Source organism: Nuphar pumila, chromosome 9 (assembly GCF_984573655.1).
Source record: "Nuphar pumila chromosome 9, dmNupPumi1.hap1.1, whole genome shotgun sequence".
NCBI lineage: Eukaryota > Viridiplantae > Streptophyta > Magnoliopsida > Nymphaeales > Nymphaeaceae > Nuphar > Nuphar pumila.
The window spans coordinates 115,316,957-115,389,045 of record NC_143257.1 but is presented as its reverse complement, the minus strand read 5'-3'; the positions used below and the strand labels follow the sequence as shown (position 1 = coordinate 115,389,045).

Genomic DNA, 72,089 nt, shown 5'->3' with positions numbered 1-72,089 from the left:
GTTTAATAAACGGGTTAGGTGGACGGGTCAACCCGTTTACCCAAACCCGACCCGACAACCCGTTTACCCGACCCGACCCGTTTATTAAATGGGTTAACTGTGTCGTGTCAGGTTACCCGTTTAATAAATGGCTTGGGTTCGTGTTGAGGTATGCTGACCCGCCAACCCGCCGACCCGATTGCCACCCCTAGTAAGATGGTCTCATAATAAGATGGAGAGCACACATACTTAGTTTTTTTCTTTTGCCCTTCTTGATTACTCAAACTGGGTAACCTTTCTGTTATGATAGTCCGACCTAACTATCTAGCTATCTCATTCTATATCAAATAAGTAGGGTCAATAAGGCATAAGTTAAAAAAAAACAAGCCAATAAAGACTTGTGAAAAGATACGGGTAAGGATGTGAAAATTAGTGGTACATATATGAAAAAAAAGACACACTTCTTCAACCTCTTCAAACATTCATCCTCTCCAACCCGCTCAAATATTCAACTTTAAATATATATTCAAATATAAACATACACATTAAAAAACAAACATACATCATCTTCAAACCCCTCATTTACATCCTTTTCAAACCTACAACAAACACACTTCAAGAATGACTACAATCAGACAATTCAATTATGACAATGTTAATGGTGATGATAGCAATATAAGAATTTAGTCTGATAACTTACAAATATTTTAATCACATTATGATTGAAGACTCGATAATGCTTTCACCTTTTTCTGTACTTACATGAGAATATGGAAAAGCATAAAGATAATATTAACAAAACGTCTTTTCACATTCAAGAGGATATCAACTTCAATTCAATATATATAGATATATATCAATTTATATATATTTAAAATTAGTTTTATACTAACTATAATAATAAAAAATTTAATACAGGCCAAACAGAAAAATAAACTATAAACAAACATGTGTCCTTAAAACATAACATAACATAACATAAAAAACTATGATATGTTCATCCGACAAATATATATCTGGCAGTCTTATCTACGAGAAAATAAGAGAGATCTAGGATAGAGGGTTCTCTCTGAGGGAATCTATGAAAGTTTGCATATGCTATCTGAACTTTCTATTTTCTTCTCTGTCTCATTCTCGGTCTTCTTTTTCTCGCTCCCGGTTTTCTTTCTCTCACTCTAGTTGTTCTCTTAATTTTGAAGCTCCGATTGTGTCGCCTCCAGTTGAAAAGATACCTCTGAAATATCGATTTTGCCTTTGGATAGAATGACAAATGCACCAATTCCTCTCATATGTCCAGACCGCTCCCCGAGAACTTTGGCAAAGACGTCTCACTGTGACATTGATGAGCCTCCTTGTGAAGAACATGTTTCATCACTTTCAATCTTTGCAGAGTACAACTTGTTCTACATGACATTAATATTTGGTTATCAGTAACTATTGATAATGTACAAAATAGAATGAATGAATGGATTTTGCTTTGCTCCTATAAAGTGTGGGTTATTTATAAAGGTGTCTTCTGCTTCGCTGCAGATGAATGTCGTGCAATTTGAATGGGTTGCATCTTTTTGTAGAATGCACTCGCCGTCAATTCCTGCCTATCTATTTCAGTCTACAAACAACAAATTTAGAATCTATTAAATCAAACATATTTAACACTATACTACTATATAAAAAAAATTAAGTTTAGAGAATAAGAAACTTACCCTCGTATGAAACCTATGGATATACGAAGATGATCCAATAGTATGTTGGACTGTCTGTTTTGCTCTATTCGTAGAATTTTTCTTTGATATCCGATATTAACTAAAGAAAAATTAATTAGTTCATAAAAATTTAAAAATTTGAGCATTTATTTACTTATAAATATATATCCAATATTTACCGTCCAATAGTCTTTAGTGAAAAAGTTGCAAATCCCTTTCCGCACTTTAGAGTCAACTCTTGGGAGGATATTTTATGGCTTCATTGTGGTTTTTAAACCTCTTGTAATGCTTATAAAAACCTTCTCATAACCTTGAGTATGATACCTGAAGCTGCTTATCCATGGTAGTACGATGTTCAGCTATATCCTTGTCCAAATCAAACTTCTCCTGCACCAAATTATCATAATATAGTTAGTAAAACTTTTTTTATGGATTAATCTATTTATTAAAATATAGTTAGGCAATATACTTAGATAAATTGCTTTACACAACACCATCTTCTCATCCTCTGGGACCTTTATCTATGATTTGTGAGTTATGTTGGCCCACTCCCTAACGATTCACGAAAGCCCCCTAGAGAATATGGAGACCCCCTCGCCCACGATTTCTTGCATCTCAAGCTTGATACTTACTGAAGCCTTTCATTACTTGATTTGCTTATAGTGGGCTAAACATTTGTTCTTCCCATGTTTGTGTTGAGAAGATTTTATAATTGTTAATTTGTTATAAGAAATAAATTAATATTAATAAGAATGATAATAATAAATTTTTAATTATACAAAAGATAGGTTGAATTAATATTTACCTGAGGCCATCATGGACGACTTTGAAGCTGCAGTGGCCTGTGGTGTTTGGGGGGCATCTCTTCCTCCCTTGAAATATCACCCACATGCGATATGAAGTGGATCTGGTCTAGGTGTTCAACTTGGTTGGTGGGTGGTGAACCGTTCTACGAGAAGGAAGAACGCGCACATCCTCATTATGAACGACTATATATCAACATCTATTAATTTCATGCAAACAATATTAGATCAGACAACACTATAGAAAATCGAACCATACAATAATATTCACTATCATACAAGAACAATATTAAATTTGATATATATTATGAAGAACCGATATACATTTTTGAACTCATTTTTAATAGGAAAAAAGAATACAAAGGCAAAAGACAATACAGAAGACATAAGACAGATCAATAATACATGCACTTACATTACACTTTTTTTGTGACCCTAAATGCTTTGTCAATACTTCAATAGGTAGATGTTCAACTGCATTTATATCAAATTCTAGGTCTAGCCATGAGTCCAACCAATTAATGTGCCATGATTGATTGGGCTCTATTGAGGCAACAATCCAGTTAGCCTATCCAAATTTCATGCCAGGCTAGACATGCCTGTTGCCCGCCCCTACTAGAAAGCTAGCCCATATTTGTCATCCTTGGTTATTAAATTCATTTTTCAATCAACCATAGTTATGCAACATAATGAGTACACACGAACATTTTCGGTAACAACTTAAAATATGACAACTCGTAAAATTTCAGCAAAACCTAGGTTTGATTTGTATGAATGAAAATATCAAAAGTAGGAACCAATACCAACAAAGTCCTGTGAGCATAAACACAAGATTGCATGCATGTGTTCCAAAGAGCAAGAAATTTGAACTTTAAACTATAAAAGAGAGAGGTTGATAAACTAGTAATGTATAAGCAAGACTTCACTAGAGTAATAATTACATAAACACTAAAACTATTCACACCAAAGATAGAATATTTTACAAGCCTTACATGTGTTTATGAAATTGATTGGTGGATTTACTAAGATGTGAGTACTAAGTAACAATAAGATATACACAAACCTTTCAAGTTGGGACACTTACATCTTTTCTAGAACCTGCGCGAGTGTAGAGAATCAATATATATCATTAGTCAAAGAGACAATTTATGCCCACTTTTATGACTTTAATTAGTTGTCATTGTTGGTTAAAAAGGTAGATTAGTCTTTTTGCTTTTGCTAGCATAAAGATTTCAAAAGCTGATTAATTATGGAATGGCAATGAAAACATCCAAATATGTTGAATGATGTGATCTTTTCAAACATAATTCGTATTCTATCTTTCACTCTCTATTCTACTCTTTTTCCTATCAAGCATTTTATAGTTTCTTCAAATGAAAACTTGTATGGAGGTTTAGAAATGACATACACACCAAACAAATTGCTGACATGCATAAGCTCATCCAACAGGAGCTAAGTTTCATAAGATGCACTGCAAAAAGATATTTGATAGAAAAAATTGCATCAATCTTGAAAAAAATAAATAGAGGAAATAAAATAAAAATAAAAACATACTGCAAATTATCCAGTTGAATACCCATATACCATATTCTTTCCCTTTTTGAATACAAGTGGAAGCCTAGTCAAAAAACAAATGTTACCCAAGCATATTCAAATAAATCATGAAGAATAACAACATATTGATGAAGAGTATGACTTATATCATACAATAAGAATAGGCTATAGAATACAAACAAGAAGAGATATATAAATTTGGACCTGATTTTAATGAAATCTAGATACAAAAAAAAAATGAGCTGATGTTAAATAGTGCCTAGTTGGGGATAACTAAGAACAACAAACAAAACATAATTGACAAAAAAAGAAAAAAGGATAAAAGAAAAAAATCAATATATACAATAAACACCTAAGCAAAAAATGATAGTCACTATTGTTGACCAAAAAAATGTTAAACACCGACAGAGCCAAACCCAGTCGAGGTTGGGTTCGACACCTACAACAATGAGGGGAGAAGAAGAAGAAGAAGAAGAAGAAGAAGAAGAAGAAGAAGAAGAAGAAGAAGAAGAAGAAGAAAGAGAAGAGAAGGAAGAAGAAGAGAAAGAGAGAGATACCTTGGAGAGGGAGGCCAAGGTCTGACAGCATTACCCAAGCAGGGAGGAGGAAGGGCGGAGTTCAACGGTGTCACCCAAGCACACACACAGAGAGAGAGAGAGAGAGAGAGCGAAAAAAAATAAATTCAAAAGGGCCCGTCGGGCCCTAATTATAGACACAATAATGATAACATTTATGACGATGTTATAGAGTAATCTATAACAACGACATAAATGTCGCCATCATAGAGTCTATAAGTATACCATATAACGACGATATACAAGGTCACCATTACAGAGTAAAACCTTATAACAATGATATTTATATGTCACCATCGATCTTTAACAACATGATTACCAACTATTAAATATTGTTGTTAAAGCATTTTTAATGACAATATTTAATGGCCAAATAATGTTGCCATTAAAGACGTATCTTTAATGGGATATATTAAGTCACTGTTATAGGTATATTTATAACGATGACATGTGTGTCGTAGTTGATCAGTCACACAAATTTTATTATTGTCGTTAAAGCATCGCTGCTATTGACCCCCATCCTCGTAGTGATCATATAATATCACCGTTATAAACATACCTCTAACGGCGATAACTAAGATTGTTGGTATAGGTATGTTTGTAACAGCGACATAGTTAACGACTATATAACATCGTCGTTATAAACATACCTAAAACAACGATATCTTAAGGCATCATTATAGACTTGTCCATAATGGTGACATTTGTTGGGGGCCAAGGTATTCACGAGGATATCTAAAGTTGTCGTTATTGCTCAGTCAATAGCGACAACTTTTTATATCGCCATTAAAGAGTCAACACTATTAACCCTCATTATTGTAGTGATGGTCAGATGCAAACCAGCAAAAGGCTGGGCTAGGCCAAAGTTAGTTCAAACTATAGTTACTAGGAAACAAAATGGATACAAGAAGCGATGCAGGAAGCAAAAGTGGGGAAGCAAATGTTAAAAAAGTAGTATGAAGCATGATACAATTATGAAGTGATTATGCAAACACATGAAAAATGAAAAAGAAGCACATACAAAACAATATAAAGTGTGGGTGAAAGAAGATATAAAACCAACATTTAAGCTTGTTAAAAAACATAAAACCAACACTTGACAAAAGGCGAGAGAAACATTAAGAAAGCAAAAGAGAATCAATTTCAAAAATGAGGAGGAAGCAAACTTCCTACTAAAGAGAATCATGTTTCCTATATTTTGGAAGTGGGGTTTCTCAAAGCTTCTACTCCTTTCGAGGAAGTGAGGAGTTTTGTAACACTCGGATCTGGGACCTCCTGAGTTTGGGTTCGTAGGTATTACTTCTTGGAGGGAAGAGTACAAAGTAAACATAATAAAACCATGGCATAATGTTTTTTTTTTTTCAAAATGAAAACATTTTCATATCATAACCAAGGTCATATCTGTTACATCATTTATTTGAAAAACACAAATTAACATGGGGTTCAACAAATAAAGACAGTAAAATAAAAGTCTTAGTAAAATAAAAGTCTTTGCTCGGCTCTTTGGCTGTTTGTGAATACCCGCTAACGGACGTTGACCTACCTGAGGTAGATCTCCTAGATCCTATAATTGTAATTATTAAGGAGGTGAGTGTAAAACTCAGTACTCAATTCTATTCACATGCATATAGTTCTATATTCTCAAGAAACATAAAGTATGAATTGTTGTCTAAAATTACATAATTTACTAACATGCATGAAAAACTCAAGGATACATGAAATTATTCTTTACATTATAGCTATCTCATGTGCAATCATTCTATTTTTAATAATGTACAACATCTATATCAATTGTGTTCTTAAACATACAGTCTCATGCAAGCTATCTCATACAAACAACAATTGTTTATTATTTACTAGAGATGCTCATAGTATCCCTTACCTCGAATATGAGAAATAAACTCTCACCTTACAGTCGTGTCTCTCGTAGTAGTAGTCAGATCTGTTTATTACACAAAATCCACTTAATTATCAAATTGACAATTCCTATATTTTATAAAATTACTAAACTACTCTTCTTGAAGGTGGTCTGACAGACCTTGATTTTTGTACTATGTGTTTGGTCATGAGATCAAGATGAGAAGATTCCTCTCTTAGTCCCGATTCCAATGAATCAAACCTCACTAGATTATGAGTTTGGAGTGAGAAGTTATGACCTTTTTACTAACCCCATACCATAAGGGTATTTTGGTCTTTTTATTATGTTATGGATTTGACCTGACTCAGTATAGGTCAGAACCAGGCTCAATCTATGTTCAATCCAGATTGACTGACTAGAACCCAATCTAGTTGTCTCAAGGGTTTATATATATATATATATTCAAATATGATTTGATCTTACTTGGTTTGGGCTCACACCAAGACCAAGTGCATTCACGTTAAACTAACCCAACATAATTTTCTAACTCTGTCTTTCTTAGCCAAACCGACTGGGTTTAGGTTCGGTCCAAACCAAGTGGGTTTGATTTACAACTACATTCTTTATTCTTAAGTAAACTGGATCTGGACCCAATTCTGTCCAATCTGGTATCAACTGGACTAGACCCATTCTCAGTCCCAATCTAATACCAACTGGACCAGAACCAGTCTCAATTGGACTGGACTCAGACCTAGTATGTGCTAACTGGATCAGATCCAGTCTCACTTTGGTGCCAAACTGAACCAAATCCAGTTCAATTTGAGTTTGGTCCAAACTAGACCTGAGACAAAGAATCCAGTTTCTGTCTTATTGGATCCACAAAATTGAACCCAGACCCAGTCTAGTTTGGGTCCGATTTAGTGCAAAAAACTGAGGCAAAGGTCTAGCCCCTGTCTCGTTTATATATATATATATATATATATATATATACATCCTAAACAAACTCAGTCTGCTTGACTCGGTCTGTTCACTACTGGTTTGGTTGGTCCGACTCGGTCTGGTTCAGCCCAGACCGAGTCAGTTGAGCATATGTTCCTACTTCTTCTTATCAGCCCGACTCCCATGGCCGAGACTCAGGGTGTCCACTCTTTGTCTCGCCCTCTCTCTGTTCACGATGGTGCCACCGGCCACCAGGGTGGTTGCCGGTGGCTGAGACAGAGGGCACCACCCTCTCTGCTTCTCATACCAGAGGCACCGACAATCCATGTGGTGGCTGGCGGCTGAGACAAAGGATGGCCCCCTCCCTCCTCTATCTCGCTTTCCTCTTCTTCCCCATGCAACACTTACAACCCGGTGGTTGTCGGCGGCTGAGACAGAGGGCACTGCACTTTGCCCCTCCTCTCTACCAAGGGTTATCGGGTTTCGCCATTTTTTTTCCAACGATGCTGGCAACCACTGTGGTTGCTGGTTTGTCTCTCTCATGTCCAACTGGCGTCGTTAACCACAATGGTTGCCGGTGCCATCTCTCTCTCTCTCTCTCTCTCTCTCTCTCTCTATATATATATATATATATATATATATATATATATATATATATATATATATATATATATATATATATATATATATATGCCTTCCGGATCTTCAACGCCACTTGCCGCTAAGGCCTCCCCCGGATCCGGACTGATGGCCTCGGATTTTATCTGTATTTTGTGTTTATTTTTGGCTTATGTGTTCTTTGTCTTGTTTGTCGGTTTCAACGGTTGTTGAACCTGTCGTAATGTTGATATCTTTGATTCGGCTCTCTCTCTCTCTCTCTCTCTATATATATATATATATATATATATATATATATATATATATATATATATATATATATAAACCGTAGGGGGGGGGGGTGTTACTTGTCTTCCGTGACGTCTCCCAACCTATCTCTCTCTTTGAAATTTTTTTGAGAAGAAGATAGGGTGGAGGGGGTTGTGAGGTTTCTTAAATAGGGACCTGACAACCATGGGAGCCCCTGCACACACCCACTTTCTCAAATCGTGGGAGGGGGGACTCCCCATGATTCCCCTCTCTATCTTGATGAGGAACCATTCTTCAATATGAGGAACGGTTGCTCATGGTTATCCCAATCCTCCCCTTTTACTTTTTTTTTACTGTACTCGATCTAGCCGAGCTTGGTGGGCTCGAGCCCACCCAACTTGGCTAGATACAGGTTTTACAAATTTCTTGCTTCTGAAGCAAGCTTCCCCATACAGAAAGAAGCTTTCAGTAACTATGGTTAAGATTCCAATAGATGACCGGCTGATGATGACCATGGGCCAGTGGGCATGCCACGTTGGCGGACTTGGGCCCATGGATCCGGTTTGAATTGAATGTGGACATGGTAAATGAGCCAAAAAAGTTGAGCTTGAGGTATTCATGCTTGGCTTGTACTTGTGCTGAGTTTGAGCTGAGCTTGAGCTCATACCAAGCCTGAGCTAAATGACCAAGCATGGGTTGACTTGTTTACCAAAAAACAACACTGGAAGACCAGAAAAACCCATTTAACATGTTTCATTTAGCGCATACCCATTACTCTCTCTCTCTATATAGTAACTAGAATATGAGAGCTGAAATATGAAAACTAGAATATGGGCATTTCTAACATTTTTTTGGAGATCCAACCATATGATGTGCTTGGCAAGGTGAATTTGCTAGGAATCAACCATTGGATCATATATTTTTGATAAAAAATTGTGATTTTTGAATGCTTGAATATTTATGAAGATTATGAGCCACTGATTTTAAAACCTTAAAAAACTCATGTTTGTGCATCAAAATCGGATGATTCAAGAGCGGGTTCTTATTGTAGATTATACAAGTATGGTTAGATTCAAGAGAAAAGGACAAAAAATCGCGGTTCACAATTAGTTCTCATATTCTAGTGATTCTCTCGCGCTAGTGCTAAATAAGTTTTCAGGGTTTCTTTTGTTTTATTTTTAAACTCTGACCGTATAGATGTGATAATTTTACAGGGAACAGCTCTTGAAGTGTTTTATTCCGACACATGACCAGGGGCATAGCTAGGGGGGGGCAGGACAGTTCCCCAAACAGTTAAATTTTTTTTTTTTAAAAGCCCAGTCCTAACCCTGCCCTGATTCCATATGAAATAGATTTTTATCCATTTTTTAGCCCAGCCCTGACCGCAGCAAATAGTTTGATTTGTCCATATGAAATAGATTTTTATTAATAATTGTAGCCATTTTTATTTTATCTCAAAAAAAAAAAAATTCGGGAGCGCTGCCCCCGAACCCCCGACTATCACACATAAATTTTTTTTTGCTACACCCCTGTTTGCCCCCCCCCCTCACATGAATCCTAGCTACGCCCCTGCACATGACACATGGCGAGTTTTTATAAGGTTCGAATAATCAATGGTAAAAAATGTTTGTAATTTTTTGAGGCTCCAAATATCATTTTTTCATCTAAAACACATGATCCAGGTGTGGATTCTTCATAAATCGACCATGCCCAACACATTTATGGGGTCAGGACCGCAAAAAAATATAAGAAGGGCAGAAAAACCCATTTAGCACGCAACATTTAGCATGTATCAATTTCGCACCTACCCATTTCTCTCTCTCTCTCAATATATATATTTCAGTGAAAAGCATGTCAAGGTCAGGCTAGTTGAGACCAACTCTTCGTCAGACTGAGACAAGCTGTGCTTGAACATTCCAGGATTAGATTTGGCTCGGCTCTTGTGGAGACTAGTCTAATGTTGTTTTTGACTAAAAAAGATTGATTAATATTTAAATTTAACAAACACAATGCCTCATTTATGATATTAATTAATAATTTAGAGCCTTAAGCTGTTTTTAGTCTGGCCAATGAAAGTAACTGTTGAAATGGGTTAGTCTTGGCTAGTCAAGGATCTGTTTGAGCTTGGGGAAAGCGCAGTTACCAGCATACTAAATGTGTGTGAAGCGAGCATTGATACAAGTAAAAAGAGATTTTATAGTGAAAATGAAGGGAATAATATTTGGATTCGCCAGCTGCCTTGTGCTTATATTTTAGTGGGCTTTGCCCATAGCCATGGTACCTGTAAGTTTCATAATTAGAAACATGACTTTTTAATTTCAAATCTTCTGGCATAGAAATTGCATTTCCAACATCGAAGAACTTTAATTTTATATTTGAGAAAAGTAAGCTTCTTATTTATAGGAAACGAACTTCTTATAAAGTTTCGAAAGTATGAAAGTAGTGCTTGGTTTCATGCTTCCAAGACAAACTTCCTGAGAAGCAGGTTATCAGGTTTTTTAAAATCTTCTGATAGATATAAGGGAAAGTTAGGCACGATTCGACCAAACTGGTCCAACTGAAAGCAGATCAAGTGATCTGCCAAATCACTTTTAGAAAAGTGATTTGGGATCCTCACCGTCCACAGTGTACACAAGGACAAGCAATGGACGGTGAAGATGAAAGTGATTTGACAGATCATCTGATCTGCTCTCGGTCCGACCATTCTTAAAATAGATACTGCATGGGTTACCATATCCCAAAGCCCTGGCCTGCTCCCTTGCCAGGTGCGCCTCGGCAAGGGTGATTCATGCCAGGGCCTAAATTTGGGCCAGGCATCCCCAAAGCCCGAGGGCAGCTGCCCTCTAGTGTAACCCAATATAGAAGTTAATTAATAGGAAAAAGAAAAAACGAAAAAGGGAAAAGGTCCTACACAATACAACGTTTTCCATGCTTATTCTCTAGCAACAAATAGCAAACGCCACTATAATTGTATGCTCTACCAAACTAGCCAAACGGTAAAACGTGAGGATAGAGGTGCAATATGCATGATATCCTCCCTATAAATTAAGTCCACTACTGCTCCCAAAAGCCAGTCACCTATAAGGAATATTTACCAAGATTAGGTCACTAATGAACTCTGCTAGCAAAGCATTAGCATGCCTACTAATTGTTGCGGCCATGGCATGCATGGTTGAGAAAGGCAGTGCTACAACCTGCAGCAATTCATTCTTCTCTGCCCTTGTTCAACTCATACCCTGCAGGCCAGCAGTGTCGCCATACATGCCCGTCTCTCCCACTGAGGCATGCTGCAATGCTATCAAAGCGCTTGGCCGGCCATGCCTGTGCGTGCTGGTGAACGGCCCGCCGATATCCGGCGTCGATAGGAGCATGGTCATGCAACTCCCTGGAAAATGCGCTGCTGATTTTGAGTCCTGTAATTGTTCACAAACTAGTCTTTCCCAACACAAGTTATTCAAAGCCCTTGAGGCCTGATCATTCAGTGATTGGGCTGAGTACTTAGCAAAGAACTCGGCCAGTCTGGTGCTTCCATGTGTTCTCGGGCCCATCTCCACCAGGGTGGCGGTCAGTTAATCACTGTCCTCAGGGAACGTGGAGCTCAAGATTAGCTGACCATCATCTGGGGAAGGGTGAGCAGCAGGGGAAGCAGATCCAGTGTTCGGGGCAGAAGACTACCCACCTCCCCCCCCTCCCATGAAAAAGGAGAACACTTATTAAGGGCATGTTTGCTTTGGTTACAAGGTGAAAAAACAAAAAGCTTGAGAAAGTAGAATTTGTGATTGTGAATCACAACACAAGGTCAACCTTTTGATATACTTTCACAAGATTTAAGGCAAAAACAATCACTGCTGGCAATAGCAATGACAACTTTTACTTTTCATGTTTCACTAACCCTAAGAAAGTAATGTGATTGTGATGTACAATCACGGGATCCAAGAGTCACAAGGCATTGCAAGCATGCCCTAAGTGTTCTCGCAAAACACTGAATCATATATGCCTCAAGCAGCAGGATGCTTGGCAGTACCCAGTGTGGCCGAGTACTTTGTTAAATACTCTGGAGAAATAGATGTGATGTTGGAGAATAAGGGTGTCAACAGGTCGGACCTGGTTCGAGCCCAAGTGGGTCTGAACACAGATCTGACTTTGAGGTAGTGGATCCAGGTTCACACCTCAGACTAATTGGACCTACAATAAAAAAATCCATATTCAGGACCTATAAGAATTACATGAACCAGATCAAGTCCAAACCCAGAATATATATATATATATATATATATATATATATATATATATATGACTTTGAGGTAGTTGAGGTTAAACATGCTAATTTGCTGCAGGTGCAAGGGAGAAGTGAAAGTGCCGGAGCTACACACCTTTTGGAGCTATATACGAAATAAAGTGCCCGAGAAGAGCAAATGTTTTGTCTAATGACACTAGTACTGAAGCAGGAGGGAGAAGCTTAACTCCTTTTAATAGATTGTAGTCTTTTCTTTAGTTCTAGGCAGAGCTAGATTGTAGTGGTTTGGTATTGAATTAAGTTTTTATGACTGTACTCTGAACTTTAGTGATTGCTCGTCACCTGTTCCTCACTGTTTTCCTGAAATCTGAATGAACTTCACTTTCTCTAAAAAAAAAAATTGAATTAAGTAAAACTGTTCAGTTGATGACCATGTGATTAACAATCAAACTTGCGACTTGTCATCTTATTTGCACATGAGAGAGAGAGAGAGAGAGAGAGAGAGAGAGAGAGAGAGAGAGAGAGAGAGAGAGAGAGAGAGAGAGAGAGAGAGAGTATATGGTCTCGATTCTAATCAAGGGGATCCATGCATCTGCATGCCATGCTTAAGTTTCTTTGAGGTGGTAAGGTAAAATATAGGCCCTATATCATAGAATTTTCTCTTGAAAAGAAGATATTCCAACAAATTGCTAAATTGTAGATAGCCGTAGCAGTTACGATCATATTGTATATGACCCATCCTCAGTTATATTCAGTTCCCACCGTTCATCTCACCTGGGAACCATGTGTCTCACTTGGGACATGTGAGAGTAGAACCCATGCACGCCTCCATCAAGTAAATCAGATGTGCATGATGAAGGAACATAAGCTGCAATTTGGTTAGATACATTATGAGAGTACCTGCAGTATTTAGATAGTTCAGATTTGACGAGGGCCCCATGCCAAAACTGATCTCTCAGATCTGAGGGATTCAAATGATACCTTAGTTTTTTTGAAGTTGATGTATTAACATCTTCAATACTTGTTTCCCTTGGATTATCCAAAACAAAAAACTTTTAGCATTGATAAACATGGAACATGCATGTCTTTAATCCAACATTAGTCCCTTTATTTCAATATTGTTAATAATATTTGTTTAACTATTAATAATCTAATGTCTTTTTACCACATGTGGGTAGGGGTGGGCAACAAGCCTGGCAGCCCGATGGGCAAAGCTGACCCAGCCTGCCATGGGCTGGGTTTGGATCAAGGTTTTAGGCCCTTACCCATTAACTACCGGGCCGAAACCTGGCCCGTCATATATGTGGGCTGGATCCGGGTCGGCCTGCGGGGGCTACTGGGCCTTAGCTATTTATTAATTTTTGATAATATAAAATTTTAAAAAAATAATTAATTGCATAGTAACTTGGTAAGTATTATTATTGACCTAATTAATTGCATTAAGTTTATGAAAACTAGAAAGATAATTAGTTTGGTACATGGGAACTTGTTAATTATTTATTATTTACCTAATTAGTTGGGTTTGGCCGGGCCCGTTTCACATTGGCAATGGGCCGGGTCACAGGCTGCTCTTTAAACCTGAGCCCATTAAGAACCAGGCCAAAGCACGACCTGTTAGTAAATTGGCTAGGCCATCTCCAAGCCGGGCCACACTTAAACCCGGCAGGCCAAGCTATAAACGCCCCTACATGTGGGTGTCTTGAATTATGGACTTGCTCCAATCCATGATTAGATCCGAAAAATCTTTTGAAGACCATGCAATAGAAATTTCAGTAAGGTTTGTGGTGGGCTTTGGGCCTGGACATATCATACTTTCATAATTTTCTCATGTGCTCATTTTATGGTTTTCCTTTAGGGTATGTTTGATAGCTAGCTTTTGGGCTGATTTTTTTTTTGAAGACCATGCAATAGTTTGTTTCATGGAATCATACCTTGCATCATGATTTTTCAGCGTAGAACTGCAATTTTTTAAAGTCATGAAATTTTAGTACATTGTGGACCATTGAACTTTGAAGATCCTAAAAAACCTATATGCACATCATATTCACATGATCCAAAACATAGTTTTTCTACTAAGCAATGTATGTGGATCATATCTGTAGTGTTTGATTGATCACAGCAAGCATGAGTATACATCCTGTGAACAAGAACCAGGAAGGAAAATAACAGGAACACAATTAGACAAAAGTTCAACATTTTCTGAAAATAACAAGTACTAATGTGTCTGGAAAGGACAGGCTTAATGCAGGATCAATTCAGAGGGAAGCTTTGATCTTTGCAAGTTTGGTGGAAAATAGAAGCAACAAGAAACAGACAAGAATAACATAAAGGTATGCCAGTTCCTATTGCAAAGAATTTAAAACTGCGAAATAATTGCTAAAGACCCAAGTCATAAGCATTGAGAAGGAATTTACCTGGAGCAATGTATCCATAAGATCCTGCAACCGCAGACACAGACTTTGAATATGGCATATCAATCACTTTTGCTAATCCTAAATCCCCTACATGAGCTTCGAATTTATCGTCAAGAAGGAATGTTGTTAGACTTTATGTCTCGGTGAATAATTCGTGGCTTGCAATCATGATGCAAGTATGAGAGTGATTCAAAGCCCTAATCAAATAAAATAAAAGAAAAAACCTTAATCAAATGAAAGAAAAACCTAGTCAAATTAATATAAAAAGCCTTAATTTAAAATTTTTGTTTCAAAGCCCTAATCAAAGAAAATCAAATAAAAAATTATATTCAAATTAACTATAAAAAACTCAAATTTAAGAATATGATTTAAATCCCTAATCAATTAAAATCAAAGAAAAAACCGTAATCAAATCAATGAAAACCCCTTATCAAATTAACTATAAAAGTCCAAATTTAAAAATTTGATTCAAAGTGTTAATCAAAGAAATCCAAATAAAAAACACTAATGAAATTAATTATAAAAATTTCTAATTTAAGAATTTGATTCAAAGCCCCAATCAATTCAAATAAAAAAAATCCTAATCATATATATATATTTCGAGGCTCCAACGATTGGCGGCGGAGGAAGCAATAAAATTTTGAGGCTCCAAATACCATTATTTCCATCCAAAATGAGTGATCCAAGTGTTAGTAAACCAATCATGTCGAAGGGTCAAAATTTCTCAAAAAACATTGAAAATCTACTATGATGTTTCATTTAGTAGGTTACCATTTACCTATATATATTTATATTTAGTAGATCGTTATCAAGTTATGCCTTACATGTAGCTCTTTTTTCATACTTCCCATGCAATCGCCAGGATAAAGACTTATTCACGTTGATGTGTTGACCTATCCTAATTTGTCAAACAACCAAGTTTTCTTTTTAGAATGAAAACAAAAATTTGCTAAACAACCACTATACATGTATGAAGGTTACAAACATATGGAGCAAACAAGTAAAACAAGTAGCAGCAGGAAGAATATTACATATATGAAAGTCCCAGGGGAAGACGTGGAGAACAAAAGAAAAACAAAAACAAATAACAATAATGAAAATAAGAGAAAAAGCTAAACTAAACAGCACGCAGAACGAAGACGTACAGGTGCAAGGGCAAAACTTTTAGTTCAAAATTATGAAACTTGGTGGTGTGTCCCCAATCACACAAGCGGACGTGCTCAGACACAGACAATGATATTTTAATATTATTTTAATGTTTTAAATGACTTTAAGTATTATTTCAATAAAAATACGTTTTTAATATTAAAATATAAAAAAATTAGTTTTTTATGAATTAAAAAATTTAAAAAAGTCTGTATCATCTTGTCCTGTTTTTTTCTACTTAGTTTTGTTATGCTCCAATGAGAGGACTGAAATTGATATGCTTAAATGTGAAAAATAATGTTTTTTCTACTTAGTTTTGTTCCGTAAGTCATTTTGAGATGTCGTCTCTCTCTCTCTCCCTTGCTTTTGTTAATGGGATAACTGCACATCCCCAAAGCCATGTGATCACCATCTTAATTTCCACATTTTTAATATATTTTGCTTCCCTTAAAAAAAAAAATCTAACATATGAACACTCGGTTCATCACATCACCAATCTGAGCAAACGTCAGACTTACATAAAGCATTGACCAAGTCCAAACGTCTCCAAACATGGCGACCTCTTGATTAGATGAAATTAAGTATTTTTTGACAGGGAAAGCTGGAGTTAGGCAGACCCCTACCTGTTTATTGAAAGCTTAAAATTTTATGACAAATTACAGAGAAGTAACCCAGGGTTTATATCATACCATATATGATCATTGTAACAAACAATTGGGGTCGGCGATATGAACCAAAAAGAAAATCATTTTTGGTCCTCCACAAGAATCCTTCTCCTCCACTCATTTCTATCCAATGTCATGTCTTTGGTAAGGTTCAAAGCATTCATACCCTTTCTTATCATCTCCATCCAAGTCTTCTTAGGCCTACCCCGACCTCTTTTAGCTAATATATTTTCTCATTTCTCCATCCTTCTAACCGGAGCATCATTAGGCCTTCGCCGAATATGCCTAAACCATCGTAAACGATTTTAACTCATCTTATTTTCAATGGATGCAACACCTACCTTCTTACGTATTTCCTCGTTCCAAATCTTATCTTTTAGTGTCTTTCCACACATCCATCGAAGCATACGCATCTCAGTTACACTCATTTTTTGAAAATGATGTCTCTTAGCAGCTCAACATTCCGTACCATATAGTAAAGCGTGTCTAATTGTCGTCCTATAAATCTTTTCCTTCAACCGCAATGGCATTCTACGATCACACAACACTCCAGTCGCATTTTTCCATTTCATCCACCCAACTTTAATTCTATGATTTACATCTCCATCAATTTCTCCATTCTTTTGAATGATAGATCCCAAATATTTGAAAGTCATCCACCACTATTTCTTGCTCACCAAGCTTCACTACACTCTCATCACTACTTCGTTGCTTACTAAACTGACATTCCATATATTTTGTCTTACTCTTACTCAACGTAAAACCTCTTGCTTCCAAAGTCTGTTTCCATAATTCTACTTAGCATTAACCCCAGCTTTAGACTCATCAATCAAAACAATATCATCAGCAAACAACATACACCACGGTACATTTTCTTGAATTGATCTCGTAAGTTCATCTATCACTATAGCAAAAGGAAAAGGCTTAATGCAGATCCTTGATCTAACTTAGCATTAACCCCAGCTCTAGACTCATCAATCCTATGATTTACATCTCGTAAGTTCATATATGATCATTGTAAGCACCTCCTAAAATAGCAAGGGACCGAGCCGGGCTATTTCCTCTTTCAGAATGACCACAAACTTTGACTTATTGAAATTTAGGAGATCAACAATTTGCTTCAGCTGTTCTTTTTGCCTTCCTCGTTTGTCCATACTCAAACTGAGTTCTTGAATCTGAGCTTTCCAAGTAGATTCAATAATGATATTCGAAGTCAGGCAGATTACTGAAAATTGTTATCCAGCTAGAGTATCCCGTCCCTAATCTGCGTACTGTTTTGAAGGCATCCAGCACAAAGGAACCTTCCCTGGTGATCACGAACCGAAAACCCATCTGCCATCTTTCTCTAAAACAACTTGAAATATTGATTTTGAGCCAATCTGCTGGAGGAGGCCTCAATCTACCGTCATAAAGCCACTGCCGCACGATGGGGTGAGTTAAGTTCATGCAGATGCTCAGAGTGTGCTCCTTAATGGCTTTGCTGCAACTTTGAAGAACTTGAGAGACTTCCAACTTGAAATTTTTGAACATCGTAGCATTTAGCCAATGCCATATTTTCCAAATGGTAACTTGAAAAGCCACTAACCAGGTCTGTTGCACTTGTTTGTTGTTGAATTTTTGATGGCGCCAACCCTTCAGTGAATGGCCAGTGGATCTTGATGGAATACACCATCGACTAAATCTGCGACAATCAAGCTGCCATACCTGCTGAGACAGATAACACAAAAGGAACAGGTGTTCTGCCGTTTCCTTCTCCTTACCACAGACTGCACATATGTTGGCCAATGAAAATCCAAGCCTTTAAAGTCGGTCCTGAGCGAGGAGACATCCTTCCAATGCCAGACGCAACGTAATAGCTGCCCTTGGAAAATGTTGTTTGCACCAGATGGCCTTCATAATAGAGTGCTTTGAAAGCTGTCTACGAATGAGATGCCAAACCCAGTTGGTGACAAATGATGGTTCCTTGGCCAGCATAATCACATCTTCCTCTTCAGATCTGAGCAGACTTGGAGATATCTGAACTCTTAGAAAATAGAGAACCTGCTGGACGTTAGGAGGATTGTCACCCTCTTGAACAGAACCTATGGAACAAATATCAGCCACAGTCGGAGGAAAGAGGAATTGAATAAGGGATTTAGTGATGGGCATTCGGAGATGTTCGATCAAAGGTGTAGGACGAGCCCATGGGTCCAGCCAGAACTTAATATAGAATGACCATTGCCATGAAATTCGGGGAACCAAATAGAGGGCTGACAGAGGTATTTACACTGAACAAGGTTCACCCAAGGATTTGAAAAGGCCTGCAAGAACGACCATCCTTGCTTTGCAAGACATGCAACATTATGTTCGGATAATAGCTTAATACCAAAGCCACCCTCTTCCGTTGGCCTGCAAACTTCATCCCATGCTAGCAAATGGAAATGATGATGCCAAGAAGAGTCAAACCATAAAAAGTTTTTCATCAATTTCTCCATATAATGAATCACAGAACTAGAAAGCCGAAAGCAAGACAAATTTAATAAGGACTAATCTGCCAGCCATTAAAGGGACCCGACTACTACAACTCTCCAATCTACTACGAAACTTAAACACCAAGGGGTCACACATGGATTTTTTAAGTCGACCTTTAAAGAGAGAGGCAGGCCAAAATATTTAATGGGAAGGGAAGCTCTCTGGAAACCTCCCACCTGGTCTATCTTGTACGAGAAAATACATTAAAAGGAATATAAAGTGATTTGTCTGGACTCACAGAAAATCCCAAAGACACTTTAAATACCCATAAAATTGCTGATGAACTATTTTTTGTCCCGCAGAAAGAAAAGAGCATCATCCTCAAAGAAGAAATGATTCTATCTGTAGCCTTTAATCAATACGGGAAAAGAAGGCTTTCCCTCTCAGCCAAATTGAAACGCTGACTAAGCCTCTCCGTAATAGAAAAGAGATAAGGGTGATAAAGGATCGCCCTGACAGATACCCAAACTACTTAGAAAATTCGGCCCTAGCTCCCCATTAATAACCACAGAAAATGTAAAAACTCATAGTTTTTTGATATTTTACGAGAAATAAAGGCAAATGTTAAAATATTATTCGAACTTAAAATGAGATTTAATTGTAGTTCGAGCTTTAATTAGTTTTAGAATGAATTTCGAACTCAGAATTTATTTTGAATTGAGCTTCGATTTTTAATCAGATTTAATTTGAATTTAAGTTAAACTTAACTAGAATTTAATTTGAGTTTCAATTTAGTCGAGATTTGAATTGAGTGTATATTTGAATTTGGAGTCTCATTGAATTTCAATTTTAATTTTTAGAGTTTTATCGAATTTGGTTTTCGATTTGAGAATTTAAATTCGAATAAGATTTGGATTTGAATTCATATTTAATTAATGGATCTTAGATATTCTAAATGGATTTAGATTTAACTCGAATTCCTACCTAAACTATAATTAAATTGAATGTCAATTCAAAATTTGAATTATACAATAATTTTGAATCTTTGTTGAAATCAAATTTTAATGTAATAACTATGATATTTTGGTAAATAATAAATAAAAAATAAATGAATTTTTATATTTAATTTAAATCAAATATAAAATCTTAATTAATGCTAAATTGAGATTTAATTTGTGAGTCAAAATTTAATTTCAAGTGAATTTGAGTTTAATTGAAGTTAATTTTGAAGTTTGGATTTAATTTCACACAAATTTAAATTTGGATTTAATGAGAGGTAAATCAGATTTGGACATTTATTGAAGGTCATTTGGATCTCTAATAATATTTATGTGGACCCTAGGTGGGACGCTCCCATCTAGTTGGGCTCATTTGGGTTCAATATCTAAGAGGCTATAGCCTTTTAAAATATATGGAAGGCTTGAAGAGAGTGAAACATTTCCACCTTTCTTGGACCTTTAATAAAGGGTTATTTTATAAGGTAAGTAAAGTGAGTAATGAAAAGAGTTTCCAAAAGAGACAAGGAGTCTCATTCAAGGTTAGAAACTTATGAGTAAATTAGTAAATCAATTCAATTAGATAATATGAATCAAGTAGAGAAGAAGAAAGTAAAAAAAAGAATAGAATAAGAAAAGAAGCATTAAATGCGAAAGGAGATACACTTTAGAAAGAAGCAAGTTCCTAATTTCCAAACCAAATAAATGAATGACAAGGATTGCCTTTTGTCAGCTCATTTTGTGGGCTCAAGTAGGTTTGCCTTTTATAGTTGTTTTTTTTTATTTGATGGAGGAGGGCGGTGTGGCTCTCATGCAAAGAGAACTAATGAGAGTTCTTGTCTAGCTTTCCAACACCAAATATTGTCTATTGATTATGCTATTGGCATTTTTCTGGTTTTGATGAGGCCTTGCTGATGCAAATCAGTAAATCTTGGCTCATCCTTAAGGCCTTTTTTTATTTGTGCTACGAATACATGAAGAAAAAGTTGCTCTCTTATCAACATTGAGTAAGTTTCTCAAGTTGTGAAGATGTTGTAGAGTGTGTGTTGAGAAGGATACTAACAATCAGGTATCTATCTCCCCTCTTTCCCTAAATTTAGTATTCTCTCTCACTTGCCTCTCTTTTGTCCTCATGTGTGGAGGGATCCCATTGGTGGTGGAGGTACTATTGCTGTATAGAGGGAGAAACCTACCGTGGGATTCAGCCGGCGTGTGTGAATTGTGTGACTTCAATATTATATTTAGCTTTTTCAAGGTAGAGGGTTATATTCTCTACAGATACATTAAAACTTATATGCACGAGTTTATTTCAATTCTAAATAGATAAACCCCACATCAAACCTCTCATATGAGGATTCAATGTCGAATATATCATATTTAGAGTAGAAACCGTTTCGAGTTTTAAAATCATTTCAAAAACTTGATTCTCACTCAAATCAGTTTTAAGGATTTAAAGCAAAATTGGGTTGCATACACATATGCGTGTATACATATCAAATCAGATATGCATATACACATATACGTGTGAGAAAGACCCTGGTTTAGAGCCTTAGCCATTTTTTTTTATATATGCTCCTATCTCTATATTTTAATCAAATATGCGCAAATTGGGCTTGGCTGATTAGCCCGAATTCAGGTTATGATGAAAATCCTTCATGGATCCAAATATATATTATGAAAGTAGGGTCTGATTGTATCCCACAGTGGGGGCTCAGTTCAGTCGCTAGAGAAAAAAAATGATTGAAATACCTAAGGTTTATGCAAACCATGTGTGATGGATTTTGGAGAAATAAAAATTGTTTTCAAAATATAATAAGGTAACATATAATTGATTCTTTATGAAAAATTTAGTTAGAATGCTTGATTTAATGCCCTTATTCATGCTGTATATTGTCAATTAAAAATCTATGCATGAATCTAAGAAAGATACCAAAAACTTTTTTGAGAAAATAGTTTTTGGGAAGACGAATCGATTTTCCAGCCTAATGGCTATGGAAATGAGATTTGTCAGTAGGAAAATATGTAATATCATGATTTGAGATTTTTAAAATAATATTTGAAGCACTGTTGCTGAATAGTTTTTGAAAAATTCAATTTGGGTGGCCTATTTTTGCTCACCCGAATGCATGCTTCTAATTATTTCATATTTTTGGCCTTGCATTGAAAATCTAACAAAATTTCACACAATCTATGAAATGTTTGGCTATGTTCTCAGACTGAGCACTAAGCTGTGACTGTCGAAATAAAAAAGTATAGTTGTGCACTAAACAGTCATAGTTTTCTCATACGGAGAAATTTTTATGAACAATTTGTGGCATCGAAAAGCTGACAAAATTTTCTATAATATTTCAAACATTCAGCTCTATCCACATACTGTACATAGTTCTATGACAATCGTAATAGTTAGACAAATTAGGGGTCTGACATATCCCGAACCGACTAAGGACCCAATTAGAAATACATGTGATCTTTTGTAAGGCATTCAAATTTGCTTTTGTATGAATTGAGTATTGCTGCATATGTACTATTAAAGAAATTTTTATGAAGGGATTCAATGTCCAATTTGGGGCACAAACTGAATAAAGTGCTTTCGCACTACTTGGCTTTTGTCACCATTTGCTATTAAACTGAGCAAAATGAGCACAAAATGTAATTGAATATAGATGCTTTAATTGTTTATGACCATTGCATATTGGTGAATAAATGTTAAAGTTAAAAATGTATATAAGTGCATTGATGCATGATTAATGACTCACATTTGAAACATGTGCATCTATGAGCCCTGTAGAGGCCTGGATCATTTCGAATTGTGTGTTGCATGAAATAGATGAATTAAAAGGGTTAAACATATAACACTAAATACTGATGCTTATAAGGAGAGGGTAAACGACACTTCTAGCTTCATGAATACTATTTTTGAGCACAGAATGTTGCTCATCCTCAGCCATGAAGATAGAAGAACCCTCCATATTAGACTGCAGTATGGATGATAGAATCTCACGAGTAAAGTCTGATGCATCGGGTTGGTGGTGTTGGGATCTTCTCTCATTTTAATCATCCCTCACCCAACACTGGTGAATAGTGCCCAGCCAGACCAAAGCCACAATTATATGAAAATACTGCCTGCACCATGACCACGATCTAGGTTACTACTTGTGTTAATACCTATAGGGCCAAGAATTGAAATCTAAATTGACTGTGCATTTAATTAGGCATGACATGCATCATTTAAAAAAAATCTAATTAAAGATATTAAAGCTACTCATGCATAAAGAGTTGATCATTCTGCAATGGTAAGTGCATGCATTATTAATTGCTCATGTAAGTTTAAATGTTTATGAATGTGTAATTGCATTTGGTTGAAAGAAATGTGCTAATGTGATTGATTGATCGTGTAAGCATTTTCATCATATTTGTCTTTAAGGTGTTGTTTGATATCAGCATGTGTGAGTATTGAAATTTACTTTGACATGCTTATTTTAATTTATGTGTATTTAATAACACTTTCCTACTAAGGACTTGTTAAGTCTGACCCTATTATAAAAAAAATATTTTTCAGGTAGCAACTAGAGGACCAATGCGAAGGCCGGAAGTTGCGACAGAAACTGAGCTAAATCATCTTCTTTTTTGTTAGTATTTTGGATTGTGAATATTCACATTTGTTTTAAGGACTTTGATTAAGACTCTTATATTCTTAGTTAAAATTTTGTAATGGACTTTTATTAACTGTGGATGCTAAATTTTAAATTTATTTGTGAATCATATGATGAATCTGTAATACGCAACAACTTTTAACCCGTTTTAAATTTTTGTTGTGATTTCTAAATCAATTAAAAAAAAATTCATGATTTTTGGGATAAATTTTTTGAGGTGTTACAGAAAAAGAAGGGAAAGAGATGCATTTCATGATTTGTTGAACCCAACAAGCAGCAAACCCAAACCTCCCCAAATTGTTTGCAAAAAAGCCCAATCAACTCGATCATAAGCCTTTCCTAGATCTGTTTTAAACATGACAGATGGAGTCTTACTGTGTGCCATAGAATCCACAAGTTCATGGGCCACTAGGATACTCTCCTGAATGTTGCAACCTTATACAAAGGCTCTCTGGTTTTTAGAAATAAGGCACTGATATATAGGAGACATACAAGGGACCATTATCTTGGTAATTATCTTATAAAGAAAATTACACAAGCTAATGGGTCTAATTTTTGAAAAGGTGTGAGCGCCTTCTTCTTTAGAAATGAGGATAATGTGAGTGACATTAATGTTGGATAATAGTTGAGCTTTCAAGAAGAAGTCCCTAACAACCACATATATATTTTGAAAGAATAGACCAAAATGATGTTGAAAAGCTATCGGGGAAGCCATCAGGGCAAGCACTATCACCATCCAAATAAAAAACCACCTTGAATTCCTCATTGGAAATGGGCTGCAAAAGGCTTGCATTCTCTTTTGGGCTAACTGAAGGTTTTGAAGGTCCATCAAATAAAGAAAGTAAGCCAGCATAGTATAAAAAAAGAGAAGAAAAGTATGCTGAAGCTTCCCAGAATATATTCTCACGACCAACCACACTCGAGCCATCATCTTTTTGAAGACAATGGATTTGCTTGCATTGATGATTCCTGTTAGCCATAAGATGAAAGAATCGTGTATTTTGATCCCTTGCTTGAAGCCAACAACATCTAAAAAGCTAATGTCAATTGGCCTCTTTCGACTGAAGGATATCAAAGAGTTCATATGAGAGACCCAAAATTTGACCTATTTTTTTTGAATGATATTTAAAAAGAGTGTTTAAAAGTGACAATGGAAGGAAACTTGACTTGTGAAAACTGATTTCAAGATAAAGCATTATCAACTCTCAACTGAACTCAAGATTTAGAACAAACTAATTATTTTGTTTCCAGTCAAAGGAAAGTTCATCCAAATATAGTCCATTTACAAAATCTCATGAACTGTGTAAATATTCATTTACAAAATATCAAAATTCAAAACATGTGGAAGTACTTAATTTAAAAGCGAACACAATAGCAGAACTATTTCAAGAAAGGTTTCCTTAAATCCTGTTTAAAAGAAATTTCATTTACATTTAAGAACTCATTGCACAATGGAATTTAAAATATTTCATTAATGTATTTCAAAAGTTCACGTACAAAAACTTTGGTGAACTCTAAGTATATATTTTTATAAAATCGTTCACATCAAAAAATAATAGGGACATTCTCAAACACACAAAAATGACAACTCCCATAACATAACAATATCCCAAAACAACAAAAGCGGTCCCAAGAATAAAAGAGTGCCTGAGCCAGCTCTAGAGATATCCGAAGTCCTTAGCATCCATCACCACCAACGTTGCCAACCATATGTCTCAATACCTAAAAGGGAGAACATAAGTAAGGGTAAGACAAACCATATGTCTTGGTAGGAATAAGACCTCCCATCCCACAATAGCGGTCATTGATACGTCACTAGCCTAAACAGATTCAAACCAAGTCCGTGGCTCACATGAATTTCACTCCCATCTCTCTGCAGGATTTGACTCGGTTTCATCTCTAACCAAGATTAAGAACAAACACAAATGCATGAACATATTTTTATTATCTTTCATTAATCTTTCTCTTTTGCTCTCTGAGCACCATTGCCTGAGACTACATGCTCACCGCTCTTAAAATTTCGATACGAACGCAACTACAAACTTAAAAATCATAAAATATGCCTAAAAAAATCCTATTATCTAGATATTAGAGTTCATCTTGTCGGAGAGATTCCTATTTAATGGCACTCTCAAGACCATCATCTACTTGAGGTTGAAGACTCATGATCCCCAACTGAATCTGATCTTTACGAATATGCAAGTCCCCCACTGCTTGTTTCTTCCACTCTCTCAGATGCCTACAAACATTAGCCAATTTGGATGCCACACGAAACATCAGACAACCATCTACAAAAATGTGCCAAGCCTGATCAACAACCGCCTGGCATCCATCCACTGACGACCACGAAGAATAAAATTGAAAGGCTTCCAAACTTTAGAGCGAGGGCTTGCATTGAGCATGATAGGGATTATGGTCACACTGATTCGGGAAGAGAAGTCAAAGAAGAAACAGGATATCGTAATAGCCAATGGTCATTAATAAAACACCTATCCAATTTACTAGCTCTGAACTTGCTCCCATTTGCTTATTATGCCAAGTAAAATTGCAAGATGAATCTGACACCTCCATAAGACCCATCAACTCAATAAAATGATTGAAAACCTCTGACTCAACATGACACGAGGAGGAGCCATGATGTTCCGATAAAGAACGAGTGACATTCCAATCATCCATAGCCAACCAGAGGGAGTCAGTGTTATGCTGTAATAGAGAATTCCATAGGTCTATACGGTCGACGTGAGAATTTGACCTGTAGACACCCGATACGATAATCACATCAAACCCATTGTCTGCGAAAACAATAATTACTTGTCCTGAAAACATAAAATCCTACTAAAAGGAGAGGAGTCAAAATTACAAAAAACTTCGTATTGCAGGAAACTCAATTCTATGACCGAAAGTGCTTTCACCAAAATTTTGGTCTCTAGAAGAAATACGATATCCGACTGCTGCACCATAAAAAGTTTAGCAATGTGATGTCTACCCCAATGACGTCCCGATCCTCGGTTGTTCCAGCTAATTATTTTCATGGGAAACTGGAGGGGAGTTGTCCAAGGTGGAAACATCAACCTTCTTAGCATAAGATCCTAGGCCTTCCAAATGATCGCCTTTAAGGGTCTTCATTGACGTTGTTTGACGGGATTGAAGCTGGGCAGATCAGCATGAAGCTCTAGACGAAATGAATTTGCAGAGAGGAGGATAACCCTGGTCAAATGCTCTAGTCTCATGACATCGACGCTGCCTCTGAACTCCTCCCGCGACATGTTGGAAAACACAAATGCAAAACACACATTATCTTTTCTAGAGGCCGAGCTTGCCAAGAAGGAGAACTCAAGGTGCCTTGTTGCAAGTGTCCCTATTCATGTCAGTCTCTAGCATGGAAAGAGGAGAATCATGACTCATAGGATGGGCGACTGCTAGAATGAAAGGAGCCTCCAATGTAGTCGGTTTCCCCTCAGCCTGTGTCACCTGGACCACAACAGGAACATGAGAGAACGTGGTGGTGGTGGTGGTGGTGGTGGTGGTGGGGGGGGGGGGGGGGGTTTAATCGGTAACCTCCCAACTCATTCAAAATTGAATTTATAAAGAAATAGATTTTTTATGGGAATAATTGGCAAAATTTTATCAAAAATAAAGTAAAAAGGATTTTAGAGGAATTTGGGTTTACTTTGAGATGCATGTAATGTAATTGAAGTAAATTAGGACGGGTTTGTCATGATTTGAAATCCATAATCTAAAATAATACAAAGTATTAAATATAGAATTTATGGAATGAAAACTTGAAATAAATTACATTTAATAAAACCATAGAGGTCCACAGGGTGGGGCGTCCCCTTATGTGGGCCCATCCTATGTGGCACCTCATGGTGAAAGTTAATTTAAAGGTGTAAGTTAAAAACCTTAGTTAAAATATCTTTCTAAAAGTTAACTAAAAACAAAACAAGTAAAGAGGAAAATAAGAGAGATTTAATTCTAAACTGGCCAACTTGTATTGATTTTTGACTAAGAGAGGACCTCCTCTAGCATGGGACGTCTCATCCTAGAAGGTTCTTATGGTTGGAGTGTTAGATAAGTAGCCAAAAATATAAATAATAGAAAGAAAAAAATATAAAAGACGAAACTTACCAAATAAGTTAGTGTTCAGTTGAATGCCTTGGAATTTGGTAAATTGAGAGCATAAGGGGTAGTGTCCCATGCTGATGGACCCCATGTGCTTAATTACATGGACCTTATGATATACATTATATAGTAGCTAGTATGTATATATTATGAGGTATCACTACAAGAAAAATGCGGATTAGCGACAAATACTATCCGTCACTAAAGTGTTTAGCGACGAATAGCATCGGTCACATATTCTTGGTTGCTAATTACCGACAAAACTTATCTGTCTCTAATCTGTCTCTAATTAGCGACGGATCATGTCCGTCGCTAGATAAGCACGAATCTAGTTTTTTGATGAAATGCAATCCATCACTAATTTAGCAGCATATTATATTTCGTCGCAAAACGAAATATTAACGATGAATAATATTCGTCGCTAATCCGTCACAAAATTAATTTTTTTTTTAAAGATTTAAAATGTAATCCATCACAATCTATGATATAATGCATATGCAAGATCATATGACAATAAATTCTTGTCTAAATAAATGTGAAATAATCAAACCTACAAACATATATAGTGTCTCCAATGGAAACCTTTGTATGTCTTTGTTGAATGACATTTAGAGCAATATGACCTTCCCGTATGCTCTCATGAGCTGTACAACTACAAAATCAAAAGCAATAGATTGTTAGAGTATTTATTGTAGGACTTATAATAATTGTAGTGGCTCAAGATGTATCCAGTGCCGAACTATAATAGGCCTGAAAATGGATAGTTAGGAAGCAAGAAAGTGCCACCAACTATTTGAAAATAGAAATGATAACTCACAGAAAAATAATACAAATAATGACTCACATGTGCATTATCACATAAACACACAAGTTTTGCATGCATGAGACCCTAACAAGTGCCAAATGGTAGCCAATCAGAGTTAGGATGGGCAAGCAGGGTTTTGGATCTCTTAATCAATTCACCGAAATGAGATACTAATGCATTGTCTATTAAAAATACCAACATAATTTGTTCAACTGATAATAGCAGTAATCACATAACCTATGGATATGTCATGTCTGGTATCTCAGTTAGATAAATCAATTGCTGTGTAGATCAAACAAGTAATATGCTTCACACAAGCACTTCTGATAAAGTGGTTATGGAGCTTCACGACATAGAGGAATTTGTAGCCAAAAATTCCATTAATTAAAAAAAAATGCTCTAGCTCTTGAGAGATGATCTCTAGACAATGAACAAGTTCATGAATCTATGCACATGGAATGCAGACGTCGTATCAAGTTATCCACACATCTTAACTTACAAATAAGAATATCCTCATCATTAATTTTTTTTATAGTGAAACATTACTATTATAAAGAGCAATTGTATAGAGAAAATGCCTAAATCCTTTATTTGTAAGGCCTTTCTTCCACCAGAGGAAAGACAATAACTAGGCCTATACAAAGAAGCAAAAGGTACATCCTTAAAGCTTTTTGAGTTGTATGAACTATATATTTTTGTGTGTAAAACATATGGTCACAAAAGCCACCTAAATTTATTCACGTGTCAGACATTGTACAAACATTAGCTATCAGTTCTAACCATCCAAAATCACCAACTTGGGCTTCAAAGTTTTTTCAGTGAGAGCATCACTCTTGAAATAATACTATAATTTACAATGTCTAAGGTGGCACAACAACAAACAACTTTTCTTAAACAATCCAAGCAGTTGTGATTATTGACTTCTTTTAAATCAGAATGTAATGGCTTTGGTTTATCAACGAATTTTTGTAGCAACTAAAACTTGTAACAAAAGAATTGTTATCAAAATACTGTCCAAGGAATTCAAAAGTTTCTCCTCTAAATCGCTGGACCAGCAAAGGAGAATGGTTCATTAGCTGCAGAACATCCATGAAAAAGAAAATATAAATGAAGCTTGAACTGACCACCATAACTACAATTGAATCATCTCAGATGTGACCATTTCAATGGAACAAATGACTCCTAAACTGCAAGCATCATAATTTACAAGTCACTGCCAGGAAGTGCCAGCTTCAAGTTCTCAACAAGTGAGAACTACCTTGGTTCTTAAACAAAACCAAGCTTACATATATGTGGGAGCGTACTTCATCAAGTTAGAACGTGGATAAAAAAGAATTAAGTGCACTAACACCAAACATGTTTTGGTAACACTGAGCATAGTACCTCAACATAGTTAGGCCCCAACAACTTCAAGATGAAATCCCTCTCAGCTTTTTCAGCAGTATCATCACCCGCAACCTGTGAAACAAAAAAAAAAACGAAAAAGAAAAGAAAAAAAATTTAAGGCATTCAAAGTATTAATAAACAATAAGCATAAGAAAATATGCCAAAGGTTGTTCTTGTAATTTTAGTAGCCACAAAGCAAAGTATGCCTACTTACACTGATTATAATGGAAATGAAAGGATTTGAAGAGGGTTGTCGTGCAACATAAGCCTGTTGGAGAATTGTGAATGCAACTAAATGCTGGGCAGTTTTAAGCATCTTTTTGTCCTGAGTTGGACAAAAATTTAGTAATAGTAGTCAACAATCTTTGTAGCTTAATCGGCAATTTCCAATATAAGACAATGCTAGATTGATGAGATATTGATGCCAACAAAAATAGTTCTAAACAAACTCGACAAAACCATATTGTTTCACCATTGTGAAAAAAATGCAAAGTGGTTGGAGATTCTACCATTAAAAAAAAACTCTTTTCTTTCTGCTAGCATGTGTTTAATTTATTAGAGGCAAAACTAATGGAAACAACATACCAGATCAATCAAAAGACGAGGACCCAAACCCTAACCTTAACTCCAATCTAAGCAAATTAAGCAGAGAGAAGCCAAATTGCTAGAACTAGGGACATCCCAAAAACTGGAGAATAAACAAAACGAAAACATAACCAGATCAGAGAGTAAGAGAATAGTCCTCACCTTTTTGGACCTCCTCTCCTGCTGTCCGCTCGCCAAAATGCTATCTTGGAACCTCTGGTTCAAGGTAACATGAAAACTCATAGACTCCACCACCAAATCTTAATCCCCAAAATCCAATTTCTTCATAACACCATCTATAAACTTCAAGGAAAAAAAATCACCAAGAACAAAAAAAAAGAGACCCTCTAATACCAAATTCTTCACATTCTACCACAAACAAATCTTCAAAGCCAACAAACAGAGAAGGTATAGGAAAAAAGAAGTGGGTACCTTGAATGTAATATCACCAGAGGACATCGCCAAACCGGCACCCATCTATTCAAAGGTCCCTCTGCCTCTGTAATAAACTCTTGGGTTGTACCCAAGAAGGGAGAGGTGGGCAGTGTCGCTCCCGCAGGCCAAGCCGAGCTCAACAGGGTCCATCAATCCATTGACGCCAGCAGAGGCGATGGCATCCAAATGGGGAGTGCATGCCTCTTCAAGCGGGGTCTTGTAACCGAGCATGGGCAAGGAGACATCCCCAAGACCATCTATCAATATGAAGGCGACCCTCTTTCTCTTCCCCTCCATAAAATTCTTCTCTGCTCTCACTACAATGGGTGCTAATGGGTTGTCTTCGCTCTATCAAAATGAGAGAAGCAAATGATTTCGGGTTTGAGGGAAAATTTTGAGAGATAAGAGACAGAGAGAATGTTATTGTTGGGGGTAATCAGAGAAAGAGAGTGCGGAGGAGGGAGAATTTGGTGCCCTAGATGGACCGGTTTAAATCGAAAAGTAGCGACATAATTTTTCTGTCACAAAATTCGTCGCTAAGTAGCGACAAAAAAATTCTGCCGCTCATCCGTCGCGAAGTTGCGACAGAGTTTGAGACATAATTTTTTCATCACGAATTCATCACTAATTAGCAACGGATTTTGCGACGAAAAAAAATCCGTCGCTACTTCTAATTTTGGTGACGGCTAGTTTTCTCTAGCTAATCTGTCGCAAATGTGCGACGAAAAAAATCTCTCACAAATTTCTGTCACTAATTAACATTTTTCTTGTAGTGTATACAATATAGCCAAGTAATATAGTAAGTAAAATCTAGAAAAAAAAATTAAAAAAGAGAGTTTTGAAAAAAAAACTAGAGAAAAATAATTTAGAAGGAAAGGGCTGAAAATTGAGGAATTTAGAAAGATTTGAAAGAGAAGAAAGAAGCTATAAAGAGCCAAGGAGGGGCTCACGCCCCACCCTATTGGTCTCTTTAGAATTTTCTTAAGTTTTTTCTCTCTCTTCTCTCTCATTCTTTCACTTTTTCCTCTTTCATTTCTTTTTCCTCCATTAACTGTAGGAGGTCTGAACCTTTGTAATGCCCTAATTCTTGAAACAAAAAATTTTAAGGATTTTTTAAAAAATCCCTTTGCACAATTTTTTTTAAGAACACAATAGAAACTCCTTTTAGATTCAGTTCAAATCTTGGGTGAGTTACAGTTACCAACACATACTTGAAAGACTAGAATAATTGAATCAAATTATTAATTAAATTATAATAAATTAAATATGAGTCTTTTAAATATTAGAGTTTAGATGACTAAAAAAAAATAATAAAGTAAATAAAATCATTTAGTCCTTTCAACAAGCCTAAATGAACGTGACCCTCTTGACGCTACCCCAAGCCTCCTGTCATCATCCTCTAGCTTATTCATTACCTGAAATATTTAAATTGTAGGGGCGTTAGCCACAACCCCAATAGGAAAATACCTTACATATAGGCATGAAAAGAACACAAATTTATAAAACATACATATTTTCCAATACAGTCAAATCATAGATGTCATATCATATAAACCCGCTACGGTTAAAGATCACAATACTAATAATTTAATCATGCAAGATTTTACAATAATTCAGTCTTATTATCCAGTAACGTACCTACACCATATCATTAGCAATCAAAATGATAATAAAAAGGATTTATATATGCCGGCTTATATAGGAACTTGAAATTATACATGACATGCATAAAATTTTATGCCAATATTCAATGAATCATTTAATCACTGATGAACCTAGTGTAATGCATTATTTTTCTTTTCTTTCCTGAAGGGTACACACTCAGGACCTAATCCTGACTCAGCAATCAGATGAGAGTTTATTATCTTATGTATTTTAATTAACCCATCGATTTGAAGAGCCAGGCCAAACATCCACTGAAGCGATCTTTAACTGAGAGAGAAACTTACAGAGGTCTAGGGAATCAATTCCTACTTTGCAGAGCCTGGCTGTCTACCAAGAATAAATTGACAACCTCAATCCCCTACACCGACAACTAGGAGCCCAAGAGGTGTCAATGCCCTCAAAATATGTCAGTCAACAAGTGTACCTCCTACCCTCTCCAAGGTAGGCCACTGGAATAAATGAGCTATTATGTGTTATTTATATTGGGTCCAACTATACCACTGGGTGCACTCAACACTAGACTCAACAACCCCAAGCTCCACTATGGGTAGCTCAATAAACCATAGTCTCACAAGGCAAGAACTCACGCCTCTTACAGTAACTGAAGTGTCCTAACATAGCTCATTTGAATCCAACTCAAGGTACATACTCAACTTAAGGAGCACTCAAGAGTATCTCAAGCTATTAGAGTGTGTGTATATGAGCATGTTTATCAAAGCCAAACCAAGTACTCACAAGAACCCAACGGGTTCTACCAAACCTGACTCGTATTCAAGCCCCATGTATGCATGTTTTACATGACTTACAACATATCACATGCCACATATCATACTCCATGATGCATGAGACTCATTTCAATTTAGCATGAACCATAAATTTTATAGAATAACACATGCATGGTCATAAATACCATTTGGTCTAATTATCGTGCTAAATTCTCATGTTTAATATGCAGTCTCATATGCCATCATGCCCAAATAATTCACATGCGTACATACAACATATTCATGATTAATTTCACATTAACATATGCATGATTAACATCTCATATTATAATCAAGCATATGATTTTAGAAACAAAATTTCACAAGTTAAAATCAAGAATTGTATAATATCAAATTTTTTATATTGTTCACGGGTCTGACAGACCATCAAAACAAATAGATATAACTCTATAAAAATTTATCATCATGTCAACTTTCAATTCTAATTGGTAGGTTTCAAAAAAATGATTTTATTTGCCCGTAAAAAAATCATAAACCCGAAACTATTTTTCGTTCTTGACAGAACCTGTCAGAATCTTACTTCCTAAAGAAGCAGTCACCTGACACAATCCGAGATTGATTTCGTCTATCTTTTTGGGGAAATGTTTGCCTGTTAACTTTTAAAATCATTTGAGTTTGTCAAAAAACTCCATCATATGAATTTTCTAGGTTTTCTTGACCGAACCCTACCTGATACAGTTCCAGATCCAGGTTTTCTGAAAATTCTTGAATCTTTCACGATTTGTGTGAGCCTTCAAGATTTACAAAAAATGAAACATATTTTTCTTTTAATTTTTTTCAGATCTATTCATACGATGTGAATGACAAAACCAAAAATCTGCCATCAACTCGAAATCAATGATTTTTTTTTTTTTTTTGCAAAATGACTGTCAAGAATCACTCTGCACACAGAACAAAATTTCTGTCTTGGGTTGCAACAGCCATAACGCTCACTTTTGTACAACTAATACGGCCTAATATTTTTCTAAGACATATCCTGAATGTCTGAAAGGTCTTCATAAAAGAGTTTGGCTATTGGTGATCTGATTTGAGATGTATAATTATTTTACTCTGATGGATCAATAAAGAAAATAAAAAAAGCATGAAAAATATAATATTAATCATGAGAAAAAATAAGAAAAGTCAAACATTAACATGAAATACCAGTCTGATCCAGATCCAATAATGATTATATGACTTCTCATTATATAATGTCCACAGTTTGGAGTGGATCCCACTTGGGTCCGTATCTAAAATGATTCAGATTAAAAACCCTGATCCAAATCCAAAGTCTGATCCAAATCCAATCCCCATTTGGGTTGGATCTCGAAACTAAACAAAGTGATATAAATTCAAATTACATTTAAATCTCTATATCTAAACATAATATACAAATCCATATTGGATCCAAACTCAGTTTTGGATCCAAACCTAACTCATCCAAGATCCAAAATAGCTATGTATTACCCTTGAACCCTTGTGATTCACCCTAATCATACCTAGCACCCCACTAGGCTGAGTGTAACCCTTCTGAGCCTCTCATGGACTATTGTTTGAGTCCAAAACACTACTTAGTCAACTTAGACTCTTGAATTTTGCTCGGATAAAAAATCAATTTTACCAATAATTTAAAAGTTAAACTAAAGCAAAGTCGCTGATGTTACAACCTCCATTGAAGGTGGGCTGAGTAAGGAGTTTCAGTCATATAACGAAGGATTTGTACAGACTGAACCGATCGTTTCAACGTTTGTGTTTACCGATTTTGACAAAACAAAGTAGGGGTTCTATTTGATACTTATAGATCGGAGCTCATATGCACAAACATATTCTGAGGCATAATAGGTTTGAAATCATACATCAATCATCACATATGAGATATCAGTGTCGGTTCCACCCTATTCAGCATCAGATTGGTTTTCAAAACCGATTATCAATTTCATGAACCATTTCAAATATGTATCACTCATGAATATAGTATGTTGTGAAACTACACATATACGTACTGCACATATATATGCATATACATGTGTAAGGGCATGGTGTTCTTAAAAAAAAAACAATTCTTTTTTTATGCAATATGGGATTTAATTAGGTAAATCAGGCATAGCCGATTTGTCAAACGGGTCATAAGAGAGATCACGAACTGGTCCACTTATGAACCAGTCTTGATCAACTCAGGAAAATCATGACCATATCCCAATGGGTTGAGTCAATTCAGTTCCTAAAAAAAAAGTATATAACATATTAAAGTTATGCACAGTGCAGTTTTACCAAAAACGTTTCTGAGGAAATCGTTTCATAGTAAAAGCCGACCTGTGCGTTTATGTAGCTGTATGTGGCTATTATAGTCACATTCACATGTTGATAATATGTGAATTCAATACGTATATGGACACAGCTGACCATGAAATCAAACCATGATGATGATGTGAAGCTAGAAAGTACTTAAAAATAATTTATTCAAAAAACTTTGTTGAAATCATGTAAGTGTTTTGCAAATCTTTGTCCTTACGCGTATCAAATTAATCCTTGTTGTATATATTGACATGCTGGAACTAATATGCCTATAAGTACGTATGCATTCAATCCATCATGACTGATAAAAAAAAGAAACAAAAAAAAGAGAAAGAACACTTCTTGAGGTTCTTTTTTGAAAACCAAACAGGTTTTCAAAAGAATATACATGCAATTTTTGTTTCAAAACCATTGGTGACCTTAAATAAATCAATTTTAGGATTTTGTTTAAACCTAGCCCTTAAAAGAACTAAAAAATCAGTAATTTACAAATTTTTGTTTTAATGAATCAATGAAAAGAAAATATGAAGTATGTGTTAGTTGTTTCACCTGAATGTGTGTTTTTGGCTGTGTGAAAGAATCCAACACATTTGGTAAATCGATCGTATCTTCTTCATACCAAAGAGTTTTTATGAATGGTTTACGATGTTGGAAAGTTGACAAAATTTTGCATTTTTTGTGAAATCTTGAGCTCTATTATCAAAAAGTGCACATAACAGTAACAAATGAAAAAAATAAAGTATATACGAGCCTGAACCTATCGTATCTGTGAGATGAAAAATGGTGACGAGGGTGTGGATGATAGGCATGTCAGTGGGTCAGGTTTGACCCGGACCCAACCCATACCAAACCTTATAGGTTAGGGTTTTGTGATAAAGAAGGAAATCCAATTAAAAATTGGGTCTGAGTCGGATATGGTTCGTGAAAATTCATAGCAGACCTTGGTCTGACTCGAGTTCCAATTAAGAAATGTGATTTTTTAATATAAAATAGATAAAAAATATTATTTTTACCAAGTATGAACCGAGTTTATTTCTTGTAATTCTTAGAGGACTCACGTATGGTTTTTCTTATAGAGGACCCTATCAAACCCGGGTTCAGACCCAACACTCACACCTAAAAGTCAGATCCGGGCTGGGACTCACCTGGGTCCAAACCATATGCAACCCGTTGACACCCCTAGTGGATGTGAATATGAGACAGTCCTAATAAATAACTCATTGCTATAAATAGTTGCTCTCGAAAACTAATAATTTCAGCTACAGTACAAGAAAATTAATTGTATGGTCTACGGTGTACAGGATACACACACACACACACACACACACACACACACACACACACATATATATATATATATATATATATATATATATATATGAGAGGCCTCCATGCATGCGTTTGAGAAGAATCATATATAGGTAAAGCCTCAAAGCAGGTTATATGTTCCCCCCCCGAACAGGGCAATTAGCTACATCTCATGATCGGGGGTCCCAAAGAGCACCACGTATGTAAGCATGTGCGTCTCGTATCCCCATGTTTGTCAGCATTAATTAGCGTTGGAGTTTGATAAGATTGCAAAGACTTAAGTACCCTCTCCTCCATTGGTGCAAAAAAAAAATGACGGTTCTTGAAAAGGAGTGATTGTAAAGACTTAAGTGCCCCGAAGATGATTATTTAAGACCCAGTCTCTGCACTGCAGGATTATCCGAGAAAGAAATCTCCCCTGGAGGAGGCCATGAACATCAACCCTCTCACTCTCTCTCTCCCTTTTATTTCTGCTTCTGTGCACATCCATTAGAAGATCATACATTGCTCCATCAAGCACCGACTGACCTATACATTGAATCTTGTGAAGCCTGATTCAGAGTTTTTACCCTTACAGGAGGAGGGTTTGGGGGCTCCTCCCAGCGTGGGTATCATCATTCAACTAAATGAGTTGTAGATCCTGATTCAGAGTTTTTACCCTTACAAGAGAGGGGTAAAACCTCATCTCACTCTCTCTCCCTTCTCTCTCTACTTCTGTGCACATCCAACAAACGATCCAACATTTCTCCATCAAACACCGACTGACCTGCACACTAACTGTAGCATCGTTCAACTTGATGAGTTGTGGAACCTGATTTAGAGTTTTTGCCCTTACAGGAGGGGGGTTTGGGGGCTCCTCCCAGCGTGGGTTGCATCATTCAACTTGAAGAGTTGTGGAGTCTGATTCAAAGTTTTTATCCATTCATATTTTAAGGCATTAGATCTCATTTTTGAACATCCACGCATGTGCAGTTTGCTTTCATCATATTCAGTTGCTTTCTAGATTATACTTTGAATTCTTGTGCATTTTAGACCTATCAATTTGTATGTAACCAGAGCTCACTTTAACTTGAAATTTTTACTGCAACTTCATGCATATGTTTTCATGCTCTCCACCAAAAATTAGATCATTCTGAGTTTGTTTGACCCACTTTAAAAATCGAGATTCAAAACCTGTTATTTTGCACCGTCAGGATTTTAGCAGAATCAGGACCAACTTGCGGAAGTGATTTCTCCCTAATCAGAGATGATTTTTCCGATCCGTAAAAAGGGTTGTTTTATAAATTGAATCTAGTTTGTTTATACCAATTTTTAGCGATTTCTATTGTGTTTTCGTACCAGTTTCGGGTCAAAAACCATAACCCTGTCACCCTATGTCATTTTAACAGCTCAGATTTTGATCCATTTTGTTTGAATTTTATTTTCCTAATGGAAGATCATTTTTTCAATTCTGTAAAACGGTTATCTTCGTTTATGTGTCTAGTTCATCCCTGTAAATTTTCAGAATTGTTTATGGTCAATTACTATTTTATTTTGATTAAATACCAGAACCTTGTATCCAGATTTTATAAATGTTCTGATTTTGGCCCCCATATCATGACTGTTGTAGCACTTCTTCAACAAATCGTTATTTGATTGACAATATTCTTCAGCAAATTATTGTTATGATTTTTTTGAGTCTCTAATGAGTCTCTACTATGATTTGTAGTATTTTTGGGTCTCCAACGAGCCTCACAATGATTTATAGTGTTGTTCGATCTTTTAACTATGATTTATAGTGCTTTGGGGTCTCCAACGAGCCCCACAACGATTTGTAGTATTTTTCGGTCTTTTAACTATGATTTATAGTGTTTTCGGGTCTCTAACGAGACCCACAACGATTTATAGTGTTGTTGGACCTCGCTATAGCGATTTGTAGTGTTTCTCGCTAAACACTACAGCGATTTGTGATACAAATCGCTTTCCGAGTTAGGACCAACTTGTCAGGGTCATATCTCCCTAACCAGAGATCAGATTTCAAATCCGTAAAAAATGGTGTCTTCGTTATGAAGTCTAGTTTATTTCTGTAAATTTTCAGAGATTTATATGGTCATTTGTACCTCATTTGGATCTAAAACCATACCCCTATCAGTCTGCCTTATTTGAGTGACATAGGTTTTTATTTCATTTTGTAAGAGTCATATCTCCCCAACGGAAGATCATTTTTCAAATCCGTAAAAAGAGTTTTTTTCCTCTATGTGTTTAGTTTATATCTGGAAAGTTTTATAACTTTTTATGCCTATTTGATATTTCAAACCTGTTAAAAATCGAGACACATAGAGGAAGTTTCAAACTTTTTAAGTTTTATAATATTTTATAATATGTCTCAGTTTTTAACAGGTTCGAAATATCAAATGAGCATAAAAAGTTATAAAACTTTCTAGATATAAACTAGACACATAGAGGAAGAAAACTCTTTTTACGGATTTGAAAAATGATCTTCCGTTGGGGAGATATGACTCTTACAAAATGAAATAAAAACCTATGTCACTCAAATATGGCAGACTGATAGGGGTCTAGTTTTAGATCCAAATGAGGTATCAAATAACCATAGAAATCGCTGAAAATTTACAGGAATAGACTAGACTTCATAACAAAGACACTACTTTTTACAGATTTGAAATCCGATCTCTGGTTAGGGAGATATGACCCTGACAAGTTGGTCCTGATTCGGATAGCGATTTGTATCACAAATCGCTGTAGTGTTTAGCGATTTGTAGTGTTTCTCGCTAAACACTACAGCGATTTGTGATACAAATCGCTATCCGAATCAAGACCAACTTGTCAGGGTCATATCTCCCTAACCAGAGATCAGATTTCAAATCCGTAAAAAGTAGTATCTTCGTTATGAAGTCTAGTTTATTCCTATAAATTTTCAGTGATTTATATGGTCATTTGATACCCCATTTGGATCTAAAACCAGACCCCTATCAGTCTGTCTTATTTGAGTGACATAGGTTTTTTTTTCATTTTGTAAGAGTCATATCTCCCCAACGAAAGATCATTTTCTAAATCCGTAAAAAGGGTTTTCTTCCTCTATGTGTTTAGTTTATATCTAGAAAGTTTTATAACTTTTTATGCTCATTTGATATTTCAAACTTGTTAAAAATCGAGACACATAGAGGAAGTTTCAAACTTTTTAAGTTTTATAACATTTTATAACATATCTCGGTTTTTAACAGGTTCGAAATATCAAATAAGCATAAAAAGTTATAAAACTTTCTAGATATAAACTAGACACATAGAGGAAGAAAACTCTTTTTACGGATTTGAAAAATGATCTTCCGTTGGGGAGATATGACTCTTACAAAATGAAATAAAAACCTATGTCACTCAAATAAGGCAGACTGATAGGGGTCTGGTTTTAGATCCAAATGGGGTATCAAATGACCATAGAAATCGCTGAAAATTTACAAGAATAAACTAGACTTCATAACAAAAACACCACTTTTTACGGATTTGAAATCCGATCTTTGGTTAGGGAGATATGACCCTGACAAGTTGATCATGATTCGGATAGCGATTTGTATCACAAATCGCTGTAGTGTTTAGCGAGAAACACTACAAATCGCTATACCGAGGTCCAACAACACTATAAATCGCTGTGGGTCTCGTTAGAGACCCGAAAACACTATAAATCATAGTTAAAAGACTGAAAAATACTACAAATAGTTGTGGGGCTCGTTGGAGACCCCAAAGCACTATAAATCATAGTTAAAAGATCGAAAACACTATAAATCATTGTGAGACTCGTTGGAGACCCAAAAATACTACAAATCATAGTAGAGACTCAAAAAAATCATAACAATAATTTGCTAAAGAATATTGCCAATCAAATAACGATTTGTTGAAGAAGTGCTACAACAGTCATGATATGGGGGCCAAAATCAGAACATTTATAAAATCTGGATACAAGGTTCTGGTATTTAATCAAAATAAAACAGTAATTGACCATGAAAAATTCTAAAAATTTACAGGGATGAACTAGACACATAAACGAAGAGAACCCGTTTTACAGAATTGAAAAATGATCTTCCATTAGGAAAATAAAATTCAAACAAAATGGATCAAAATCTGAGCCGTTAAAATGACACAGGGTGACAGGGTTATGGTTTTTGACCCGAAACTGGTACGAAAACACCATAGAAATCGCTAATATTTAGTATGAGCAAACTAGATTCAATTTAGAAAACAACCCTTTTTACGAATCGGAAAGATCATCTCTGGTTAGGGAGAATCACTTCCGCAAGTTGGTCCTGATTCTACTAAAATCCTGACGGTGCAAAATAACAGGTTTTGAATCTCGATTTTTAAAGTGGGTCAAACAAACTCAGAATGATCTGATTTTTGGTGGAGAGTATGAAGACATATGCATGAAGTTGCAGTAAAAATTTAAAATTAAAATGAGCTCTGGTTACATGCAAATCGATAGATCTAAAATGCACAAGAATTCAAAGTATAATCTAGAAAGCAACTGAACATGATGAAAGCAAACTGCACATGCGTGGATGTTCAAACATGAGATCTAATGCCTTAAAATATGAATGGGTAAAAACTTTGAATCAGACTCCACAACTCTTCAAGTTGAATGATGCTACCCACGTTGGGAGGAGCCCCCATACCCCTTTCCTATAAGGGTAAAAACTCTGAATCAGGATCTACAACTCATTTAGTTGAATGATGCTACCCACGCTGGGATGAACCCCCGGACCCCCCTCGTGTAAGGGCAAAAACTCTAAATCAGACACATAAGTAGAGAGAGAAGGGAGAGAAAGTGAGAGAGTTGGTGTTCATGGCCTTCTCCAGGAGGAACCCTTTACCTCCCTTGATTTCTTCTCTAGAGAGAGAGAGGGTTTTACAGTGTTTTACGAAGAAGAAAGAAGAAGAAGATGACGATGGAGCAATGTAGGATCGTCTGTTGGATGTGCACAGAAGTAGAGAGAGAAGAGAGAGAGAGTGAGAGGGTTGTTGTTCATGGCCTTCTCCAGGAAGAACTCTTTGTTTCCCTTGATTTCTTCTCTAGAGAGAGAGAGGGTTTACAGTGTTTTACGGAGAAAGAAGAAGAAGACATGTTTGTCCTTTTTTTGAACAGAAAAAGAAGAAGACTTTGAAGAGTCAACATCATCCTCGACTTTCTGGATGGAGGACATGTTTGTCCTTTTTTTGAACTGTTTGTTTTTTCTTTTTTGAATGAAGGGCATTTTTGTCATTTTCTCAAACCATCACTTTATGAGAAGAATAGCAAGAAAGGGTACTTAAGTCTTTGCAACAACACCAGAGTCCGATGCAAAGTTATGTCAACATACACGGGAATACGAGCCCCATGTGCTTGTATACGTGGTGCTCATTCAAAGCCCCGAACACAGACGTGGGATTCAGTGAATCATCGGGGGCGAACATACACAACCCTCTCGTAAAGCCTTCATCTTTCGAACTATGATTGCTATCATCACCATCCAAGAACTCCCTTTCCCAGTCACCCTTGTGTCCTTCGTTGCAGTTGCCATCCTTCTCCTCATCCTATTCCAAGGCATGCTCTCTGACTCATTCCTTAAACTGCCACCATCACCACCTTCCCTCCCAATCCTCGGCCACTCTCACCTGCTCCTTGGTGCCCTCGCGCACGATGTACTCCACAAGCTCTCTACCCGCTATGGGCCACTCATGCACCTGTGCTTTGGCTCCATCAACGCCGTCATAGCCTCCTCACCATCTGTAGTCTGTGACATACTCAAGACACATGACCATGTGTTTGCTTCTAGGCCCAACCACACCTTAGTTGATGTAATCTGGTATGGCTCTTCCAATTTCCTATTCGCGCCCACGGGTCCCTTATAGAGAATGATGAGGAAGCTCTGCGTTATGGAGCCCTTCAGCACCCGAAAGCTCGAACACTTCCGGCACGTCCGACAGCAAGAAATTCACCGGTTCCTGCAGTCCGTGATGGAGGAGGCCGGCGAGCCGGCCAATCTCAGCACGAAGCTGGGGATGCTAAGTGGTCACATAGTGTCGAGGATGGCAATGGGCAAGAGGTTGGATGATGCAGCTGAGGTGTGGGATTTGGTGAATGAGGTGTCTGAGATTGGAGGACAATTCTACTTGGGGGACTACTTTAGTTTTTTCAAGAGCTGGGACTTGCAAGGATTTGAGAGGAGGTACAGGGACGTGCATAATAGGTTTGACAGCTTCATAAAGAAGATTCTGAGAGAGCACGAAGAGAGGAGGGAAAGTCGGAGCAAGGAAGAGGAGGATATCATAGATATCCTTCTAGATATCATGGACAACAACAAAGCTGACACGAGATAATATCAAAGCCTTTATACTGGTAAGGCATGCATGTGCAAGAGAATTGAAGAATATAACTAAATAACTAGATGCAACTTCCAACTTAAAGAGGGCATATAGTTAGTAATACATGCTAGGTACCAACTAGCTAATGTGATCCTAACATTTTAGCCATACATAGGTGTGCAGTCCTAATTGACTTGGACTGGTCAAGTATTAGTTAGGTGATTCACACCTGGTTAACCATGGACCAATATTGGGCCAACTGGAAGGCCAAGAATTTCTCCGTTTTGTGTGAAAAACCCATATATTTGTTCTTTCTGAATTATGCATCTCATTGACCAGATCTCATATATTTGTTCTTTTTTATGAGTTATGCATCTCATTGACCAGACCTCATATATTTGTTGCATGTTTCGATGGCTCACAATGCATTTAAAACTTTACAATACAAAGTATTAGGGCTGTTGATTTTTAGCGCTTCAAAAAATGCACCTAAACATAAAAAATTTATAAACCAAAATATATCGCTCACTAAGTGAATGATAAAAATGCAATATGTAAAGTCGATCAATGGAAAACTTGATTGTTAGAGAAGGAACACTGTTGATTATCATTGGTTTTAGATTTTGAATATTCCTTTGGTTGGGTGACCCCCCTTCTCTCTCTCTCTCTCTCTCTCTCTATATATATATATATATATATATGGTCATGAGCTCTGAACCCATAGTTAAAACTTAGGAGGGCAGGTCACAACGACAAAATTTGACTTCATAGATAAGCTCGGAATGGCTTGTTGGTATGGATCGACCCTCATAGTCTTTTTTGACATAAAAAGATGATTCATACCCAATTATCAAAATCCCTAGTTTTCTACTCAATTATCAAAATAGATACCCACCCAATCTGTTATTTATTTAACCACAATTAATGTATAATCAATAAAAAATTACCCATTTCCCATAATTCTCTCCCTCTCCCTCCTTGTGGTCATGAGAAAAAATATGGCCGTATATGATGGTATGGTGAAGAGAAGGGATGGATGAAATGATACATGAGGGAGAGATAGTGGTTAGGGTAGAAAGAGAGAAAGAAAGATTTACTAAGTGTAAAGGGTAAAATTTTACACCAATAGATTACTAGTTGTAGTTAAAGTAATGATAACTTTGGTGGGTTTGCATGTGTAGAGAAAACTAGGTATGATTTTGTATTTGACTGTTAAGTATAAATTTGAATTGTAATTTTTAAACTGGGTATGTTTCTGTAAATAACCCAAATTAAAAATAATAAAATAATGTTTTTCACAACCCACAGGTCTAGCCAATAATATCATAGTCGGTTTTGATGAAGGACAGGTGACTCGTCCATTCAATGGATTTGGGAATCTCTACTATATATATAATCTAGTTGGAAAATCACAAATGAAAGTTGCATCCACTCAATCGAACTTCATATAGGGGTGGCAATTTCTGACACGACCCGCCAACCCGCCGGGTTGGGCTTAAGCCAACCCGTTTAATAAACGGGTCGACCCGCGTAACCCGTTTATTAAACAGGTCGGGTTCGGGTTGGGGGTATGCCAACCCACCAACTCGGCTGACCCGTTTAATAAACGGGTTAGGCGGGTGGGTCAACCCGCCAACCCGCCAACTTGTCTGCCAACCCGACCCGTCAACCCATCAACCCGACCCGTCAACCTGACCCACGAACCTGAGAACCCGTTTACTTGACCCAACCCATTTATTAAATGGGTTGGCGGGTCGTGTCGGGTTACCCGTTTATTAAACGGGTCGGGTTCGTGTTTGCCACAACCGACCCGTTTAATAAACGGGTCGGGTTCGGGTTGAGGTATGATGACCCGCCAACCCGCCAACCCTACACGATTGCCACCTCTAACTTCATATATATGTTCAACATGGTTTCTTTGATACATATTGTACTTTGAATAATTTTTTGATGTAATAATATGAGTACAATATGAGCTGTTGAATTTTGAAACCCTTGGAAACCAACTTGTTGCAAAAACATGATCCAAAACTTGTTTTCTATCAAAGAAACTTTGTAGATGACATCTATATGGTAAGATGATCTACGAAAAAAAATGAAAAAAGTAATGTTTTTTTACAAGATTTCATGTTATATATATATATATCGAGAGAGAGATATCGGTTCCTCCTAACACCTTACCATGTGGACGAGGAAAGGATAAATTGAGTTTTTAATGTTTTCATTCCTCATTTGTAAATTAGACCTTAAACATGTGACCTCTATAGTCTATTTATTTGTCTAGAGTGTTAAGGATCATCCGCACTTGCAAGAATCTGAAATCAAGAGTTCATGTTGCATACAAATTTTATAATAAAAGCTTCAAATATTTTCATTGAAATAGTTCAATTCAAAGATGTTTTGTAGTAAACAAAGCAATTTTCAACACATCTATAAGTTTTGATTAAGCACCACCATCCACCATTTTACATCAACATTATAATCCACCATTTTACTTAACCCACTCTCACGTGTGTGTGTGTGTGTGTGAAACCCAATCAAAGGCTCCAATTCTCCTTCTAAACATCGTTCTTGCACTTCATATTTTAAAAAAAAAGTGAATATTTTCATCATTGATTCTAACATTTTGTTATCTGCTGCAAGGATATCTATGGTGCAGGCATGGATTCATCTGCGCGAACAATACAATGGGCGCTGGCAGAGTTCATTCGCCATCCAGACATCTTAAAGAAGACACAATTGGAAATTGATTTTCTCACTGAGAAGTCTAGGCTCGTCCAAGAATCAGACATTCCAAAGCTTCCTTATATCCAAGCCATTGCCAAGGAGACACTAAGGATCCACCCAGTACTGCCATTGATACCAAGAAAGAGCATTGAACATTGCAAGATCATGGGTTATGATATCCCTGACAAAACATGGCTCTTTATCAATGTGTGGGCGATTGCGAGAGACCCCACTGTATGGGACAGGCCATTGGAGTTTCTTCCTGAGAGGTTTATTGGCAATGAGATAGATCTTAAGGGTCACCACTTTGAGTTGATTCCCTTCGGCAGTGGCCGGAGGGTGTGAGCTGGAGCCTCTCTCACCTTGCATATGGTGCAGACTGTTGGGGTCGTCCAGGATCGCCTCCCCTTAATGGTGGTGGCCCTGCGCTGAGACAGAGAAAACACAGCAAAACTGCCTTAAACAAAACAAACAGGGGAGACTGTTATACCTGAGGCAGCCATTGGAGGGCTGTTGTTGCCGGTGGTGAGGTTCGACTGGAGCAGAGGAGATTGTTGCCGGAGGATGATGGCTGTTTAGGGCAAAGGGGTTATCTTCGCTCAACCGAGCTGTAGCCACCACGAGCGCAGACTCCCTTAGGTATACTTCTTTCCTCTTGATGGAAATCGACTGTATAGAGAGGTAAGAACTTTGAAGAAAACCCTCTCTCTCTCTCTATTTCCCTATATTCCCCTTAATAAGGGTTGCTCATGATACCCTCTTATATAGGGCATAGGGTGGAGAAACAGTTTGCGTAACCGTTCTCTCTTAATCCTATGCAGGTTTATCAGAAGAGATCATCTGTGGGGATGAATCCACATCGTGGATAACCACCACGTAAATCGTGGTGGTTCACTAACCACATTGGCTGGTGTGATAGAGTGCTTTGATTGGGAAGTTGATGGTGGTGCTGCAAAGATCAACATGGAGGAAGCTTCTGGCATGACCCTTGCCATGGCTTATCCTTTGATCTGTCGTCCTGTTCCCCGTTTGGACCCATTCACCAATTGATCATTGGCGACATGAAGATGTTAGCAAGTTCGAAGTCGTAGAGTTCTACCAAATAAAGTACATGTTACTATGCTTGGTTGCTAGTCTCTTTTTAGTTTAGGTGGGAAGCTTTGTCAAGAAGGTTGCTACTAGGATAATAAGCCTATGGAGTAGAAGTGTGCCTTTGTTTTGTATATATATATACACGCACACGTTTTGATTCCAATAAAGTCTGTCCTTCCTTTTAGAATAATAATAAATGACTAAAATTGGTCAAATGCAAATTAAAAGTATAAGAAATTCTAGCTCTTTGTCTTCACATTTCCTCCTCGTGAATTCTCTTGCTTTATACATTGCGAGCTTTGTATTCCTTACTGCATGTCTCAATGTGTCAAGTCTCTTTTTTGGCTTATTAAGCTCAAGCTCGAGTCTATTGCATGTGTTCTTCCCAAAGAAAAATTCGCGTGTTCGAGTGTGTACAAAGGAATATTTTGGGACACGCGATAATTCATATGCCAATGTTACCCACAATGACTTTATAATAAAATAACATATAAAAAAGGTAGATATCAGTTTGACAAAAATGTCCTCTCATAGCTATTTACGAAAATACACGTTAAGACTCAGCGAAACGAACCTGAAGCGCGCCATCTTTCTTCTCCGTTTGAACTTTCCGTCGTCATCTTCTTCTTCCTTCTTCGTGAAACACTGTAAAACCCTCTCTCTCTAGAGAAGAAATTAAAGGAGGCAAAGAGCCGGCGATCCAAAGACGATCATCGTCCTCTTCCTGCTAGCAGTGGTTGGAATGGTGCCCTCGTCCAGCGCGCAACCGACTGCGGCGGCCCCTCTGCCGCCTTCGAGGGACACCTACAACAGAATCTTCCTCTAGTATGGCTTCCAGGTGAGCGAACTGACGCATCTACCCCTACGTCGATAATACTTTTGATCAGAGCTATATATGCCTTCCAGGCATCCTTGACGTTGCTCAACACGAGCGTTCACACCCTCAAGTCTTGGCGGGCATTTGTCGGGTTCTGGCACCATGAGGTCCTCATCTCGATGTCCGGGTTCATGCTCTTTGACAGGACCCAACTCCCTACCAACGTCGGGAATGACACGTTCCTCTCTGGTTTCCCCATCACGGACCGCTAAATCGAGTAGCGATTTACGAAAATCGCGTAGCGAAAAAAATGGCAAATCGCTAAATCGAGTAGCGATTTACGAAAATCACGTAGCGAAAAAAAAATTGGCAAATCGCTATGCAATTTTCGTAAATCGCTATATCGAGTAGCTATTTACGAAAATCACGTGGCCAAAAAAAGAGAGAGAAAAATCGCTAAATCGAGTAGCGATTTACGAAAATCGCTTTGTGAAAAAAAAAATTGCAAATCGCTACGCGATGTTCGTAAATCGCTAAATCGCGTTGAAAAAAAAAAGGCAAATTGCTATGCGATTTTTGTAAATCGTGTAGCAAAAAAAAAGAAAGAAATTTTACCCTTTTCTAGAATCGTCGTTTCATGACACTAATAGCGGGAAAGGGTGTTACGAAAATCGTGAGCAAGAAAAAACCGAAGAAAATAATAAACAAGAACGATCAAACAAAACACAACAAGGACACACAGGTTTACATGGAAAAATTTCCCTTCAAATCCGAAAGAGAGTAAAAAACCATGGCCGCCTAGAGAAGAGGGAAAGAAAAGAAAGAATTTATACAAGCACTACAAGAAAATCGTGAATTAGCGACGGACTCTATCCATCGCTTATCCGTCGCTAAACTGTTTAGCGATGGATAGAGGCCATCGCGAATTTTTGCTCGCTAATTAGCGAAAAAACTTATCTGTCGTTAATTCCGTCGCTAATTTGCGACAGCTTAGCGACAGACATTATCCGTCGCTAATCTGTCGCTAAATTTAAAAAAAAAAATTGATCCCTGTCGGGCGGTATTCCGGCAGCAATAAGCCGGACTTATACCGCGCTCGACAGGCATTGCACAGAACGATCGCTCTGCCTCATTGCCAGACTTTTATCGTCCTCCGTGAATTGGTGCTCTCCGGCGTCGCCGTCCTCCGTGAACCGGCGGCGTCGTCCTCCGTGAACCGACGTTGCCGTCCTCCGTAAACTGTCCTCTGTGAACCGGTGCTCTCTGGCATCACCGTCCTCCGTGAACCGGCATCGTCATCCTCTGTGAACCGGCGTCGTCGTCCTCCGTCAACCGGCGTCGCCGTCCTCCAGCGATCACTCTGCATCATCGCCGTCCACCATGAACTGACTTGCACAACGATCACTCTGCATCATCAAAGTCGGTTTAAATCGAGCGCGATCGATTTAAATTTTGAACGGGGAGAGGGAAAATTTCACGCTCGGTTTAAATCGAAAATTAGCGAGGGAATTAGTGAGAGAATTTTTCCGTCGCTAATTAGCGACGGAAAAATTCTCTCGCTAAATCCCTCGCTAAAATGTTTTCTTGTATTGAGAATTAGCGACGAAAAAAATTGTTGTCGTTAATCCGTCGCTAATTAGCTACGGATTAGCGATGAAACAACTTTCATCGCTAATCCGTCGTTACTTAGCGACGGATTCATGAAGAAAGTTTTCTCTAGCTAATCTGTTGCAAATTTACGACGAAAAAAATCCGTCGCAAATTTCTCTCTAATTAACAGTTTTCTTGTAGTGAAGGCAACGACAACAACCCTAAACCTTAACAAGTCAGATCTGATACATAAGAAACCGGGTCTCAAACATAAGCCCAAGAAAAAAAAATTCTTTTAGGGGGCGCTGCCCCCCGTCAGGAGCGGCTCCCCCTGGGACCCGTGCCGGGGGGGGGGGGGGGTGGGTGGGGGTGAAAGGGGGTTTTTGTAAGGGCAAAAATTCTGAATCAGGCTCCATAACTCATCAAAGGATACTTAAGTCTTTATAGCCGTTTTCTAGAATCGTTGTTTTATGACACCAATGGTAGAAAGGGTACTTAAGTCTTTGCAACTGCACCAGACTCCAACGCTAACTGATGCTGACAAACATGAAGATACGAGCTGCACATGCCAGGCGCTCATTCAAACCCACGAACTCGCACCTGCCTGTTGGGGGGGGTTGTGTGTTTGCACATATAACCTGGTTCGGTGCATCGGATTTCCTGATGGGTAGCGGTTGTGAGGATAACCAAGGTTGCAAGTTTGGTACACTTACCTGCATGCCATCTTCCCACATAGAGACGTTATAGGATCTATTGGGCCTAAATCAATGTGTCAATTATGCTCAAGTTGCCATGTCAGTAGGATCTTTCCTCTTGCGATGGGCGAAAAGGCGGCTGCCGTCTAAAGTAGATTGTGGGTCCCACCCCCATTATGCCAACCCAGTTTGGAAGTTTAAACTTTTAACAAATATTAACTACAACTCCCTACGGAACGAATTAGTTGAGGAAGTTTTTGATGTGGTCTTTTATAACCCCCAATTAAAAGAGATTCCCGAAGATGTCAAGACACTCTCAGCAGCTTCAAATCTGGACTTGGATCTATGGGCCGAACTGGTTTCATTAGAGTTGGGCACCCACTGCGAGGGCCAGCCTTGAATGCCATACTTTTTGTTTAATAACTCTTGCCCAATATTCATCTAGCACCTTAGATAATAGGAATAACTGCTTAAGATGATAGGCCAGGTTTAGGTAACAGAACTTCGAACCCACAGCCACAATCAAGTGAGTTGGACATGACATCCCAAGAGAAAAGATGTGGGGGCCTAGTCTTGGTTGCTTACACTCTAAATAAATCTTTTAACCAGCTTTGTAAAGGGTTTCTCAATGGCTTTGTTATATGAAAAATCTGCATGAGATGGGCTGGTATCACACGTTCAACATCTGTCAAAGTGTGACAAGACCAGCCATCAATGTTCTTGCTAACTCAATTTTTGACCTTAACCCAATGAAAGTCCCTTGGTACACCAACATATAGCAGCAAACTGAGGTAACAAACCTTGACTACACAAAAAAATGAAAGGGCCTTCTTGTGAGGTGAGGTCATTAGTGTTAAAGAGGATTATGTTGCTCTTGTTCTATAACACCTTCAAAAATTTAACCTTAATTATTGTTCAAATATTAAAATTTTAAGTTTAATTTTTTTTATAAGTATAAGTAAATCATATTTTTATTGTTTAAATGTTACTTATGTCTTTACCTTTAAATGCTCGATATGTCTTTACCTTTAAATGTTCGATATGTTTTATTTAAGTTTGAGTTTAGGTTGTTTTACTAGACTTTAGCGAGTTTGACCCTATTTTATGGGGTACAGGTAATGCCGGTAAAGTATGATGAATAGTTGGAGCGAAAGACTCGTCAAGCTCCATCCTCGAGGGTCCACTCTTACCTTGCGATCTTGATAGACATGATCTTTTAGTTTTAAGTATTTGATCATGTAAAGACTGAACTATTATTTTTATACTCTGATTTGAAATGAAATTAAAACTTTTCGTATTTCAGTTTTATATTATACGTGGTTTGAAATGTGTATATCCCGTACATTTTGATTTGATTGTTATCTTTAGTGTAATCCTACCCAAAGTCTTAATTGTTTTTAAAAATCATTTTCGTATTATAAGATTTGATTTATTTATACTTATAAAAAAAATAATCTCTAAATTTTAATATTTAAACAATAATTAAAGTTGAAATTTTAGAGCGTTACATGTTCTCATTGATCTTTAAATTAAAAATAGCCGAAAAAGCATTGGAAGATGGCCCAAAGAGACCACATATTTTACAGAGTGACCTCACCAAATATCAAGAGGTTATCAACATAAAGTAAATGAGTGAAATTAGGAAAGGCGGGGAGAAGAACCCCTTGAAAAGACCATTAAGAGAGGTTTCCTCGAGAAAGAAAGAGAGGCCTTGCATTGAAATGTCGAAAAGAAAAGGTGAAATGGGATCACCTTGCCTCAATCCTCGTCCAGGTTTGAACAAATCCTCTCTCTTTCCATTGACACTATTGGAGGTGGATAAGAACAAACAATGAACACTTTATCCAAGAGATCCACTTATCGTCTAATCCCATTTACTAAGGTATAACAAGATGTATTCCCAGCTAACCAAGTTGAAGGCTTTCTCTAAGTCAACTTTGAGCATAAAGGAAGTTGATTTGGTTTGGTGAATAGAATGGAGGGCTTCATGAGCTAACAAAGCTCATTCATGTACCGCACTATGAATGCACATTGTATCGAAGAAACTACTTTGTGCATTACGCCCTTGAGCCTCTCTTATAGGTTCATAGATACAACCTTATAAACACTACCCAATAGAGAGATCGACCTCAATTGTCCAATATCGTCAGCTCTCCCCTCCTTAGAAATAAGGACAATTGTTGCTTTGCATAGATCCATAGGCAACTTAGCATTAAGATAAAATTCAGCAATCAATTGCAAAAAATCTTCTTCACATAATTCCCACACCGTTCAAAAAAATTTGATGGGGAATCCATCAAGGCCAGGAGCCTTCCCTGAAGGAAGAGCTCCAACCACTGATTTCAGCTCTTCCCTTGTGAATGTTTTTTCAAGCAAGGTGCAGTCCTCACGTGGAAGGGTGGGTAGCTGCAAATCACCAAGATCATTTACTACCCAATTTGATGCGGAAAATCTATGGTGAAAGTAGGGAGATTACTCACAGAGAAGTGTGTCACCTAAATAAATTTTTTTTGATGCCTTGCTGATGCAAAAACTTGAAAATATCATTTGTTGGTATATCCATGCCGAAGCCATTGAATCCTGCTCCTTTTTTATACCATCTAATTTCTTGATGAAGCCCCCATTCTTTCATCTTGTCACATAGCTCCTCTTGATGTAACATATTGTGTTGGATCCCATCCTTATTCGTAATGAGGCACAAGCCCTGCTGCAATTTACTGAGATTGCTTTTCCAAGAGGAGATCAATTCGAAATTGACCTTGCCTTGTGCCTTCGACCATTGAATTAGCTTGTTACGAACAAAGGCAATCTTTTCGGAAATGGGGACAACAGCTCAACGACTAAGTTGTGGTACCTACCACCAGTCTTTCATAAAATCAGCCAACCCTTCATCACGAAGACACAAAGATTCAAACCTAAAGCCTTATGTTATTGCTAGCAAGTCCTCACCCCAAGTCAAGGCATTAAACGCATGATTGAAAATAGACCTTGGTTGTTATAAGCATAAATAGGGATGGCAGTGGACCGGGGGAAAGCGGGGCCCCGCCCCGCCTCGCCCCGTTTGGACCGGGGATGAAGGGTATGAAACGGGGATGGAGGCGGGGATGAAGGTTAAAATCCATCCCCGTCCGGGGGTGGAGGCGGGGATGGACTGGCACGTTCCCCCGCCCCGCCCCGCCCCGCCCCATCCCCGCCCCGGCCCCGGCCCCGCCCCGGCCCATCCCCGCCCCGCCCCCGGCCCATCCCCGTCCCGGCCCCGCCCCATCCCCGCCCCCAACTCAGATGAACTGTTTACTAACCCTAACTCCCTTCCCTAATTTCCTAACCCTGGAGCCGGGCGACGTTACTGTGCACGTAGGACGCCGGGTTCTCGATAGCGTACCGGACTCCGGCCTGGGCGGCGAGGTGCATCACGTGGGTGAAGGCGACGAGGTCGAAGAGCTTGGCCAGGAGCCGGGCGTCGTTGATGTCGCCGGCGATGACGAAGACGCCGTGGTCGCCGAGGATTCGACGGCGGGCCTTCTTGAGCGAGGGGTCGTAGTAGTCGTTGAAGTTGTCGAGGCCGACGACACCGTCACCGCGCTTCCGGAGGGCGAGCGAGACGTGGGTGCCGACAAAGCCAGCGGCGCCGGTGACGAGCACGCTCATCCCGCGGGGTCGGGGACGGGGGCGGGGTCGGGACGGGGACGGGGCGGGGGCGGGGCGGGGATGGGGCGGGGACGGGGACGGGGTCGGGACGGGGGCGGGGCGGGGACGGGGCGGGGACGGGGACGGGGACGGGGCGGGGGTGGAGGACATGAAACGGGGATGAAGGCGGGGGTGGAGGATAAAATCCATCCCCGCCGCGGAGGCGAGGCGGGGGTGGAGGATAAAATTTTGAGGCGGGGCGGGGGTGGAAACCTTGTCCCCCGCCCCGCCCCGCCCCACTGCCATCCCTAAGCATAAACATCATGATACGCGCGCATAAAAGAGGTCGATAAGCAGGAATGGCAGTGGACGGGGGCGTTTGACCAGGGATGAAGGACATGAAACATGGATGGAGGTTAAAATCAAAACCTCTGCGGGGAAGAACTTCCGCCCCATCCCCGTCCCTATCCCCACCCCGCCCCCAATCCTTCTTTAGGGATGGCAATGAAAACCGAGGGAAAACGGGCCCCCCACCCCACCTTACCCCATTTTGACCGCGGATGAAGGACATGAAACTAGGGATGGTAGTGGACCGGGGGAAAGCGGGGACGAAGGTTAAAATCCATCCCCGTCCGGGGGTGGAGGCGGGGATGGACGTGCACTTTTCCCCTCCCCTCCCCGTCCCCGCCTCGATCCCCGCCCCAACCCCGCCCCGACCACTTTTCCTCGCAATATCCCTGCCCCGCCCTGCCTCATCCCCGTTTGAACCGGGGATGGAGGACATGAAACGGGGATGAAGGCGGGGATGGAGGATAAAATCCATTCCCCGCCGGGAATGGAGGCGGGGGTGGAGGATAAAATCTTGAGGCGGGGCGGGAGTGGAGACCTTGTCCCCCGCCCCGCCCCACTGCCATCCCTACATGAAACAGGGATGGAGGGCAGAATTTTGAGACCGGGCAGGGGTGCCCCGGTCGACTGCCATCCCTATCGATAAGATAAATCAGTCTATTTTTTTTACAAGAGGCAGGTTACTCTTATTCGACCATGTGAATCACCCGCCACCACTAACGTCCAACATTTTCCACTTGTGCATGAATGTTGCAAAATAACGCATTGCACGATTTAAACGAAAGACATTATTTGCATCATGAAGCTTAAGAAATGTGTTGAAATCGCCACTGACACACCATGGTAGTGTCCCGTCCTCTCCCAATTGATGAAGATTGCACAAAAACTGATTTTTTCGTGCACTAAACAACCATTAATCGGAAGGGGGAGGCGATGTTCAGCCCACATGGTTTCATATTTGGAAAACACACACCCAATATTCGTGGTAAATCATAAGTGTATAACTTCCTCTTGAAAAAACAAGAAGAACCTAAACTACTTTATTAACAGTTTGCAACTACAATTCAAAGGGAAAGCAAGTCTTATATATCATCCTTGCAAACTAAAAACAACAATTTTGAGCTTTCAGGATTTATTTTGGCAATTCTAGATGTTATTTTTATCCAAAATTTATTTTTTGAGCATCGAGAAAATATTTAGGATTTATTACAATTTTTGTAGGAAAAATTTCTAACAACTTTGTTTTTCCGGATTTCTCCTATGAACCTGGATATATATAGTTCCAATAAGTGTTATGATCTATTGGAGGGTGAAATGTGTTTTTGGGTAGTTTTATTTTGAATCTAGATATTTTTTCTTGTATTTGAATTTTGGATCGCCTTGGATTCCCAAAACTAGTTGAGAACCAAGGATGATCATTGGGCCCTCATTTAGCGGTTGGACATTGGATCCCAACAATTTCTTAATTCTTGAATGTTTGTTGCTTGCTGAATCACCCTTGAGAATCTCGTGTGCTGCTGCTCCATGAGATTTGCCTCAATGGAAGTCGCTGTGTGTGTGGACAGTCGTCTGTGGGAAGACAGCCGGATGTCGACCAGTTGTTGGTTCATCCAAGAGTTGTGTGAGAGGTAAAGAGTGTGAAACCCTTTTTGGTCAGGATCTTCATCGCTGGAGCTAAGGGCGTTTTTCCTTTTATGGGCCAACACCTTTTCTTGTTGATTTTTTTTATTATATATGGACTGTTATGTATTGTTGAGATATAAATTGATCTATCCATCTTAATCGACTGTTATTCGATGCTTGTTAGTCGAATCTGTTTTGTTTTTGTTTTCATTAATTAAATTGTTAGAATTATTGTTTAGGACAGGTTTGTGTTCATGAATTGTTATGTGTTGACAGTTATGCTTGTTTAGCGTCTAGGCTGATTCAGCTGGGATAAACAATTTTTTATTTTGTTTTTGAGTTGAATTTAACAATTAATTTTTTTTATTGAATGATCGTTAATATTCTGTTTAGGGCAGGATTTATCATTTCACAAATTTCGTGTTGGATGTTTATGAGAGGCGCACACCAACTGTTTGGTGAAACGCCTCAACGACAAAACTGAACCAGTTTGGTTCAGATTTTCGACCGCCCATTGTTTTGTTCTAAGGGATAAGTTCCTATAGTGTTCACACATTTTTAAACTGTGTTTAGGCATCCTTTAGGGTATGATTTTGCTTAACTGTTTGGGCCCTTAAAACGGCACCTAAAGTAGTCCTTATTGTTGCGTCAATTAGTCTTGAATTTCAACTTTTTTATTCCGCTGTTAATTACTACTTCGGTTCAGATTTTTGTGGGGTTATTTTATTTACGTTGGCCATTTAACTTTCCCATCTAGTTGACAATTAATCATTCAGTTTTAGTGTTCTTTGTAGGGCCCTTAGTTTTTTCTAGTTGGTGATTTAGTCATTTTAGTGTTAAGTAATACGCGTTTCCGTGCATTTTGGTTGTAGGCATCTCCTAGGTCACGTCCTCGCCTTTTAGTCGACATCAATTATCACTTTGTGATTCTGTTCCATCATATTGGATTTGATTTTACACTATAAATAGTAGGTGTCACCAGACCAAAATGAACAACTATTTCATTATTCTAATATCTCGACTTGTTCGTAATTTCAAGTATCCATCCATTTGAACATTGTGGTAAACTTCTCCTTTCAAAAAAAAAAAAAAACATTGTGGTTCACAGGTCCTTTGTTAAGATACTGACAAAGTACAAAAGCAAGCCATATGTACGCAAAACGGGGATAATTACCAAGAGTTCGTGAATTATTACAGGAATGGCTTCCAAATGATGAATGATATTATTGCCTCTTGACTTTGTTGTGTGACAAAAATGTCAGAATGCCCTATGCAATGAGAGATCCACGCATATATCATATATTCCTTTTTTTTTTTTGAAAGAAAGGATTCAATTAAGGTTGTAAAGAAGTGAGCATACAAGTAAATTTCAGGGTGACAAGAGATCACCCCAAGCAACACACCGAACAACCCTGATTTGTATACTATTACATAATACAAATACGCCACACCAATCAAGCTTTTTCATCCCACTGACCGACCAAGAACTCACGTAAACTTTGGTAGCATTGCTCCAACAACATAGAAGGAAAGCCAGAGAGAGAGAGAGAGAGAGAGAGAGAGAGAGAGAGAGAGAGAGAGAGAGAGAGAGAGCATCAAACCCAGCTATTGCCATGCAAGGACAAATCTTCCAACCTGAATGAGAACTCACCGGCAGTATCTTTGCTTAGTCTGCCTCCCTTTTCATCTGCTGCCGGTGCATCAGAGCGTCCTGGTGATGTCGTGACCTTGGGTGGAGACATCGACCGCGGTGGTGGTGATGATGGTGTCTGTGGTGGTGGTTTTGCTGCTGCGCCCGCTTTCATGGCCGTGGATGCTCGATCCCAGAGGAAGAGATGGATAAGGATCGGCTTGAGAGCATGCCGGTGCAACGAGAGTTTATGGCTGATAGAGACCGTATCAAAGCACCGAATTGCACCGGAAGAGGAAACCATCCATGGAAGAACTTTCTCATTGGAGATTCTTGAAACAATGAGGAGTTTTGATGCTTCTGCTGCAGCTTTATACAGGGCGTCAAGGCCCGATCTCTGTGATGCTGACTGGTGGTCACCATCACCATCAGTTACTGAAGATATATAGATGAAACCCTGATGCAAAAAGTGCACAATGAGCAATCTGAAGGTATCAAAATCTGCTCTAGGTGAACCACACCAAAAGTGATCAAACCATGCCATGTATCGTTTCATGTGCATTTTCTAATTGAAAAAGAAACATATTTACAAAATTTTCACCTATTTTCAACAGCATAAAAATCAATGTTTTGTCAAAACTAATAAAAAAAAAGTGTGCACTTGCAATTGCATTCACATGCGCAACTATTGTCCAAATGCAAGTGTCGCGACGATGAAGACATGCTTAGGAGATTTTAAAAATCATACATCTCCTGAGCATATGATGCAACTACTGACAAATGAAAAGACACGATAGAATCTCTAATGTGCATTTTGGAGACCTCTCAAGCTTCAGCATGTACATTTGGTCATACTTTGCATTTCTAGATGCCAAGCATCTTCATCCAAAGTCTTAGGATATATCTTTCTCATGAATTGATAGACTTTCACTTTAAAGTGTCAGACATTCCGCTCATGTGCTAAGACATTCGGTGAGAAAATCAGTCGCTTTCCTTTAAAAGGTTGGTTAGCAATTTTCAGTAGCTATGACATTCTCTAGTTGAGATAAAAAAGCAACCAACATCAATTAAATTTTCATCATCACATGCGTGCTGTAATTAGGTATAGATCTGGCACATTACTTGAGCTTTATCCCTTTATTTGATCTTTTCATGATCAAGATATCAGTATTTGTCATTCTAGTTCCATGTGGCTGTCTTAAACATATAAATGACACAGAATCCATTAGTCATGTATTTTCATACACTGATGGTAAGAACACATTGCATAAATGTGCTCCACTGAAATATTCTCCTCAAATCTGGCATATTCACTTTTCTGTCCATATCATATGAGTGATTTAAATATCTAATAGAATTTTACTTGTATCTCACGTACTGACAAAGATCACATATTGTGGAGTCTTATGCCCAGCAACTGTAATATGCCCATCAACTGTCATTAGTATGTAGCCTTCAAGGATTACCACACAGACAGCAGACATGTACACCCTTCAAAGAAGCTATCGGCAATTGCTTTAGTATGGTTTCACGGTCAAGCATTTGGCAAAAATCTATCCTAAACTTCACAATTTTCTAGCTTTAGAGAAGAATGGCCCTCCCAAGCCATTTAAGTCTACACAGCATTCTTTCAAGATGATAAAACTAGAATATTATCCTCAAATGAAGAAGATGCTTACGCCTTCTCATGAAGGTGATAGGAGCTAGTGCAAGTATTCTTCTAATTTTATGAATCTAAAGTTCACTTCGTTGCCGTGGCAACCGCAATAAACTATGCGGACGTTGTAGATAGGAGCTAGTTTAAATATTAAATCACATTGAACACCATATTCCTAATCTAAGTCTATAGAAATGAGATGGATATTGGGCCAGCCCATCCAAAAACATCACTTATACTAGATGTGAATTTCTCATGTTTTATAATTAATCCCATTTATATATCCTTTCGGCTGTGGATACCTTTTTCGTCAAGGACAGTGCACCATACAAGCTAGAGGTCGTGTAGAACATAACATGAAAATTTGACTAATTTTGGAGGAAAATTCATCCTAGGAAAGAAACCTATCAAGGAAAGCCTGAAATTGCGAGCAAGCGACAAAGAGATGGACCTGCCAGAAAGGAGGTACATATCAGAGGGGAAACATCTGGTACATATTCCTGATATCTAAAGCTTGTGTAAAGACTCCTGGACTGTCATATGAAGATCTTCATAGAAGCAAACATGTGGAAAAATACCGCAATGTGCTTTGATTCCTCTGCCATGTTTTTGTATCGAAGAAAAAAATGATTTGAAGTAAGCCGTACATCCAGAGAACAATGAACTCTGCTTCATGCTAACTGAAGGAGGTAATCTGTCCTATAGAATCCGCTGGTATAACCACCCATAATATTACGCACACAGAAGGATAAAGAAGGCACAGAGTGGCAGAAAAGGTATTTCAGCATTTCTTATCTTCCTTAACTCTTCGTAGAATACTTTATCATCTATGTCACACGGAATCTTCTAACAGGGCACCGCACCCGCGTCGCACCCACACCCAGGCGGGTGTGACACTTGGACACAACTTCCTTTGTGTTAGGTGAAGTCAACCACACTGAGGTCCATTTTTATCCAAAAGTAGATTCAGTTAAACTTAATCAAGTCCATTTTTATCTATATTATATATAAATACATAAATGCACACAAATACACATAGTGTTAACTTAAATCTGTTAAAAATTCTATATATAAATATATATCCTCCCCACACCCAAGTTTTTTCAAAGTGCTGCATTGCCGCATCCACGCCCGTACCCGCACCAGCATCCACACCCACACCTATGTGACATAGTTTATCATATACTATAATGCCATCGAGAAAAGGAAGACATTAGCAGAACGGTCACTAATGAACTTTCCACTGCTATAATGAAAAAGTGAAAAAAGGCTTCATAGGTTCTCACAAAAGACACACACACACACACACACACACACACACACACACACACACACACACACACATATATATATATATATATATATATAGAGAGAGAGAGAGAGAGAGAGAGAGAGGTACTTAACCGGAATTAACGCACACTGAGCATCCATCACGCATGCGTGATGGACCCTCAACGAGTGTTCACGCTTAAAAGAGCTTTTAGGCTTTTAACGGTGCTTTGAAGCGCCGCTAAAAGTCTCGGTGGAAAATCAGTTTCTAGCAGCACTTCAAAAGCGTCCCTAAAAATTGATTTACACGTTTTTAAAATACCTTTAGCAGCGCTTTCAAGTGTGCGCGATGGATGCTTAGCGCACATCCATTCAGTTAGGCACCTATGTCAGACACTTACCCTTTTGACTATATATATATATATATAAGTGATTCTATGGTGGTACCGTATGTGGTGCTCACTTGATTTACATAGATGTAAGCTCTAAATGCAAAATCTAACCCTTCAATCATGTTGAACATGTTCTATTTACTATTTACATGTGTTAAAGTTGACCAAAATATGATATTTTATACCATTTCTACACAACCCTTATTTTCATGAATTATGAGCTGTTGATTTTCAATGTCTCAAAAATATAATCATATGATGTATTAGACATGATAAAATCTTCTAACATAATAAATAAACAATGCTAAACACAGCTGTACCGTTAGATCTACTATTTGATGACCAGATCCACACAAATAAGAATGTCTACTACTGTATCATATCATGGTATAAAACCACCTTATATTTTCCACACATATATATATATATATATGTGTGTGTGTGTGTGTGTGTGTGTGTGGGTTAAGATTTGCTACATTAGATTGTACTAGCAAATGAGGCAGAACCCCCTTTTTTTTTCTCACATCTAGCACCATACATGTGATAGACATGTTTTGTTTAGTGGGAACCAACTTTTGGATTGCCAAAATCTGACTTGTATAGAGCTTTTTTTCGGCGATCCAAAAATCAATGGCTATGAAGGTATCAATTTTTTCCGACTCATAAAAACAAGTTTTTCATAAAAAAAATATGATCCAAGAGTCGGTTCCTACTAAACCAAGCATTTTGAACACGTCGCTGTGGTTAGATTATGCCAAAACAACTCACATCCTGAGATTCAAACTAGATTGTAGGTACAGTCGATTGTACCAAATATAAACCCATATATATCACAAACTATAATGGAAGACAAAACCAGTAGAGGGAAAGAACATGATCAAGATGAGGATCCCTGGAGATGAAAGTAAGCATCAAAATCGTACCACTCAAGGGGTTGCAAGCAACACAATTCATATGGTACGTAATAATTCTGAGCGTAAGATGAGAAAATATTTGATCAACCAATTCAGTGCTGAAATAGATCAAACAACAAAGTCCCCACAGATCCAATCGGCTATTTCGGGAGGCTTAGTTTTGGGTGTGGACCTCCCGAGTTTCCACAATTTCTCTCATATCCTCTTTGCAGATGACATCCTCTTTTTTAGCCATGCTAATGAGGATAACATTGCAAGCTTGTGGGTCTTGATGAAAATGTTTCAGTTTCATTTGGCACTCTTTAGATCCTAATTGGGACAAGGCTTACAATCTAAGGGCGGTTCTTATAGCCTCGCACATCCGCCATTGGGAGCCAAAGCTTACGTTTGCTTGGCGTTGTTCCATCCTTATTCTGTGCAGCATAATCTGGCTACAACGGATTGCTCGGATTCATGAGGACACCCACCTGGATTCAGTCGCCCTAGCCAGAGCCGCCTGTCGTGAGCTGCACACCATATTTCATTTCAAGTGGCATGGCTCACAGTCAGTCTTGCTCTCCATCGAGTGATCTCTTGTCACTCGTTTCTTAATCCTTTGCCATGTATTACACTGATGTATTTCTTCGGAAATTTTTAAAAAAGTGAATAAATATTTATGTTTAAGTCTCGAAAAAACAAAGTCCCCGTAGAGCTAACTTAGGAGGAAGTGTTAACAACCTAAATGCTTCTAATGATTGTACACAAAATAAAAAGGATATGTTATTTCACGCTTGCCTAAGAAATTCTTAGGCATTAACATATCCCATGCCATTTGGCGAGAGCGGAACTCTAGACTTTTCAAGGATGAAGTTTCTCATTCTTCAGCCATCTGCAAGCGCATCCTCGTGGACATCTACCATATGGCTGGTGTAAAGTAGGGCTTCCAGGATCTTCACTGGTTACACCCTTTGTTTTCTTGCTTTCCTGACTTACTTTGCTCCCTACCTCACTAGCTGTATGATCTCAGTTTTTTTTGTTTGTTTGTTTGTGGTAATGCAAGTAATGTTTTCTTCTTCTCAAAAAAGCATATCCCATGCCAAAATTTGGCAACAACTAAAGACCCAAGCTAAAAGGAAAATTGTTTCCTTCAAGAAAAGTTTTGTCGTTGGATTTCTCTAATCAACATATAATTTAACAAGTGACCATCCATCTGATAGTGAGAATTTACCATCTTTCGACCCTCGTCATAATGAAATGCTTTATGAAAAACCAAATTAGGAATTAAGATATACGCATATGTACCTCCTCTGTGCGACTGATTGCAAAGCCCAGCCTTGTGTCTCCCTCTCTGAGCTCGACCTCGATCGGGAACTCACCAGCGACCGGCGCGTACCAGAGTCGGACAGATCTCACCACACCAATGTCTACACCATGGTAGTCTTCGAATCCGTAAAGCCCTGCATTAGCAACGGTGGAGAGCTCGGACAGTGTTCCGGCGGTCACGGATGAAGAGGCACTCTCTCCTGATATCTGTCAACACACAAAGGCACCTTGAGTTTAAAATATTACCTACCATAGCATCAAAGAGTAGACTTTCCTATACTGAAGATATGAGTAAGTCCTGAGGGCGGATATGGTTCAATCACATTGTACACTTCAAGTGTGCCGCTGCACCCGACCGCCCTCCGTCTCTGGGATACAACCTGTCAGTTGTGGGGCTCAACAGAAGATGGAGGACAGATCAAGTGCAGCGGTTCAATGTAATTGCACCTGATCTGCGTAAGTCCTGGAGTGTCGTTGACATATGAGGGAATAAAGGGACGTTATTGCATGGGTCCCACAGCAATAGAATGTAGACCCCACTCAAAATGCAGTTACGTGAAATGGGTGTCTCATATAAGGGATCAGCCCTTGATCTCAAATCGTTTGGATACCCACTCGAAACAAACGTCCCCCATGTCGGTGAAGACTTTATCAAGTCTTTGCCCATATTGACTTGCCTTGTCAATTAATCGGAGGCACCGAGGACTCCAAGGGTACGTTCGGCTGTTACTTTAAAAAAAAAAACATGAGAAATGTGATTTTGAATATCAAGCAAATTAAAAAATGACTCTCATTTGTAACTCACATTTTAACTTTTTATGCTCGACCGTTTATACAAATCAGATTCACTTTGTCATTGAATGAGAAAGTAAATCAGAATGATCCAACCCAAAATGTCACAATAATTGAATAATAATTATAGTTGGTAAGGTCTTATGAGGTTGAGACTCATACAAAAGGAGGGAATGAATCTCATTGGCACGGCTAAATAAATATCAGAAAAATAAGCGGTGAAAGACAGATTTTTATTTGTAGGGATGGTAGTGGACCGGGGGGAAATGGGCCCCGCCCCATCTCGCCCCGTTTGGACAGGGGATGAAGGACATAAAACTATGGAGGTTAAAATCAAAACTCATGCAAGAATGAAGGCGAGGGTGGAGGCCAGGATTTTGAGCCGGAGCCGGGATGAATACTTTGTCCCTGGTATGAAGACCTTGTCCGCCACCCCCGTCCAGTCCACTGCCATCCCTACTCATTTGCAAAGGAGAGTTGTATCCCCCTTTTACGTGAGAATCAGAATCACACGGGGCTCTTGCAATTTTGATTCACATGACTCCAAATCAAATTTAATTTAGAGTTACACATGGCCCAGCAAACCAAACGTACCCTAAGACAGAACCTATCAAGCCAGTGTGTCTAGGCCACCGATTGGTTCATCCGATCACTGGATCATGCTCTGTGTTCAAATTGGATGAAGCAGGTAGTCACCATGTTTACTACCCACATCCTTCAAATGAACTTGACAGTCAATTTTGAACACTTGGAATGTAACCACGAAGCGGGACGGTCACCACATTCACCCACATCCTCCAATTAAATGACTGGACCAGTCAATTTAGAATGTGAACCAAACAGCAGGTTGGTGTCCCAAGCTTTTAATGCTTTTTTCTGAGAACGCACCAAGTTTGCTGACTTTTGTGACTACAGCTCCCAAGTCGAGCTCCGCCCGCACGTCAAGGCCTTGAATGAATGGCACCAATAAAACAAGTGTATGTGGCCCAGACAGGGCCTAACCCAAATAAGTCCAGTTGGACACTGTTTGGAATATTAAGCCCCCTTTAGACGACGAGTTTGTCCAGTAGTAATGTAGTATCATCCTTTCTAAGGCTAGGCTATCAGGTATTCGACTTATTTAATGCTTGAGAATTTAAGCAGCTGTCGCCACGATAGGATTGGGAATTATTTGTATCCAAATCCAAAATGCTAACGTGGTGACCCAGAATCTGAAGGCGACTTAACTCGACTTGAAGGCAGAGAACGTACTGGCTCGTCTTAAAACCGGTACGAGTAGAGGTATCATATTCATAGTTTCAGGAAACGAAATGGATACTAGAAGCGATGCATGAAGCAGAAGCAGGGAACGAGTGTTAAAAACTAGTATAAGGTTGGAAGTGAGATATGATTGTGAATTGATCATTTAAGTGCATGAAAAATGAAAACTAAACATATAGAAAGCAATATGAAATGCCGGCAAAAGCAAATAAAAAATGACATGAACACAAGTATAAAATCATATAAAAAGCAATATGAAGAGTCCGCAAAAGCAAATAAAACAAGTATAAAATCATATAAAAACATGCAAAATTGTTAAAAAAAAATATTATTTTTAAATATAAAAAATAAAAGTTAAGAAAAAACTCGTGAAAAGTGACAAGAAGCAAGAGAAAAACATTAAGAAAAATCAATCTCACAAATAAGGATGTAGTGGTTTTTACTAAAGAGAAATAGTTTCTCATATTTTGAAAGCCGGTTTCCCAAAGCTTTCCCTTTTTTTTGAGAAAGCTAGATTCTATACCTCTGCTAGCTATGGTCATTTTCTTACCTTCGTTAGGAGAGGCTCAGTCTGTATGTTCATGAAGACGATTGGTACACCCGAGGCCTGAGCTGCGACGAGCCAGGCATTAGCCCTTGCGAGCGTGTCATCAAGATCGTTGTACTGGGACAATGTAGAATCGGTTGCACAGGGGAGGACGAGCAGAGAGAGGAAGCAGCTGGAGTTGGGGATGGGCAGGTAGTTCCTCATCATCTTCGCCCATGGGTAAGAGACGTACCCGTCCTTTAGCTGAGCCCTGCACAGTGCGTTCACCACTCTTGCGCTTTTTGTAGCTGGATGGGTTTCAGGCAGAAACAGCAGACTGGGTGAGAGAGAGAGAGCCGAAAGAGGATCAACATTATCACTCATGAAGATCAACAAAATGTTGAACCCATGAACCGAACAAAATAGAAAAACAAAACTAAAATATAGAAAAACAAAAGCAAAAGAAAAAAAAACTACAGCCAGCTAGCAACAAACAACAAAGCCAAGCTCAACCAGGATCCTCTGGATAAGAAGGAACCACCGATGAGTGAACGTTGTTCAGACCGAAGGAGAGGTCTCTAAGATGCATACATAGAATCGCGTATACCTCAACCAAGATTTTATGAACAAGATTATTAAGGATGACCGGAATTTGACGAAAAGTAGCATCATTGAGTGCCATCCAAACAAACCACCAAGTATTAAGGAACCATGTCTTCCAGATCAGTCTCCACCGCTTGCAAAGAGAGAGAGAGAGAGAGAACAAACTATGTCACAAAAGTATGAGGACATGCGGACACATGACACAGTTCAACTCATAAGTTCGATTCTCGGAAAATAGGATATGAGGACACGACATTTTAAAAATTTTAATGAACAAAAAACTGTTTCCTGAAATTTAATAGTAAAAAATAAATTTATTAAATAATAATTAAAAATATTAAGATATTATTTTAAAATATTAAATAATGTTCGCACATCTTTGTGTGCCCGCATGTACACTCGTGTCACCAAGGACACACAACCAAAATGGCATGTCCATGCAACATGGAAGCAAAGCCACAAATTTAATTAGCAGGCTTCTCAGTAAAAAAAATGTGTTAGTGAAAACTATGAAGTAAATATATAAAAAAACAAAGAAAATATAAGAAAAAAAGGTAGATAGTGATGATACAGCAAGAATTTGAATATAAGTAATATATATATAAGTAATATATATATATTAACACTTTAGTAACTTCAGTAAATATTGCAATAAAAAGCGTTAAGATCGAGACCCTCCTGGCCCAACCCTAATAGACACGGCAATGTCTAAACATTCCTCATCATAAAAAAAAAAGAGAAAAAAGACTATCCAAACATGGTCGAGATCCAACTAAAATGATCCCGCAGATGGAAAGCACGACTACCAGGCCCAATATTTTCAAACGAGCATGTATCAGGATACCTAAATTCGAGATGAACAAAGATCCCGATATTCACCGTTGAAATTGAGGGAAATTCGTGCATGGAAAAAATAAAACCTTCAAACCCATTCATTCATGTTTTAGGCAATGCGTTTAATCTTGGTATAAGACCATTCTTGCGAAGGAAAATCTCCTGATAAATTAAAACTTTTTGGTTTTCTGTGAGAGTCTTCGCAAAATACTGCCAAATGTAAACATTAAAAAGCTAGAATAATAATATGAAGGAAAATATAAAACTTAAAAAATATAAAAGGTGGTTTTCGTTGGATAAAGTAGGTGACATTTGATTGGTATAAAAAATAGTATGATTCATTTTTCTAATGGGATTGACTTTTCTTGTTATGGTAATGCAGGGGTAACTTTAGTGAGAGAAAAATGATAGAACGTTTGAGGGTCGGAGTAGGGCTGCTGCTTCGCTGCTCATCCACGTCCTATCTGATGTATTTTACATGGTCTTTCTTAGGTGGCCGGAGACGGATCCAAGCTTCGCCTCCTTTTCATCGGTTGCCATCTGGGTGTTCATTTCTCATGGACTTGAGCTCTCTGATTCTTATTATTTTTATATTAATAAAACCTGAGTTTATTTTCTCCTAAAAACAACTCCTGCTCGATTATGATAGTTTGACCTAAGCATCCAGCTATCTCAATAAACATCAATCTGGATTTCAGATGACGTGGAAAATGAACCCTTTCCTTCAGACGTGACCTTGAAAAACAAATTTCCCATCTTTGCATATATCATTGATATGCAGAAGAAAGGTAAAATTTTCACTTTGTGGCAACCAAGTGCCTCATTGAAGAAGCCACTGGGAAAGCGCACCACCAATTTTATAAAAATCGACGGCATTTCCGTCAATCAGACTCAAACAAAGATAATAATAAAAAAATCCAGAGTCAACGGTGTTAGGCCAATGTCATGCAAACTAAAATGCGACGCACGGACGAAACCGCGCAGTGGGATAGTGCCTGGACCGTTAGACGGGCAGTCTAGGTTCAAATCTCATGGGAGTCACCCCTGCTTAAGCTGGCGATTTCTTGAGGTAGAAGGGTAAGCCCTCCGAGCTAGTTTTACACTGACATGGACAGAGACCGCAGCAGGACAGGCTGAGCCAGTGCGGCTAGGTCTATGTGCCTGGAGCGGTTTCTCCGAGTAAAATAAATTTAGCACGGACGACCAAACTGAAGATGAATCTATATTAAAATATTAGAAAGAAATTTTAAAACAACGATGACGAAAACAATGAAAAGAAAAATGTGGGGGAATGCTAGGGATCTAAAGAGTTCTTGGACCTAATATCTGACCGAACCTGAATCTTTTCAGTTGGATTCGGTAGAATAGCATCCTTTTAATAATCAGATTTGGATCTATTTTTAAAATTTACATACAAATTCTACGATATCCAAATTCTGAAAAGGTATATTCGATTAGCTTCTTAGCTAGTCAAATCTGGATTCCGAGTTGGTTTTTCTTCATCCAAAATGTATCATTAGGCGATATCCATTTTGGAACAGAATCCAAGCTTCTTAGTCTCTTAGATCCTTAGGGAAGGGAAAAGAGGGCTTGCCTTGGAGCTCGAAGCACCCGCTCTCAGTGCGGTCGACGAAGCCGACGGCATAGTTGGGGTCGTCAACGGAGCGAAGGATGTACTGCTTGCGGCCGCCGACGTCGCTGGGGACGATGCACGCCTGCTGCTCCACGAACTCGTCCTTGCCCCTCCGGACGCGGACCGTGACGGACGTCTCGTTCCGTTTGTAGGACGCGCGCAGCAGCTTCTGCACCGCGGAGCGCCCACCCTTGAACGGGGACCGCGCGCTCGCCGACCCCCGAATCAGCAGCTCCTCCACGATGTCCCCCGTCTGCAGCATCTCCCCGTTCCATTCGTCCCCCTTCGTGCTCCCTTTCAAGCACTCGATCGCCAGCACGTGCGGGCTCTCCGCGCCTGACCTGTTCGTCGGCATCCTCCCATTCGGTACGTCTACCCCGGCGGACGCTTCCGCATCGGAGACTCTGGATTTCCTGAACGAACTCGTCTCTGTGGCTTCGAGGAACTCCCTCAACGGTTTCCCTCTCGCCTTCGCTATCTCCAAAAGCCGATCTCAACTCTGTCGCTTGATGATGCTGATGCCGCTGCAATCGGATCTCTCTTCTAGCGGCCTTCTCTGCAATTCGAGACGAATTTGCTTCATGAGCGATTGTGTTGATGCCGAAGCCCTCTCCTGCATCGCATACGACATCGATTAGCCACAGAACTCCTGTTACTGGATCTAATCCTCCATGAATAATTAAGAAATTTCTCGTGTTTTGAGCAATTTAAGGTTGAAAAAAGAACGGAGTTGAAGCAATTATACCGGGTAATAAAGCAGCAGGGAAAGCCCCTATTTGGCACATATTTTTCGTTGCTGCCGTAATAGGAAAGAACTCTAATGCTATTGATCATAACAACAAGAAATCAACGTACACTGATATGTGCGAATTCTATAACAAAAGTGAAACAAAATCAAACCTTTTTTCTTCTACATATCAATTTTCGTTACGCATCGCCTAATTTACTTGAATTTTCCCCTCCGATTCAGGGGATTTTTGCTCTGGATTAAGGCCGGAAAATCACAGTTTTTTCCGATTCTAGTTCGGTAAAATCTAGAGCGATCGAAGCCTTAGAAGACCGCAAGTTTTCAATCCTCTGCAAAATTTAAGAGAAAATGGAGGGTTTATAGCAAATCTTCTCCGATTTGTGATTTTTCAAAACTTCTCCTTGATTTTCGAGGTTGAGTTGCGAACGAAATGAGACTTTCTAAAGAAAAAAACAATTAAAACGAAAAGTAACGAAATTACCTCTCCGAAGGCAGAAGGGATCCGCTAGAAGCTTGCGGTAGAAGGGAACGAGAGATGGAGGAGAGGGAAGGGTTATTTGTTTCTGCGGAAGGTGGACTGGTTTACCTGAGGGAGAGGGAGAGGGAGAGGGAGAGGGCGGGGCGGGGTATTTATATGGTGGCTGCTTGACGCCGTTAGTGGAGGTGACGCCGGGATGGTGGACACCGGGACGGAAGGCCCAACGTGGCGACGGCAGGTGACGTTCACGGTTACGTCTCCGTTTACGTTCTGCACCAATCATGAAGAAGCTCGCACCTAGACTTAAAAAAAAACGTCGAATAAGTTCACAATCTCACATTGAAGGCTAAGAAAGTGATAATGACGAGGGTATCCCTAATTCATTCTCTCTTAAGGGCTAAAACGGGTCGGATTCGGATAGAATCAGGTTTGAGTTCTGACCCGACGTTCAGTCATGGGCTCCGGATCAGATCCAGAATATGTCCAGAAGTATGGGTGGCTAACGTGCCGGACCGATTAGAGCCCGGCTGGCCCAACCCATGCCCCGAACCACTCAGTTATACTTGGGCTCGGGTCAGTTTGGGCTGGGCACTTTAGGCCTGACCCAATTAACGGGTCAGGTCTGTGGGGCCCAGTGTAAATGACCCAGGGGCTCGGCTCGATTAAGGTCCGATTATCTAATTGGGTCGGGTACCTGATAGCCGGTCAGGCACTCGGTCCAATGGCCACTCCTATCTAGAAGTCGTATGAATGTGATACTACCAAGCCTGGTAAACGAGCCAAACGAACCAAATAGAGCGTGTTCAGCCTTGGCTCGTGTATCGGTGGGACCAAGCTCATCACTCAACTCATGCCCCTGTTTAGCCGAGCCGAGCCTAGCTCTAATTCCTGAACAAGATGAGCCTAAGAGCTAGCTCACGCAAAAAAACTTTCATGTTATTTATATATGAAATATATATTTTCTATATACTATACTTAAACTATTTATTTTATATAGAAAAAATAGTTCATATTTTTCATACATTTTTTTCTTTATATATATATATATATATATATATATATATATATATATAGGGGTGGCAATCGGGTCGGGTCGATGGGTTGGTGGGTCAAAATACCACAACACGAACACGACCCATTTATTAAACGGGTCGGATGTGGCAAACACGAACACAACCCATTTATTAAACAGGTCACCCGGCACGACACGGTTAACCCGTTTAATAAACGGGTTGGGTCAGATTTTGCCACCCCTATATATATATATATATATATATATATATATATATATATATATATATATATATATATATATATATATATATAAGCTCACCTGAGCCAAGCCAAGTTGAACACCCAGTGTTTGGGCTAGACTTGCTTAAGCTAAACGAGGTGCTTGTGAGCCGGCTTGGCAGCTATATGAGCCGATTACAGACTAGTTTGTGATGAGCCGAACTGAGCGGGGTTGTCAGAATCAATTTGAACACACTGATTGAAAAATCAAATCGGTTCTTCACTAGTTTTCATGAAAATTGGCAGAATTGATTTTCATTTTTTGTTTTTATAATATGATTTATTAGCTATTTGAATGTTTAGTCACTAAATTCATGTTTATAATTTGATTGAACCTTATATTATTTACTTTATTACTGTATCTTCATAAATTTTCCTTATTTTTTTTTGAAATTTTATATTTTTTTATGATTTTTGAACTTTTTTAAAAGTCAAAATTTTAAAAGGGCTGATTCAAAAAGATTTGATTCAATTGGGAATTGGCTCATTCTATGAATCATTTTGAACAACAATTCGGTTCGGAAACTGATTCTGACAACATAGATTTAAAAGTAATTTTTTTATTAGAAAATCAAAATATTTTGAAATTGTCACCTACTCTGAAAGCATCAATAGTTTTTATCATAATATTATCATGATGTTAACGTGTTTCTTTGGTTTTGTGATATTTTGAAATTTTCTTATATTTTATATATTTTCTGATAA

General features: G+C 38.4%; 2 protein-coding genes and 1 pseudogene across 3 annotated transcripts; 2 read left to right on the top strand and 1 right to left on the bottom strand.

Annotated features, from left to right (window-relative positions):
• The first annotated feature begins 11,437 nt into the window (after nt 1-11,437).
• LOC149828964 (protein LIM1-like) lies at nt 11,438-12,632 on the top strand. The gene is made up of 2 exons (XM_090017182.1): nt 11,438-11,693; nt 12,616-12,632. The coding sequence occupies exons 1-2, from the start codon at nt 11,438-11,440 to the stop codon at nt 12,630-12,632; spliced, it is 273 nt and encodes a 90-aa protein (XP_089873308.1).
• A 30,047-nt stretch (nt 12,633-42,679) lies between these two features.
• Nucleotides 42,680-47,311, top strand: LOC149828963 (3,9-dihydroxypterocarpan 6A-monooxygenase-like; annotated as a pseudogene).
• Nucleotides 47,312-57,616: 10,305 nt separating this feature from the next.
• LOC149828962 (uncharacterized) lies at nt 57,617-70,368 on the bottom strand. Of its 2 annotated transcripts, XM_090017825.1 has the most exons (6): nt 70,095-70,360; nt 69,766-69,942; nt 68,827-69,478; nt 65,820-66,103; nt 63,197-63,424; nt 57,617-58,140 (listed from the first exon to the last, which is right to left on the bottom strand). In XM_090017825.1, the coding sequence occupies exons 3-6, from the start codon at nt 69,218-69,220 to the stop codon at nt 57,649-57,651; spliced, it is 1,398 nt and encodes a 465-aa protein (XP_089873951.1). In that variant the 5' UTR covers nt 69,221-69,478; nt 69,766-69,942; nt 70,095-70,360; the 3' UTR covers nt 57,617-57,648. The 2 variants fall into 2 exon arrangements, with proteins under 2 accessions (XP_089873951.1, XP_089873950.1); XM_090017824.1 differs by lacking the exon at nt 69,766-69,942 and having other exon boundaries at nt 70,095-70,368.
• Between the last annotated feature and the right edge of the window lie 1,721 nt (nt 70,369-72,089).

Excerpts from the sequence above, each read along its gene's own strand:
- LOC149828964 (XM_090017182.1), top strand. The coding sequence starts at position 11,438 with ATGGCATGCATGGTTGAGAAAGGCAGTGCTACAACCTGCAGCAATTCA.
- LOC149828962 (XM_090017824.1), bottom strand. The coding sequence starts at position 69,220 with ATGCCGACGAACAGGTCAGGCGCGGAGAGCCCGCACGTGCTGGCGATC. Across the intron at positions 66,104-68,826 it reads CGGGTGCTTCGAGCTCCAAG|CTACAAAAAGCGCAAGAGTG; the intron begins GCAAGCCCTCTT and ends AAACCCATCCAG. Across the intron at positions 63,425-65,819 it reads CTGAGCCTCTCCTAACGAAG|ATATCAGGAGAGAGTGCCTC; the intron begins GTAAGAAAATGA and ends GTGTGTTGACAG.